Source organism: Argentina silus (genome assembly GCF_951799395.1).
Source record: "Argentina silus genome assembly, chromosome: X".
Taxonomy (NCBI): Eukaryota; Metazoa; Chordata; class Actinopteri; order Argentiniformes; family Argentinidae; genus Argentina; species Argentina silus.
Window position 1 is genome coordinate 43,189,090 of NC_139653.1, and position 60,948 is coordinate 43,250,037.

Below are 60,948 nucleotides of genomic sequence, written 5' to 3' on the forward strand. Positions count from 1 at the left end.
TAATGTTACCAGGAGGAGGTAAAAGGATTATGAGGGATGGAATGACTAAAAATATTTAAAAAAAATAATAATAATAATAAAAGAAATATAAAAATAAAAATTTAGAATTAAAATTGAGAAAACTGTTCCTTTAAATGCAGGTTAATTTCTTTAATGATGGCTTAAAACATTACAGCATTACAGGCAGAGTGATTATATGGTAGAATGCTAGTATTCAAAAAATGATAAAAATTAGAAAAGAATAAAACAGTCTGTCCCTACTCTGCCTGTGAAATTTAGAGAAGGCCCAGTTTCACTTGTACAGGGCGAAGCCGGTTCCTCTATCCGCCAGAGCTGTTGTTATACAAACAAAGGTCCCGTTGTACTAGTGTGGCGGGGCCGACAGTCAGAATTCAATCAGAGTGTGAGCTTTGGACAAGGAGATCCTCCTGCTCGGTTGCTAGAGTATGAAAATCTCCAGTTTCCACTCAGGGGTAATCTTCAACACACTCACTCCTGCTCCGGTCCTTCAGGTGTTACGCTCCGCAGCGGGGAATGACCGATGTACTGCTCCAGGGAGCTCTTTTTATAATCTTCAATGGGGCTTTCCTTTACCCCCACCCTTTCTTATCTAGTTCATTACGTCAGGCATAGAATTCAATCTAGTTCTCAGTGAAGCATAGAATTCGATCTAGTTCATTACATCACCCTGAGTTCGCATTCATGCTTGGGCATGTCCTAAGGGCACCTGTTGTTATGTCTACTAGACATACTTATCACTCTCCTGCTCATACTGGACTCAAGGCCACTTCTTATTGTGGACTTATGCAATTCTTTTCTATTTTCGTAACATAAAAATCTAGGCCTTTCTCAAAGTTAACATCTAGTACATATGGTATACAATTATCATTAGCCCACATGAATTATACAGTAAAACATTAATATGGTGGCCTACTTCAGCAATCATTTCTGAGTAAGAATTATACAGTCAAACATTAATATGGTTTGGTTGCCTACTTCAGTATCAGTTTAACCGTTATCACTACGAGGTCCAACTAGATATGTTGACCTGGAGTCACACACTACCCTTATAATTTCTCTTATTCAGTTTTGCCTTGTGCACATATTTGAACTCCTTTATCAGTTACACACATTTGAATCAACTTATCATTAATCAGTTACACACATTCGAATCAACTTATCATTAATCAGTTACACACATTTGAATCAACTTATCATTTATAAGCAGTAATGCAGTTTACACCTATTTTAATCAACTTATCATTCATAAGCAGTTATGCAGTTGCACCTATTTGAAGGATAGTTCAAAGATAAAATGTGTTTTAGGAACATCTGCAGCCGTGGTGTCACTCGTCAGGTTGGGCCCCCAGCTGCTAAGTTTTTTCTCTTTCTAGCAGTGTCATGGTGATTCACCAAGGTTGCTCTCAAATCTCGGGCCAATCCTGCTGTGCTTAACTGGGTAACGTTGGGAATGGTGTTTAGGCCGGGAAAAGGCCATACTAATCTCGCCCTCTGCGACACCAGCGACTGACCCCGTTGAAGCTAGCAGCCAAGATAGGGGTACGTATGATCACCACTGGATAACTCGGGTCCCTTCATGTGTGACTCTATTATAATACTATTATATACTATGTCATTTATTTTTATTGGACTCTTAGTTACTGAATGTTTATTCAGTTGTCCTTGTGGTTCTCTAACATATTAGAAGAGTGGTGCAAATTAAATTACTGTTGGCTCCAAATGATTCCAACAATTTCTTCCTGATTTACCCAATACTGACTTTTTATTGGACTAAGATATGTCGTTGGGCGAGGCTAATAAGACGGGGAGAAATGGCGGACGAAAACAGGCAGTTTCAGCCATAAAACGTCATGGCTACTTTCAAGTAAAACAATAAAACTACACACATTTGGAAAATCTCTCTCTTGAATTGGTTTAACAACATAAGTTTTAGTATAGCTAAGACTTGCAGTTCTTCTATTCAGTTTGAAAAGTATAATCTAAGCTACCTGTAGCTAGGTACTTCAGATTGTAATTCAACATGCACAGAATGCATGAGGAAGTTATCATGATAATGATTTGACACCTCAGTCATGACTCAGTCAAACCCATTCATTTCAAATTTGCTCAGCGTAATGGTATGCAGTCTAACTACCTCTAATCTTTGGGTGTTTTTCCCACAGCAAAAGCATGGAGGGCAAATGTTGTATTGTCTCTTTGTGCTTTTCAGAGGAATTAAATGAAAATTCGTAAAACTATTATATTCTTATCTCATTGGTCAGCTTTTTAGACACATAGTAAGACATGAGTTCACAAATAAGGAGACCAGATCGCTCTCTAGGAAGTTCACAGAGTGGGTTTACGGCCCGGTCCACTGTTCCCTCTTTTCACTGCCTGGACTCCCTTGACACCTATGAGGATAACTCTGTGTTGGAGATTATTGTCTTCAGCAGCGAGATTCTGGTATGAGTGAACCCTAGCCCTACCACTAGACTGTTGGTGCACCACAGCTATTATATGTTTAATATGGATACTGATCTGTTTTAGTTCATCTTTCCACAGAATCGCCATGAAATGCTCCAAATAGAGCCTCTACAAAGACTCCTTCAGGAGAAGTGGGAAAATTTGCCAGTAAGATATTCTTAATGAATTTCCTGGTTTATGTCATATACCTGGGAATCTTCACAACTGTGGCCTTTTACAGGAAGGAAGGACAGGTGGGTCAACAATTATCTATAATATCTAAAAACTGAATATAATCAAAACACATTCCGCAAACCTTTCTGGATTTTTACCAGAATATAAGACTTTAATGGTTTCACTAAATCCTCTAATCCTCTGACAGAATCAATGAACAGCAGCATACAGCAGCATATTGCATCATACCATCATTACAATCTCAATTCACTCCACAAAGCTGATTTTTGATCTGTCTGAATTTCAGCCACGATTTCCAGTGTCGTCAGCATCCTTGGAGCAGTCTCATGTAGGCCTCAGAGCCATACATTAAATACTGATTTTATTAGAGGCTAGTGGAGGTAGAAATCAGAGGACAGGCTCATTGTAATGCATGGTGCATTCCATGCATTACAATGAGCCTGTCCACATGTGTATGATATAATTTCTCATTCTATTCCATGCATTACAATGAGCACGTCCTCCGATTTCTACCTCCACCAGTTTCTGACTAGTAGGCTTAAAGGCTAAGTGTTACTACTAATATGTTGTGTAAACACTCTGCTGACATAATTGTTGTCAAACATCCATAGATAAATGCTTTCAAGAGAAACACTCAAATTCTTCCAGCACTGTATGTTGATGGATTTAGCTGAATTCTATTGTGAGTGTCTTAAAAATCTAAAGATGATGAGGATATTTATTTTGTTAGCATTAGATGAAAGTGACACTCTTTCCTTTCCTATAGTTTCCTGTAAGCAGTCTTCCTCATTGTCTGTGCAGCTTTGTACAGCTGTGGACAGAGGCAGTATGGTGCTCTCTATCGCCCTCTCGTGGATCAATCTGCTCTACTACACCAGAGGCTCCCAACACATGGGCATATACCATGTCATGATGCAAAGGGTACGGGTAACTGTCATCAGTTGCGTTAAAATATTCTGGCCTTGAAAATAGCAATAATATTCCAGACACACCCCCTAACGTCACACCCAGCACCACCGCCAGCGCCCCTGCCAGCACCCGAATTGCGCTAAGACAGTTTTTTATGCTGTTAACACAGTGAATGTGAATTCTGGTCACATAAAACCTATAGTTCCATATCACAACTAAATGTGCCCCCTTATCGGCTAGAACCTGTCGAGGAGTTCCATACTATAAACATATTTGTGAAAAAGATTGTTAAGTGTTTAACCTAATCAATATTTATATGCTAACCTTCTCATCTGTATAGCTGTACTGACTCTCATAGACGAGCCCCTTAAAGCTATGAGTAATGACACGCTGGGTGAGGATCCTTCAAGGGATTTTAGTTTTAAAGATTTTTTTTAAACATCTGGTACACCACCAAGTTCACCATTGGCATGTTCAAGTTCACCATCGTCATGGGCAACTTAGAGTTCACTGAGCAAGTCCAGTACAAGGAGATGTTCTAAATCATCCTCATCTCCTACTCAGTGTTTCTCAAATGGTGGGTCGCGAAACTTTTATTTTAACACTAGAAAGGCCAAAAATAGTTCTAGTGCTTAGCTATTTGATGTCAAACTATTTGATGTCAAACTTTTATTTTGACAGGCTAGCCGTTGCGATGGTCACATTCGCACCATTTGAGCAGTAGCTAAATGTAAGTGCAGCGCAGCAAAGCGCAAGTATGATCCCGATTATGTCAAATATGGATTTACACACATTGAGGACAAAAGGAACTGAAACCATAGTGTGTGGTATGTATGGAAGTGCTCGCACAAGAGAGCATGAAGCCATCTAAATTAAAACGTCATTTAGAAACGAAACATCCTACGTGCAAAGACAAACCAGTCGAGTACTTTGAAAGACGACTTCATGAGTTGAGGGCATCGCAGAAGTGCCTAACAGCATCATGTTCAAAACAAGAACAGGCACTCCGCGCATCATACCACGTAGCTCACCGTATTGCAAAGGCCAAGAAACCCCACACAATAGCAGAAGAGCTTCTCTTACCTGCAGCAATGGACATGGTCAGACAAGTGCTAGATCAATCGGCGGCGGATAAGCTGAAGACCATACCACTGATACCATAGGTAGGCGCATTGAAGAAATCCCTGGTGACATAAAACAACAGACCACAGCACGCATCCAGGCAAGCACTTACTATGCCTTACAGATGGATGAATCCACGGATATTGCTAGCCATGCGATTTTACTTATTTATGTGAGACGTGTGGGAGGGAGACTTAAAGGAGCAATTTCTCTGCAGTAGAGATCTCCCTACCACTACAAAGGCAGAGGACATTTTCAGCACTGTGGATTTGTACTTGGGTTCGGTGGGCCTGAACTGGGAACAGTGCGTGGGAATCACAACTGATGGCGCTGCCTCCATGACCGGGAAACATTCAGGGGTGGTGAAGAGAATTCTTGAGAGGGCACCGAATGCGATCTGGAACCACTGCTTTTTGCATCGAGAAGCGTTAGCAGCCAGGGATATGGTGCCAGTGCTTGATGAAACATTGAAAGATGTCGTCAAAGTGGCGAACCACATTAAACGGAGTGCCAAGAACAGTCGGTGTTTTACAAATCTGTGCAAAGACCTGGGCTCTGAGCACGTACAGGTGTTGTATCACTCGGACGTTCGCTGGCTAGCGAGGGGAAAGGTGTTGTCACGCTTTTACGAACATAAAACAGAAATCGCAGCCTTCCTTTCAGCGAATAACCCTCCGTATAGTGAGCTGTTTGACGAAATCTGGATCGCACGAGTTGCGTATCTTTCTGATGTGTTCGAGCACCTCAACACGTTAAACGTGTCTATGCAAGGGAGGGGACACAATATTTTTGAACAGTCTGACAAAATCGCTGCGTTCAAAAAGAAGATCGCATTGTGGGAAAATCATGTATCCAAAGACAGACTTGACATGTTTCCCAACGCTTGTCATGAAGCACAACAGCTGGACACAGCGGACAAAAATGCCCTGAAACGAATTATTACAGCGCATCTCACTAAACTCCAAGCTCGGTTTCACGACTACTTCCCGGAGAAACATGGAAATGATCACTGGATACCTGACCCCTTCGGAATCGACATGGAAAGCGTCACGTTGCCAAGTAATGAAGAGAATCAGCTAGTGGAGCTGTCATGTGATCGGACGCTGAAAAGGAAATTCGGTGAGGTAAGCCTCCCCCAGTTCTGGTGCAACGATGTAATAGGAGAGTATCCGTCCCTCGCCACTCATGCAGTCAAAATCCTCCTACCATTCAGCACTACCTATCTGTGCGAAAGTGGCTTCTCAACTTTGGTCCAGCTCAAGTCAAAGCAGAGGAACAGCTTGGACACTGAGCATGATCTGAGAGTAGCTCTGTCTACCATCACCCCAGACTTTGAAAGTCTTATATATATGTTTACAGATCTCTTAAATAAATAAATATATTGTAACGACCCTGTGTAAGGCCCGTTAGCAGCTCCGCCAAGGGAGTTAACTCTCTTGGTGTTGTGGCTAGCGCGGCCGGTTTGTAAGCGGAAGGTTGCGAGTTCGATACCCGCTTAAGGCAAGCTACTCTACCCCGCCGTTCGTTACATTGGTGTCAGAAGTGGGATGGTGCCCGTGAGGCCATCAGAGAGGCGTGTCCACGTGAGAGACTTGTATAGTGAAGCGTGAGGGCACGCTCTCCCGAACGGAGGGGATAGTGTAACGACCCTGTGTAAGGCCCGTTAGCAGCTCCGCCAAGGGAGTTAACTCTCTTGGTGTTGTGGCTAGCGCGGCCGGTTTGGAAGCGGAAGGTTGCGAGTTCGATACCCGCTTAAGGCAAGCTACTCTGCCCCGCCGTTCGTTACAATATTTTATATTTTATTTTATGTTTATTTTTATGTTTATTTATGTTATATTTACAGTTTTTATGTTTTATATGTTATATTTACAGTTATGATGTTACAGTTACAGTTATGAGGAATAAATTTGCTTGGTTTGAATTCTATAAAAGTGGGTCGCGACTTAATGACCATGGGAAAATGTGGGTCCCAAGGCCAGACCAGACCAGACTGATTCTAATAAATCAGACTTATAGTGATTTCTAAAATTAAAATGGCCGTAGTATGACACATCACTTCACGCGAATGCTGTGTGCATGCATGTGTGTACGTGCACATTAAGTATGCATGTGACTCTGGACTGTGTGTGCATCCAGAGAGGGCCCTGACCATTCTGGACCTGGAGAGGAGCTGAGGGAAAAGCTGCGTTCAAGAGTGGAGCAGGGGCTAGGTTTAGTGACTGGAGAGAAGAGCCACAAGTTTTGCAGGTAAGGTAAAGCACCTTGAACCACAAAGGCTAGCCTCACGTGCCATACTTCATACAGAAGAGAGTTACGCCTGGCTATGGCAGACCACAGTCTACCACTCTGTGTGAGACTAGACAACGGCTAGTAAAGAGCTGTCTTGTTGCAAGTGTGATCTTATCTCTTTGGTAACATTTTTAGAGTGGAGGAGGTTAACTGGAAAAAAATGGCGCACTAACTTGGGAATCATCCGAAAGGAAGACCCTGGGAGCTGTGACATCATCAGACCACAACCTCATGAGACCACTGGACGCAGATGTATGAAGATTTACTATATAGTGCCAGTGGATTCTATACATCTGTTTTTGTTTGAGCTGAAATATTTTATTTGGATTGTATCTGCAGTGTGTCTTTTATGGTCTTGGAATTAATTCATTTCATTCATATGTAACACAAATAAGATTATGTAAAATTGGAGGAGAGGATCTATACTTATTACATACCATAACAGAATGCACACCAGAACTGAATACATGTACTCCAGCCAATGTGTTTGCAGGATAATGTTGAATGGTGTCTTTGCTGAGGAGGTTCAGTCTGCAACATCAGCCACAACAGGCCCATCCACAAGGTTCTACAATCAGCCCTATCTGAGGTCACCCTGGCTATCACACCCTGGACAATGCTCTCTGAAGCGTGTGCACCAGACTGTTGAACACACCCACATGTTATATTCCGTGCGATTAGTCAAAAGAACAAAATAATTTACATTTTGGGAATTTTCTCAAGGTTTTACCTACCACCTGCAATGTTGAAGCAGATATCCCATTCTTGTTTGGGTTTCCACTTATCTTCATAGGCCATATATGTGGCCACCTAGGGCCCTAGAATGTCAAAAGGCCCCCCCAAAGACATTACAGATGGGGGTAGTCAGACTGTTTGGTGGTAGTGGGGGATGGGAGTAGGTTACATGCAATGTTCAAGTGCAATACATTTTCACACACACATAATGCACTCAAAGTGAACACCTATTAATATCCTCAAAAGAAGCAATTGCATCTTCTTGAAAAAGTAACTTAATTACGATATGTATCACCTTTTTATTGTTCTATCAAAATAAAATGCAAAAGTGGTACGCAGAGTAATAAAGTTGCTTTTTCAAAAATGTAATACACCTGTCGATATAGAAGTTGAATTGGAGTGTTCATAAGGAGGTTTAGACATATTTTCAGAATGATTGGGGCTCTGTCTCTGGCAATACTGTAAAAAACAATATACTGTGCTGGGACCATATATACTGAAATGTATGCACTCACTGCATTTAACACTGTTTCAATATTGTTGATGTACAAATGCGTGCCGAGGTTTCCCATGATACAGTGCAACTGATATGTCCAACTCAATGTGCAAAGACTATCTGATAAAATTAATATCTTATAAACATTTATTGTATCCGACCCGTTTCATCAAGTCCTGCTGTAGGAAATAAAGAGACAATGGACCGAGAGGCAATACATTTTGCAAATGCAAACTTTATTTTGGTTATGGGGGAATGTTTGTGCAGACATTGTTCCTGAAAGATAGGCAAACTGGAATAACACATTTCTACAAAGTAGAGAAAGTGAGCTAACCCCACTGCCATTTATGTCACATTTGGAACTTTGTGGAGCCAAGATGATCGTTATAACATCAATCAATCAAGTTTATTTGTACAGCAAATTGTTAGATCATATTGTTTGTATTGTATTTATTGTTTATATTGTTTAGTATACTGTATACTGTATAAGTAAGCCAAGGGGAAAAAAATGACCATCCCAGCCCGCACGGTACTGAGGATGCCGCCCCCCAACCTGTATCAACTCAGAAGGGCCAACACCAAGCACCCAGGCCAAACTAGCCTTTGACCCGTAACAACATATAACATCTCACAACATGGTCAACACGGTCCCACATGCTTAACCTACAACTGAAAAGGGCTGAAGCCCCCATTACTGTCACCATCTTCATACAGAATAGCATGTTCCTTTAATAAGACTAATTCAGTGTCCAAATTCTCTACGCTTTCCCTGTGAGGTGCACATGTGCACTTCCCCACATGGATTTAAAGGTGTTGTGTTTGTTTCCACAACCTCTCTTACACCAGCTGAATACTCTAAAAAAAAAAGTATCCTTCTTTCCAACCTTCCTTGAAGATATCCCTCATCTAACATGACTGGACTGGCGCAAGCAAAGCAGTGAAATCATTACTTTCCCCAGTCCAATCTTGTTAGATCAGGGAAGAACTGGTGTGAGTGTGGCCCGGTGGCCCGGCAGTGTGGCCCGGTTGCATGAAAACTGAACCTCCATGGATTGTTCTGGAGGCTCAAGTCCCTGAGGGAGGAGTGAGGGCTCTGCGGGATCTCAGTGAAGAGGGGGGAGGAGGGAGGGAGGGAGAGGGATGTGGGATGTGGAGGCCAAACCTGCAGACTCTCTACACATCCTCAGGCATGTCCTGCTGGTCTACTGGAGGTATAAAACCTCTCTCAGCTCCTCATCTCTCCTCCACACATGCCTGACCTGTAGCAGCCTTGTTGTATTGTGGTACACATTGTTATTACCAGTAAACCAGAGATGAAACAGAACAACGGGTTGTTGTGCATATCCTTCACATCCTGAGTATTCTTATATCAAGACCAGAAGATCCTGATTAGCTATTTGGATAAAGCTACCTTGCTAGGCTACAGTATAAGAGAATAATAACTCATCATCATCATCATCATCATCATCATCATCATCATCACCGAAAGCATGACAGTGCCACTGTCAGTGGTGTCAGAAGTTGTAAGAAAAAATTTGAGAACTTACCGAAATAAATATTAACTCTGAGACATTGTACTGAGTGAAACATCTTTCAGTTTATTGGACATTTTCATGGACAATTAATTGATATGGACTTAACACAAACTGTTAGCTCACTTCATAAACTTGCTAGCTCTGTAGCCCACGCTGTCCATCAAAACATAACAGGGTCTGCCCCCCCCCCCCCCCCCCACTGAGGCTCTCCACATAGGGACGCGTTGCCATGGCACCCCAGGCCCAGGTAAGTGAGCCCAGTGACAAGTTGCAGAGCTACAGAGTCTCACGCTCACCGCTGGGACACAGACAGTCAGTGCGCGGAGCTGAGCTGCAGAGTGAGAGAGACTGTTTCGTATCACAATTATTTATTTTGTATTAAGTATTTTGCTTTTAGTTGCAACATGGCAATTTAGACACAAAACGAAATACCCGAAGAATACATTGAGTCAAAAAAAAAATGTCTCTCCCTCTCTCATGACAAATATTTAAGTTGTATTTTTGAGCGTACTACTACTACAAAAAAAAAAGAGGTAAATGTACTTCAACAGTAAAAATACATCTACACAATGAGAGCTGAGGATGACATTGAGGGTGGAACTAAGGCTGGAGCTCTAAGACAGGCTGATTCTTACCTCCTGGGGGTCTACTCCTCATCCTGAGTCGCTAGGTCCCTGGGTAATAAAAAGCTCCACAGGTACGCCCATTCACCATACTATGGCTGGGCACACAGGAGGCAGACACAGGCCCACATATATCTCTCACATGGACAGTCAGTATGTCAGGGACAGATGCGTTGACGGTAGATACAGGCCAGCATCCAGAGACCCCGTCAGCAGCGATCTCCATGGGGATGAGCACACATACGCCCGAAGCTTGACACAACCCTTCTATCCAGACAGCTCCTACCGAGCTGATGGCCTGAAGGCTAAACTCGCAACTTTCAATGGGAAAGAAGACTGGGTGGCTGGGAAGTATGGGTGGAGCCGTGAGGGGCAGCTGGATAAGTTGCATGAGTGCCTGAGGGGAACTGCCATCTGCTTTGTGTGTTCCCTGCCTGAATACATCAGAGAGGACTTCGATCAACTGGTGGCGCACTTACACGCTCGGTTCGGCCAGAAGGAGCTACCCACTACAGTGAGGAGGAAGCTGGGGGAGCTTTGCCAAGGGAAAGAAACAGCTGCTGAGTTTGCAGAAGAGGTCAGTCAGTTGTTTCCCTGGCCTACCCCGGTGTCAGCCTCACCCTACAGGACCAGCTTAGCATAGATGCCTTTCTGAAGAGCCTGAAGAACCAGAAGGTTGCTTATGAACCATGACCCAAGAGACATGGCACAGGCTCAACAGTTGTTTGATCTCCACGAGAACAACTTCAAGGCCACTATTGGCCGAGATATTGAAACCAAGCATAAGACGCGACACCTCTCCTGGTCTGAGTCTGAGGAGACACTCATGACATGTCAACTCCAAAGTCCATCATATGTAACCCAGGAGCAATTCATTGAGTGATTGAAAAGTACTGCTTGAAAAGGTGAGGCAGCTACAAGTGGAACTTAAGACCCTCCAGCAAACTGTTGCACCTCATAAGGCAGCTATGTCCACTCCAATCAGTGGTCTACAATCCGGCCAGAGCAGGGTCACGTTCAGGTCCCCGAGCCCAAATTGGGCTACCAGAGCCTCCTGCTATCAATGTGGAGAGGAGGGGCATTTCCGGCCCTGCCCAACCCAAATTTTCAGCTACAGGCACCAACGCAGCCTCACTCCATTGCAGCATCAACAACCCTGCAGATAAAGACAAAGTCCCAAGCCTTCTTCTAGGGCGAGCTGCAAGCAGGGGTCCAAGCCTTCAGGTTCCTGTACAAGTGAATGGGGTCACCATAAATGCCATTGTTGACACTGGGGCAAAGGTCACAACCATATAGACTGCTGCCCGTTCAAACCAACGCCTGTCTCTCCAAAGCCACCCTCCGCAATGCAGAATCAGGAAAGGAGATGCCTGCCGTCAGTGGACTCAAGGTGAGATTCAGGGCCAAAAAGTACAAAAGTCTTGACTGGCCAGGTCAGTCTTTAGATTTAAATCCAATTGAACATGCATTTCATTTGCTGATGATCAGACTTTAGACAAAAAGATGACAAAACAAAACAACTGAAGATGCCTGCAGTACAGGCCTGCATCACCAGAGAAGATGCCCAGCATCTGGTGGGGTCTAGTGGGGTTTTGAATGGTATAACTAATATGTACACAAATACCATCAAATAAAAGCTGAGAATCTCTATTTTAAGCTCATCGTACTTCTTTTGATTCTTTGAACTTTTGGAGTGTAGAGCCAAAAGAAGAAAAAATGCTTCACTGTCCATTACTTACAGTACTCAGGGCACTATATAAATAATGGCTGTTAACTGCCTTTCACTAAGAAGTGAAAGTGTTTTGCATTAAAAAAAGCCATAGAGACATGCATATAGGCAACATTGCATAACTATTGATGTAAGTGTTGACATTTTAATTTGTTTCCAGAAATATGTTATTTGGGGTCTCCTTGGGCAGTCCTAATCACTGCTTCATTTTCATGCAAGGAAAACTGGGTTTGCGTATAAGGGTTAAGGTTGTGTTTCAACCAATATGTAAAGAAATTTTGATATCTCTAGTAAAACTGATTTGCCAACTAAATTTCTATTTGTACACCTCAGAAGTTGTTAACTTCAAACTTTGGCTCGAATTAAAATAGGATCCGGTGACTGGGAAGGCCACTGAAGAACACTCATGAACTCATTGTCATGTTCATGAAACCAGTTTGAGACGACTTTTGCTTTGTGACATGGTGCATTATCATGCTGGAAGTAGCCATTAGAAGATGGGTAAATTGTGGCCATGAAGGAATCTACATGGTTAGCAACAATACTCTAATAGACTGTGGCATTCAAGCGATAATTGATTGGTATTAACAGGCCCAAAGTGTGCCAAGAAAACATTCCCCACACCATTACACCAGCTCCACCATGAGAAGGTGTACAAGTGTTCTTAATAAAGTGTTCGGTGAGTATAAATAACTGCAGTTATCTGCCTACCTTTGTAAAAAATAAACTTTTATTTTATGTTTTTAAAAAATTTAAAATTAAAATTAAAAACGTCATGCATATAGGCATCATTGCATACCTATTGATATGAGTGTTGAAATTTGGGCAGTCCTAATCACTCAGAGACCTCTCCTCTCAATGTGCATTCACCCTTTTCCTCTCCATAGGAAGGGCAACAGCAAAGAACAACACCAGAGCTATAATCTCCATTTCGGAAGCTCACAGACACAGAAGGCAAAATCACTATGGAAACAGCTCACCAGAGATAATAACAATGATATCAACTATCCCCCCAACCTCAATCACCTGCTCATGACCAGGCTTTGGCTTTCATTACCACCATTTGTTCTGTATGTGTGACTGAATAACAGATCTGAGAAAATCTGAGAAGACAGAATTGGGCAAAGCAACGTGTACAGTGTAAGCATGATGCCTCCACACACTTACCACAGTGCAATGCAAACATTTTGTCAGTGCATAATTTTCTTTTCTTTAAAAAAAAAATGTCGACGTGCAAGTGCAATATTGTAAATATAAGTAGCTTTTTTGCTTATCACAATTTCTTAAGCCAGCTAGGGTGGACAATCTTGTGTGCATTTAGGCCTAGTCTCTTCAAGCCCTCTTCAGAATATGAAGTGTCCATGGTTTGATGGTTAGAAGACAGGCATCTAACTGAAAATAATAGACAGCACTGATCGGTAAATAATCGTAAATTATGCAATTTACTTAATTGTGTTAATGAGCACATTTCTCGCTCTCTCTCGCTCTCTCTGCCCTGCGCTTTCAGTTACTGTTGCTGTTGCGCTTTCACCTGCCCAGCGCCCACAAATAGAGCAACATTGTGTCAAAAAAGTCGCGCTACAGATACCTACCAACACCAGCCAATGAGGTCACACTGTCGCATTCGCACAGTCTCCAACTTCGACATTTCCCCGCCAGCATGTGTAGCCGGTGTGCTGCGCTTAGTGATGGTGCGATGCGTTGTTTTCTGGTGCTGGTGTATAAAAGCAGGAGGAGGCAAAACTGGAGCGTCTCTGGGTCTTTACTGGGTTATAAAAGAGCATAAAACAGATTGTCAATCGTGTGGCGTGGCAATAACAAACAGATGGCTCCCCTCTCGGTTTGATGTTATTAGACTCTCTATATACATATTATATGCAGAATAATAATAGGATGTTTCAGAAAAATGTACAAGAATAGAATTCAATATGACCCATATCAAAGAGACCATCAATTCAATACATAATACAATAACACAACAATAAATAATTAGATCCTCAAAAGTTTATATTACATGGATTCATATTCTCGTCATAAATGTAGGCTATAGTATATAAAAGTGCATATTTACAAAACTAGAATGCATGCGCGAGCTAGACTGGGCTCACACATCAAATGGCGCGAAAGAGGCTGCGCTCGTGCACATCATACACCATAGCCAATAGATTGTGAATGGGAATATATATTTATATGTATATTTACAGAGCGACACAAAAACATCTCCATACCTGGGTTATATAAAAGATGACAGTCAATCGTATGGCGTGGCGATAATACACAGCTGGCTCTCCTGATAAAAGAAATGACACAACGAATGAAAATATAGCTGCCGCTAGCAAAGAGAACTTTTGAATAAACTTGTATCAATTTATATTTGGCGGAGAGGGACGTGATGCACCTTAACTCTCTGTCAGATGTTAGGAGACTCTGACGAGAACTGCGCGCGCACGCATTAATGTGACGTCTCCTGTTACACACGCGCGCACACACACTAAGGCCAAAACAAATATCAGGTTGAGATGTTCTAGAAAATACATAAAAAGAGGGAGTCTTTTTTTTTTTTTTCCCCTTCCTCTAGCATTGTGACTGCCAATGGCACCTGGTCCTAGCATAGATCTTTTCTTATGATGGCTGATGTATACATGATTCACTTACTTTAGACAAATGTACTTGTAAGTCGCTTTGGATAAAAGCGTCTGCTAAATGTCGAAAATGTAAAAAAAGGCATAGACGTGCAATATAGTGGAGGGAGTGTCCCGTGAGGACAGTGGAGGTGCGTGTGCAAATAGGAGCACTGGGAGTGGGAAGGCGGAGAGAGAAGGTCAAGGATCACAACAAATAAGATTAATGAATTCTGTTCAAATCTATCTAATTATTCATATGATATGAATATATGATACCAAATTGCATTGAGACAGCTTGCTCATTTTGGGGGAGGGGCATTAACAAAGTTGCCAAACAAATGTATCCATATGTAGTTCAGAGTGCGCCAAAATGGAGTTTCTAGCTGTTGAGCTGGAAAACAAATCTCATGGAGAAGTATTCCTCCTGAACCTGATAAAATACAAAAATAATTAGCTCATCATGAGTTTTTATACGAAGCTGCAAATAGAATACAAATAAAAGTAGACCGAATCATAAATACAAATTAAAAAGTCAATATTAATCAGCTTTATGGAATGTATTGGAATGTATTTTCAATAATCCTGTGTGTTTGTGCATGACAAGACTTCATATTGAGTGAGATGGAGGAAAGTCAAGACTCAAGATTACGTGTAATGACCAGGTAGGCTACAAATTAATTTGCACTAAACATAATAGGATTAGGGTTAAGGTTAGGGTTAGGGTTAGGTAGCTTATTTCAATGAATATTTGCATCTAATTTTGTTAAACATATTAAAAAATAGGTCTTCAAAGCGTACTAGTCTGGTTATGTGGTCCCGACCAGGGTAATTGGTTAACCAGTTATGACCCCAATTCAGTTCTTAGCTAAATCTAGCATCAACTAAATGTGAGATGGGTGTGGCTCAGTTATATCGTCTAAATGCAATGTTCCCAAAAGTGCTGACTCTTCTGGTGTATCCGGTGTGCTTAATCAAACACACTGATAAAGTTCAACTAGCTATACTTAACCTGACATCTTTGTCATGTCCTTTGATCAGAGGCAAGCCTCAGTCTCCTAAGACTGCCTCCCAAGCAGCATTTGATCAGAGACAAGCCTCAGTCTCCTAAGACTGCCTCCCAAGCAGCATTTGCCCAGAGACAAGCCTCAGTCTCCTAAAACTGCCTCCCAAGCAGCATTTGATCAATCCTGCACTCGGTCACTAGAAGACATGGTGAGTCTGCTTTTAAAATTGAAATATCAATCTGAGAAAAAACAGAAGGATGAATATACAGTAAATGTAAGCAATCACATACTGTAAGTGTCTTTATCAGTCAATTCAGGACAAAAGTGGAAATCTAATAGTAAGCGCCTAATTGATCACCTGCTGTTTAATTTGGTTGACACTCACAGGCTACAAAAGAGACACCCTCTAACCCTCTTGATCAAGTCATGGAAATCCAGACAGAGGAGGAGGAAGTTCGTGAGAAGAAGCTACTGCAGGTGACATACACATCCACTGTGACTTTTCAAAGATTTTGAGCATTTCTCTCAATTATCCTGCCAACAAGTTCTCCAGAGGCAATTCGATTCTCATCCAGCAAAATTGTGCACGGATTCTTATATCTATTTTAAAAATATGTTTTTTTAGGGCATTTCTGCTTTATTGGGATAGAGACAGTAGAGATTGACAGGAAGGATGGGAGAGAGAGGAGGGATGACATGCAAGATAGGTCGAGGGTCGGAATTGAACCAGGAACCTTGCGATTACGTGGTACGTGCTACGCCACTAACCGCCCCCCTTTATATCTATTTTACTCTGACCCACAAACCCAATGTGCTATTCTATGTAGAAAGACTGCAATGAGTTCATTTAAGAGATTGTTATCAGTTCAATTAAATGTCATGTTTGTGTTCTCTGATAGGCTGAGGCTAATAATGCTTTAGTGGAGCAAAAAGTGGATCTGCCCTCTACTCACTACTCAAGTTTTGAGTCAGATGTTATTTACTATGAATTATATCATTAAAGCCCAATCCATAGTGGTAGATGCTAAGTGGGATCCTTGGGATCACAGGCCTTAATGACTACAGACCAGTCGCCCTGACCTATGTGGTAATGAAGACCTTTGAGGGCCTCGTGCTCACCCACCTCAAGGCCATCACCAACCCCCTCCTCGACCCACTGCAGTTTGCTTACAGAGCCAACAGGTCTGTAGACAACACAGTCAACATGGGACTTCACATCATCCTCCAACACCTAGACTCCCCCGGCACCTACGCCAGGATCCTGTTTGTGGACTTCAGCTCTGCATTCAACACCATCGCCCCAGCTCTCCTCCAGGACAAGCTATCCCAGCTGAGCGTGCCTGAGCCCACCTGCAGGTGGATCACTGACTTCCTGACAGACAGGAAGCAGCAGGTGCAGATGGGCAAGTTTGTCTCGGAGCCCCGGACCATCAGCACCGGAGCCCCACAAGGCTGTGTGCTCTCTCCTCTACTCTTCTCCCTCTACACCAACAGCTGCACCTCTAGCCACCCTTCTGTCAAACTACTGAAGTTCGTGGATGACACAACCCTCAATGGATTCATTTCCAATGGTGATGAGGCCTACATCTACAGAGAGGAAGTTGACAGCCTGGCTTCCGGGTGCAGCCAGAACTACTTGGAGCTGAATGCCCTAAAAACTGTAGAGATGGTAGTAGACTTCAGAAGAAGCCAAGCCCCAACCACCCCCCTCATCATGTGTGACTCCCCAGTTAACACTGTGGAGTCAGTCAGATTCTTGGGGACAATAATTTCAGGACCTCAGGTGGGCGGAGAACATCACCTCCACCATGAAGAAGGCCCAGCAGAGGATGTTCTTCCTTCGGCAGCTGAAGAAATTCAACATGCCGCAGAAAGTGATGGTTTAGTTCTACACGGCCATCATTGAGTCCTTCCTCAGCTCATCGATCACCGTCTGGTTCGCTGCCTCCACTGCCAAGGACAAAGGCAGACTGCAGCGGATCATTCAGTCAGCCAAGAAGGTCATCGGCTGCAACCTGCCATCTCTCCGGGACCTGTTCCACTCTAGAACCAGTAAGAGAGCAGGAAAGATCATAGCTGACCCTTCCCATCCTGGCCACAACCTCTTCCATAGACTTCTATCCGGCAAAAGGTTCCGGTCAATCAAGACTAAAAACTCGCGCCACCTGAACAGTTTCTTCTCCATGGCAGTGGGGCTCACAAACAAGCCCCCCTGCTTCTCACTGACTCTGAGCCCCTCTGGGACTCCCCCCCCCACCCTGTCACACACACAATGGACTGACAGTGTAATTTGTAATTCATAATTATTTAAACTTATTCTAATTCTTAGTGTACATGCCCCATAACCATTTCACAGCCTCTAGCCTCATTGCCACTTAGCCTCACACAGCCTACAAGATGTATTGTTCTGCTGCTCTTTTTTGTAAATTTGTAAATTTGTTATTGCTATTTTGTTAATATTTTGCTATTTTGTAAATTTCTTGTCAATATTTGCTATTTGTTTTTTATGTCCATGCACCAACCTCACCAAGTCAATTTCCTGTATGTGCAAATATACTTGGCCAAATGAAAGAATTCTGATTCTGATTCTGATTCTGGGACTACCCTACCATAAATCCTAAACCCTTAGGGGACACATCTGCAGCTTTAACAAAAGTGTAGACAGCTTATGGTTGCTTATTAGAAACATGCAATAAGAGGTCTGAACACACTTTTTAGCATAGACAAACACAGCCAGACAAAAAAAGGCAGATTAACTGTTGATTCCCCGTAGGCCCAACCACAAGTCAACTACTTAGAACAGCTCTTGAAGATACACCAAGGCACTCAGTCATCACCACAACAGTGAAACCCATGTCTCCTGGAGACATAGATTCAATAGTTAGGAATATTGAGAACTTTGAACCTGCTCAGCGGGACCCTGTAGAATTTTTACCTACTTTAGAACGCCAGGCTGATTTACACTCCCCGAGCATTTAGCCATTAGAAGATGGGTAAATTGTGGCCATGAAGGGATGCACATGGTCAGCAACAATATTTAAATAGGCTGTGGCATTCAAGCGATGATTGATTGGTATTAACAGGCCCAAAGTGAGCCAAGAAAACATTCCCCACACCATTAAACCACCTCCACTATGAGAAGGTGTACAGGTGTTCCTAATGAAGTGTTTGGTGTACATAGCTTAACTGATTGTGACACATGTGTTGTGTTGATGGCTTGTCTGGTGATTCTTTGGCCAGTGCTCCTCCTCAGAATATACAGACTAAGAATGCAGAAGCTAGGAAAAAGGCGTAGTTTGCTGTATTGGGTACTTGTTCAGTAAACTTGCAAAAGATAAAGGAGGTACAAATGACACCAAAGGAACATCCGTCAGGATATGCATGTAAATTGGGATAACTCAGCAAGACCTCATTTTCAAGTCAGCACCAATTGCACAGAGCAATGCTTACACATGACAAGCCCTTGCACTACACATAGATCCTAACACTCTGTACACAGACAGTGTGATAAAAATGACCAAAGTCTACAACACTACTGTCAGAAACTTAATGGCAACTACAAGCTATTCTGTAGCTGCTTTTGGGGATACACAATGTACCCACTTTTGTAGGAGTGCATTGTGGAAGCATAGAGGTTACGATACCCCAAATGAAACAAAGCAGCCAAGGAGGGAGAGACCCCCAACATATGACTCAGATGGAGTTGTTGTTTGCTTTAAATGTGGGGAGAGTGGGCACATAGCAAGACATTGTAAAAGTTTTCACAGGGAGAGATCCAATGGAATGGTTGTCTGTTTTGCATGTGGTAAAATAGGGCATATTGCTAGATAGTGTAAAAGTGTTGTTTGTTTTGCATGTGGCAAAACTGGGCATATTGCAAGACAATGTGAGTCCCATCAAAGTGATAGGCCAGGTTATCAGGACCTTTTGAGGAAGGTAGAGGAGTTGCAAACTGACATGGCAATACAACAGAACACAGCCATATACATTTTTAAGATTGTTACCCGCAGCACAAACATGGCAATAGTGACAAAGTAGGACATTGGGTTTAGTATGTATTTGAAATTGATAATTATGATTGTGACCAGATATTCAACCCTGTTGTGGAAGGAAGGAGTGGGGTGGAGGGAGCAGCTGGAGCATTACACTTGAAGGGCTCCTAGATGGCCAGAGCAATCATGGATTACTAATTGCCCAAGATATTGTGTATTAAATATTTTTATTAATTTGGTTTAAAAACAAGTGTTTGATATTTCCTGTCACAAATATATACTATAATCTGATTTTAAATGTGCAGGCTCTTGGAGCAAAAGGAACTGACTCCAGGGTAAAGAAAGAATATTAATCCAGAGACAAGTAACATTTCCATAGCAAGATGGAGACAACCTTAAGCAGAATGGTATATTCACTAAAACTGAAGAATTTAAATTGTTGTGATGCTATTTCAATCAAGGGGGGAAGGTCTGGAGGTATAGAGTGGGTTGTGCAAAATGTAGCTCTTGATACAAGGCAGGGACACAATAAGGTGTGATAGGAACACCTTGGGGACAGACTGGGATAACATCATTAGTAGACTTCACATGACATTTCCTACTACTGCAGTCAATGACCATTACATAATCCAGGAACATTTTCAAGAAAGAGCAGAATCAGATGGACTGATGGAATTACTCTAAAGACAAGTCAGACAACCAAGGAACACCTTGCCTCATCAAAACTAATGTAAGCTGTTTATAAAGACATTAGACAATGTGTGGATATATCAGATTTAATATTTTCTCAGATGGCGTTTTGAAGCCGGATTTAACATCTAAGGAGATATCGCATGAACATCACTGTTGCACAAAATGGAACCTCTGAAGGAAAATCCACAGCCTTAAACTTGAAGGACTGGTATACATATTTTCTCAGATTGCGTTCTGAAACTGGAGGTTGGTATTTGGAGACTATGAACACTGTTCTGTTGCACAACATGGAGCTCAGGAGGGAGCAGCTGGAGCATTACACGTGAAGGTCTCCTAGATGACCAAAACAATAATGGATTACTAATTGCCCAATGTATTTTAGGAGAAGAAAGTGTTACGGTCCCTCCCCCTAACCAACCCTCTGGCACCACCTCGAGGCAGCGGCGGTCATCACTGGAGCGTCCTCCTCCCAGTCGACAGCGCACCTGGACCCGATCCCCAAACAACGCCCTACAAAAACCCTGCCTGAACTCCACTACAGTGCCAGAACGTACTGGGTCTATAGTAACCTTCTCACGAGACCCGCAGACGCTTCAGCCCTATCAAAATATCCCTATGTGTTCCTAGTGTTTGTTTTGCCTTGTGACTCACCTTGTTCTCCTGTGCCCCTCCAGAACCCTCATCTCCCTTGGACTCCTTTGTTTATCCCTTCCACGAACCTAGCCCTACCCTGCACGTCGACCCTACCCCTACCCCTGTCTGCTACTGGATTCCCTGTTACTGAACCCTGGACTGGACCCCGACGACCCCTTGGATCATCCTTCTCTCCCCTACCCCTACCCCTCTTCCTATTTTTGTTATTATTAAATACGCCAAAGTAAACACAACTCGAACTGAGCGCATCTAGATTGTGTTGTGGCCCCCCCTGTACTTACCCTAACCCCATACCCTAGAGACCTCTTCACCCCCACTATCCCCCTGTACAAGTTTTCTCCTGTTAATAATAATAATAATTTTTTAAAAAAGGCTTCTGGCATTGTGACTGCCTATGGCCCCTGGTGTGAGCATTGATTACTTTGTCTTATGATGACTGTTGGATAGATGATTCCCTTACTTAAACAAATGTATTTGTTGTAAGTCGCTTTGGATAAAGGCGTCTGCTAAATGCCATAAATGTAAAATGTAAATGCCTTCGGGCTACACATTCCCTCTCTCTGTGTGCCGTCATTTGGTTCCTCAGACGTTCCTGTGTAACAGAAAGTTCCTGAGAATATCTATTAGTTTAAAAGCAAGTGTTTCATATTTCTTGTCAAAAATATATAGTATAATCTTATTTTAAATGTGCAGGCTCTTGGAGCAAAATGAATTGACTCCAGGGTAAAGAAAGAATACTAATCCAGAGACAAGTAACATTTCCCTAGCAAGAGGGAAACAACCTTAAGCAGAATGGTATATCCACTAAAACTGAAGAACTTTCAATTGTTGTGATGCTATTTCAATTAAGTGAAAACAGCATCAAAGGGTGGAATAAGATGTAGACTGTTAGGAGACATGATAATCAGGCCAACCATTTGGAACTAGTTTTCACAACATCCTGTGATGGTGAGTGATGAAGTTAGGTGTGACAAGAACTACCAAACCAAGTATTATTGTATCCCTCACCAGACTGGGTGATAGATCAAATGGGTAAAACAGTTCTTGGCTCAGACTACACGGCTGGACCCAGAGCATGGACTGCTCTGCTGCTGATTACACAAAGTAAAATATTCCTTAAATACAGTTCTCACTGTCCTTTTATTTAAAAAAATAACAAACAGGAGCATTATTAATGCTTGAGAAATGAAAAAAGTAATTAAACCCATGTATTCTTCTTATTCGTTTTTATGAAAGATTCTAGATAATTCTGCAAGTGAGGTGCCGACAGATTTAAGGATCACAGTCCTTGACAGTGACACCTCTTCTGTCACTCTTCCTTCAATATCCTCCGGATCCAGTCTTCTGGAAGAGGAGGAGAAAGCATCGCACACAGATATTGTGGACGTTTGCTCCCTGTCGAGAACAGTGAAATTTGAATGCAAACAAGAGAGGATTGCCAGTGCAAAAACTATTTGCAGTTTCTGCCTGCCAACCCCTTACCCATAAATAACGCACATTAATTCCCTTTTACTTATCCTTTGAGCGCCTGAACAGTTGTCATTATGAAAAGTCTTCTAATTAGGTTGGGCAAGGTTGCTGACAATTATTCATTTGATACCAATGTTGTTGTTATCTAGGCCAGGGAACCCATATTCCTTCTGCAGAGAGGGAATGGGAAAATGTGTCGCTATCAGTGCCTGACACTGGAGAATTTGCTGTCTCCATTCTTGACAGTTTGGCCCAATCATCAAACAAGAACACCTGCAACAACAGGGACGAAAGCACAACAGTGCTAAAAACTAAAATTCAATAACTATCTACGTTTCATGGCAGAAAATTGTTTCTCAAAAGGAGTTGGAAATTTGTCAGCCACCTTTGTTCCACAACTCTCCAGGGAGGACTTGACCAAGAGGACTTGACCAAGGCATCTTGTGAATGAGGTCCTTGTCTGATCAAAATGCAGTTTGACCAGCCATCAAGATCTATGCCCCGAGCTAGAGAACATCACGTCTATGAGCTCTGAGAGTTTGGTGTCTTGGGATCACAACAGTTCTGATGGTATTACTAACAGGACTGCAGTGTCCTCCAGGAGTCTTCCAAACACTACTGCTCCTTCTCTCACAAGTGAGTTCCAGGCTAAGGCTGGTAGAGCAGTAAGTGAGATTCTGCTAAACTCTGCTACAGACCCTGATTTCTCAGAGCTCATTGCCATTATTAAGGACCAGAATGTTATTCAATCAGAGGTCCAACTTGAGAAAGCAGCAGCAACCTCATCGGCATTGCAAAAGCAGCATTGGGAGGTATCAGCATCTGAAATTACTGGAATGTTCATCCAATGTGTGAACAGGCTTGAAAAGTCTAGCAGCACATCTGTCACAGTAAAACTGCTACACGTCTCACACCATCTCAAGCTTCACTGTTTGCTCCTCAGAGTTAGTTCTCCTGGGAGTGGTTCCGCTCTGCCACCTCAAGTTTCTACCATTATGTGAGGTTCAAGGTGGACAAGTTTATTTCCCCACAACAAAAATGTGCCATTTTGGCGAAAGATGAGGTGACCTATGCGTCTGATGTGGCTCCTAACCATCGCTAATGGCCACTGATACGCTGGAGGAAGTTGCTAAAAGTGGCAACATTCTCGCCAGTGGTCAGGCCATACACAGACCACCTGGTACACAGACCACAGCTTTATTCAGGAGACTAGCGCCCCAAAGCTGTCTCCAGTGACTGGCAGGTCTGTCTCTGAATCAGCTCTCCCTGATGCAAGAGTAAGAGGCAAAATCCAAAGGGAGCTGTCATCGGACGGACACTGGGAGATTGTTAATGCCAATGCTCTGCCACTGTTGATTTTGACAGTATGTATCAACCTATAATTGTATAAATGTGTATTTGTATCAAGTATTTGTATTAAGTATGTGCTCTATTCTCTATCAAATAATTATTTTTCCAGTCTTGGATTGGTCTGGTCACTAAGTACCCAGACGATTGCATCTCATAACATACTTGCTGGGTGAGTTGGAGTGTCAGTTATAATTGCTGAATTGTCATGAAAGGTGAACTAAGTTCTAGCCTAACAGCTTTGCAAGCACTGGAACTAAGGATACCAACAACCACAGAAGACTAGACAGTCTCCTTTATCTACGGAAATCCACCATTAGACTTATCATAAACTTCAACACCACACAAGATGAACATCCTGACACTACTGAGTGTCATAATGATAATGAGGATGAACTTGACGGCTTAAATGGGAGGCTGCTCAGTAAAGGGAGCTCACACTCAAACAAGATCCCAATGGACACGTAAATCAACGTGTCCTCTTGAACTGGGGGTGTATCTTTTGTAATAATAGCCCAACAATACACAACACAATGTCATACACACTAATGACTTTAAATGTAAATCTCTAACGATAGGAGGAATTGCCCAAACCAGTTATGAACCACTTATTTATTTATTTTTTACACTCTGGGCCTACAGATTACAGAGTCAGATTATAGATAAATGGGACAATTTTCAAAGCCATAACGTGTGGTTCCTCTTTACTTCGCATTTCAAAATACATTGGTTACTCCCCAGAGAGATTTTGTTTTTACCATTGTGAAAATTTACAAACTTTGCACAGGTACAAATGCTTAAATGATAGATAGATAGATAGATAGATGGATAGATAGATAGATAGATAGATAGAAACTTTATTTATCCCAGGGGGAAATTCAGGTTCCAAGTAGCGTACAGACATAGGGGTATCACACATAACATACACATACAACATACAACATTAGCAGTATTGTATACAGGCGAGGTGCAGTTGTAAACGTCTTTGCAGTTAGGTGAGGTGCAAAAAGGTAAGGCAGACAGTGCAATTATAGGACAGTGCAATTATAACATTAAATACTAAAAACTAAATACGGGCTACATAAATATGGACTATTTTTAAAGTGCATTTAGTCCAGGCTGGTGGAGGGAGGTAGGGGCTGTGTATGAGGCCTAGCATAGCCAGTAAACATTGTAGTTAATGAGGTGAAACAGTGACATGATACATGATAGTGATGTGATACAGAGGGTGGAGGTTATGCAGAGAAGTCCATCTCTTTGCCCTTGATTGACATATTGTAAAGTTGTATGGCTCTGGGGACAAATGATTTAGTCAGTCTGTCAGTTTTGCATGTCAGTGCTCGTAGCCTCCAGCTGATCAAGCTCTTCTGCTGGATGATGGTGTGGTACAGTGTGTGACCTTCATTGTCCATGATGGTGAGCAGTTTGCTCAGAGTTCTTTTTTCCATTACTGAAATGATGCTCTCCAGTTCAGCTCCCACAACAGAGCCAACTTTCCTTACCAGCCTGTCCAGTCGCCCGGCATCCCTCTTCTTAGTGCTTCCTCCCCAGCACACCACTGCATAGAAGAGAACGCTGGCGATTGCCTTTAGTTTTGATTGCCTTTAGTAATCAAAAGTCACTTCATTTAAAGCTGTAAATTACAGAGGAATTGTATTCACTGATCATGCAAATGTGGAATTGTATTCACTGATCATGCATATTTGACAGGAAGAGTTTATTTGCGGCAGCATCAAAAGGAGACATCAGTCAGCTGAAAGGACTACTGAGGTACCTTCAACGTGAGAAGAAACACCTTTCTGACCCAGAGTTCAAAGGTGAGAGGACAGATAGTGTGGCTAATTCTATTCTATTCTTTTTACCCTGATAGTTTAACCTAAACTATAGGTTAACATTTCAAATGTACACTTCCAGATCTGACCAATGCGAAAACAGCTCTTCTAAAAGCTCTCTTAAACTTGAGAGAAGCAGAAAAAAACAATGCCACTGAAGCGCTCCTTGACATTGCAGGGAAAACCGGGGATTTACATGACTTTGTCAATGCTTTATACACAGACATCAAATACAAAGGTACCTCCATGTGTCTGAGAGGTTTCTGACACAGCCAATCAAAAAGGCACTTACTAAATGAATCCATAACCTCTTCAGTGCACAGTAAATACTGTCAGTAAATACTGTCAGTGAACAATACTCATTACTATACAGTAAATACTGTCAGTAAATACTGTCAGTGAACAATACTCAATACTATACAGTAAATACTGTCAGTGAACAATACTCGTAAATACTGTCAGTGAACAATACTCGTAAATACTGTCAGTGAACAATACTCGTAAACACTGTCAGTGAACAATACTCGTAAATACTGTCAGTGAACAATACTCGTAAATACTGTCAGTGAACAATACTCATTACTATACAGTATGTGCTGTTGGTTATTTATTTATCCATACCTGTGTGGATCTATTACTCCGACAGCCCTGTATGTTGCCATGGAGAGACAGAGCTTTGACTCTGGTACTGGTACTGAGAGGAGCTGACGTCCAGGGCAAAGTCTCTGGAATATTCTTTCAGCTTCACGCAAGATGGGCTTCTATTTTGGTCAGCACTTTGTCTGAACTGTACTTAATTGACTTGAATTGAATAATACAACACATTCTAAAATAGCATTTTCATTGACCTAATATGCCACGGAAGGTTTCTAATTTTACTTATGGATGTTTGTGTAATATAAATATGGATTCTGCATACTATTTTCAATGTGGAAAGTAGGCATTTCATAAGCTGAGTTACAATTTCAAATGATTTCATTCACAGACTTCACTAAGGTCGAGTGGAATTGACCTCAACCCTCGTAGGGGCAGGCTGCAGGATTTGACTATGATCTACAAGGTCTATTTCAACAACTATTCTATCCATTCTATCCTGTAAAGGGGTAAAATGGTTGACATAGAGTGGGACACAGTAGATCATCTTTTAAATTGTCACGATCTGAAAAACATTTCCTTACTCCAAGTTGGAATGTTACTGATGTTTCCAGGAAATACTCAGAAGGGTTGCAATGGACTATTGACACAGAGAATAAATAGGTGTCACAATTGTCATCTGGAAAAAACTAACTTTATGGGAGGGGTGTTGAGTGGTATGTGGGTTATTAAACACATGGACAGGCAGTAGGGTTAACGTGCATCTTTACTGGGCATCTACCATCATAGTATTCTTTTACAACAACTATGTTGTATGCAGTATCGGTACTTGGAATCACTGGTGAACTAGCGCCATCTACTGGGTGCTTGTGTATTGGCATTTCAATATACTACAATGCATTACAGTGAACACAACAAGGGGTTAGGCCAAAACTCCTCACGACATTCTAATGAAACATGGCAAATGTCTCAATTCATGTTCAATGGCATTGCCAACGAGTTCTAATTAAGTCAGTCAAGAATGAAGTATGAGAACATGTTTCATGAACAATGAAGTTTGAAGTTTCAAACATGACAGTTTGTTCCCAAATGTCTATATGCATAGTTTTAGTCATATGTGTGGTGAGCCGTAAACTAAGCTGTTCTCTTACTCAAGCTGGCATTAGTCTGATTGAATGGTGTTTGGATGTACCTTATTGGATGTACCCAAATCATACAAGTCTCTAGGCATTTAAAAAAAAAATATCCCAGATATGTTTGCCTTTGAGAACTGGCAAGAAGTGTTTCAGAGCCAGGTGAACCGTCTGGAGTTCCAGTGCGTGGACATGCTCCTATTTCCAATGAGAGCTCCATGGTCCCGCTGGTAGTCTGAGTGGAAACCATTGACCCACACAATGAAGTGGTCTTGACAGGCCGAGCAGAGTCACCCCCGAGTGGGTGATTCTAAGACGTAATATTTCAATAAACAATAGACAGAAACCATCCAAAAACACTACAGCACAATGCCAGTTAAGTTGAGTTGCGTTTTTCTTGAGGCTGGAGTGTCACAACATAATTTCCGTTCATAGGCTGGCATTGAATAGCAGTTTGTAAAGCCACACAAAGGCAACTTGTACTCAGGCAGAGGGTATTTAAGATCATTATGATGGCCATATTGTATTCACAGTAAAGTCAAATTACACCAAAATAGTCTGTATGGGCATAGATATACTGTATAACACAACTCTGTAGATGGTCTTTCATCATACATTTGTTTGAGTGTTGTAGGTGATTAAATCTCCATTCAATGGTATTATGGTAGCCAGATTGGATTTATGCAGCCATATTGGATTTTGGGCAAAGAGTAGGGGCTAAACATGGACCGTGGCCTATTAGGTCAATGAAAATGCTTTAGATTTAGATTATCTCATGGCAGGGCCCTGTCTATAACTGCAGAGCCCATGACTTGAGACGAAAGCCTGTTTTTTTAAACGTGGTTGCCTGCCCTGTTGTTTTGGTCATTCATTGATTTAGTTGTGCCTATCAGCAACTCCTGTCCTGTCAGCTCTAATCTGGGTGGACTGTCCCATAGGTAAGGTGCTTCTGTCTCTGGCAGCCTGCACTAATCAGCTGGACATAGTGTCCTTCCTGATAGAGAACCCATACCAGAGAGCTGACCTGGCTGATAGTGACTCCCATGGGAACACGGTCCTGCCCGCCCTGGTCGCCATTGCAGACAACACCTCAGAAACCACTGACTTTGTCACCAGGATGTACGATGAGATTCTTAAGGGAGCCAAACTCTACCCCAAGGTCAAACTGGAGGAGGCTGAAAACAACCTGGGATGACCCCGTTGGAGTCAATGTGTTTGTAGGACAATGTCGACAATGGCGTCTTTGCTGAGGAGGTTCAGTCTGTGACACCAGCCACAAAGGGCCCATCCACAAGGTTCTACAATCAGCCCTATCTGAGGTCACCCTGGCTATCACACCCTGGACAATGCTCTCTGAAGCGTGTGCACCAGACTGTTAAACATACCCATGTTATATTTAGTGCGATTAGTCAGTTTTGGGAATTTGTGTATTTCTCAAGGTTTTACCTACCACCTGCACTGTTTAAGCAGATATCCCATTCTAAATACAACATTGAAATAGCATTGTTTGGGTTTCCACTTACCTTCAGGGCTGGCCTGGCCCATAGGCCATATATACCGCCGCCTAGGGCTGTAGAATGCCAACAAAATAGACAGTTTGGTCGTAGTGGAGGATGGGTGTAGGTTACATGCAATTTTCAAGTGCAATACATTTTCACACACACACACACAAAGCACTACAAGTGAACTCGTATTAAGCTCCTCAAAAGAGGCAATTGCATTATATTCTTGAAATAGTAACTTCATTACGATATGTATAACTTTTTATTGTTGTATCGAAATAAAATGCAAAAGTGGTACACAGAATAATAAAGTTGCTTTCTCCAAAATGTAATACAACTGTAATACAAGTTGAATTGAAGTGTTCATAAGGTGATTTAGACATGTTTACCGAAAGATTGGGGCTCTGACTGTGGCAATACTGCCAAAACAATATACTGTATCTAAGTAGGTGAAAAATTTACCTAAATTCTGTCTTGGTGCATCAGTCATGGTTAGGGTAAAATAATGTATAATAATTGTATTTTGAGTGGAACATTTATTTAACACTGTTTCAGTATTGTGATTGTGTTGATGTACAAATCATGCCGTCATCCTTCTTCAAGTCCTGCTGTAGGAAATAAAGAGACAATGGACCGAGAGGCAATACATTTTGCAAATGCAAACTTTATTTTGGTTATGGGGGAATGTTTGTGCAGACATTGTTCCTGAAAGATAGGCAAACTGGAATAACACATTTCTACAAAGTAGAGAAAGTGAGCTAACCCCACTGCCATTTATGTCACATTTGGAACTTTGTGGAGCCAAGATGGTCATTCTAACATCTCACAACATGGTCAACACAGTCCCACATACTTATCCTACAACTGTCCCGAGGAGGGCTGGACTTTAAGTATAGCATGTTCCTTTAATAAGACTAATTTTGTGTCAAACTTCTTTACCTTTCTCTTTGAGGTGCACTTCCTCACATGGATTTAAAGGTGTTGGGGTTTTTTCCACCACCTCTCTCAGCCCATTCCTTAAAGAAAAGTGCACAGGTGCACATTTCAGGAAAATGGTGGAGAAATGGGACATAGCATAAGGCCCAGTTTGAATACTCTTAAAATGTATCCTTCTTTCCAACCTTCCTTGAAGATATCCCTCATCTGACTTGACTGGATTGGTGAAAGCAAGGCAGTGAAAAGTTTGCTTTGACCAATCCAATATTGTTAGATCAGTGATTACTACTAGGGATACAGGAAGGAAGGATGCATTTGTAAAGTATTCAAACTGGTCTCAAGACAATTTTGTCAAGATGGCTTGGACTCTTTCTTGGGCCATGGTGGTGAAAGGAAGGCTTGGTCACTTTGGTTAGTGATTCAGCAGCAACAGTTAAGACTCCCCACACCAGGGCTGTTTCTTTCCAGAAAGTTCTTCCCTCCAATCTGCACGTCACTCCCTTTCACAGATCGGAGGACAGGACTGGATAGGTATAAGCAAATGTGGTGGAGCTGTGGCTTACACGACAAGTCTCATCAGATCTGTGGAGGGGAGTGAACGAGGGCAGACTGGAGGGAAGAACGTTCTGGAATAAAACAGAAACCCAGGACTTAAGTCCATGCCATGGCATCAGTAGTTAGCGTTAGCTAGTGAACTACTGTGTGAATGTACACCTGTAGGAGCAAGTACCTATACCGAACACGCTGGCAGCGATCCAGACCGGCTGCCAAGCAATAGCACTGCGCAAATTAACCTGTTCTGTGTCTTCTACATTGCAGTCAGGCTGTGCAGTGTGGTAGAACTCTCTCATCTTGACATGGTTACTGACATATTAAACATTTTCTAGGCGCTGTGAGATCTGGTAGGCTGTGAGATCTTGTAAACTGCTTTGCAGGCGGTCTGGAACTTGGCCAATCTTTCACACAAACATATTACACACACACTTTCCATATTTAGCCCAGTGGAGGCACTTCATATGAAACAGAAAATGTGGAACCTGACTTTCTCTGGCTGTAACATGGCAGTACAACACAATGGAACAGGTAAATCAGGTCAGTTGCAACAGCTCCTGCACATCCTCCTAATAGCAGATTTCACTCTCTCATTTAAAAAAAAGTTATGATGACACCCACTCCATAAATAGGAACTTTATTCCACAAGAACAGCCCATACATTGTTACTATGTACACACACAAATAGCAATAGCATGTGTGTGTTAAGACTGGAATTCAATAGCAGCTTTAAGGGCCAGGCACATCAGCGACACAATAGGAGAGCAAAAAAAAAAAAAAAAAAAACAGAATCAACTTCTTTGCCCTCGAAAAAGAAAGCCCGATCGATAGAGTTATGGTTAAACCACTTCCGTTTGCACCTCTATAGGGGTGCAGCCAGATTTGAGACCTCACTTTGCATTGTTTTGTGTCTGATATGCTTTATCTATGGCACCGATGAGGAAGGAAACACCTATGGCTTCAGGATGCAGTGGTCAAGAAAATAAATTAGGGAACTAAAATTAGGCTATATGTCAAGTAAAACAACTAAAGAAACGTAGTCTGAAGACCATTATTACAGCTCAGTGCTACACACCTATAAAAACTCTGCTAAATACTATTCATCATAATCATATCCTTTAAAGGAGGATTTGTTCTTTGCAATTCAACAGTGACTTTAAAAATTAAAACATATGCATTAACAATTGCTAACATCACAACTACTTTTCCATATTACATTCTACAACATACCAGCTTTCAAGGCATGGGGTAGAAAGTAATTCAACATTTAGACTAGAGGATGACTAACATAACATTTAAGGCTTTCTCAAGGTCTAGACACGGCGGAATGGAGCGAGTGGGTGCCCATGTATCAACCCCCCTATAAGAATACGTTTTCACCCATGCCAAACAGAGGACAAAATGGTATCCACTGCATGCTAGACCCATCTAGCATGAGGAGGTAACCTGCATCGAAAGACTGGACTGAACTGAACTTCAGTTCTCCTTTATAGGTAGTACAGGGAACAGACAGGGTTAGGGCTAGAGGAGGAACAGCTTACCACAACCCACACTGACAAGGCAACATCCACATGGAATCATTTCACTTTTATAACAGTAGTATAGTGGTTAAACCAGTGTCTTAAAAGATAAAGAGCTCACCCCCCCCACCCCCTTTTTCACTTTCTGGAGTAGGCTACTTGCACACTTGCAAGTGATCAATTTGGTCTTCACACACAGACAAGTCCAAAATAGTTTTCAAGATGAGGGGGATACCATTTCTATTTCACATAATTCGAAGACATTGAATGTTTTCCAACCTGATTTTATGTTCCTTTTTTGCAAATGTTAAAAACATTTAACCACCCTCGAACTCTCATACTCTGAACTGCATCTTTAAAATTCAAGTAGCAGCAATTCAACTTCCGTAACAGAACAGATAAAGCATAACATTTTAATTACTTCAAGTCACTACCTGACTTCAGGTCTTACTCCATACAAGAGAGGACACTTATGGCTCTGGCATATTGACTTAAATGTTGAGAAAGATTGAAGAAAACAAAAAGGTGGAATGGTGGAAACTGACAGTGTGATAACATCCTCTCTACTCCTCTTCTCTGAGAGGGACCTCGGACACATGGACCTGATTATTAACATACAAAAATACCCCATTACAAAATCAACAGTCTTATTGGGTACATGATCAAGCATCGATATTCTCCATCATTGTCTATTTCTCCATGGATTTTTTTTATAGATGCATAATTACAAATGTAAACATAGGAAAGGAAAAAGAAATACCCAAAATCCAGCTACTGGGCAGTTGTAAGGCCACTAATGTTGTAAAAAGGAAGCGTTCCATTTTAACCTAGGCATAATTTTGCATCTCATACAGGGAGGAAATCCTCCTCTACCTACATCAGTGAACCGATAAATAGTGTGTCCAAGGAAATACTGAACGCAGCAGTAGATTGAAGAATCTGCTATTGGTGATACCAGGATTATTCCCCATCGTTGGAATAACAAACTAAAAACCCTTTATCTGGCAATACGATTGAATACAGATAGGCCTACGTCTAAGCCCTGAAGACCTTTTCATAACACAAACCCCCGCCCCCTACCCCCCTGGGCATTTGGTCATCAAAAGCAGGAGGAGCAACCAACAGTGGAGAACATTCAATTGATCACTTGCAAGATCTAGAACAGACATGAAGACAATTGAGTGAATAACCTTGCTATCAATCACCAACTTATAACACAGACTGACTGGCCTTTGTCTTCAATCTTTTATCTATAGCCTGGGTGATGAGGGTGGCCATTTCTACCGTCGTGAGACTCTGGGGCTCTACCCATGGGAGGCCTTTGCATCTTCCCCATCACACCCAGGTTCTGCTCACGGAAACAGGGCGTTTGAAAATCCGCGCCCAGGTAATCCACACTCTGCATGCGGGTAGTCTGGCCAGTCGGTCCCCCTGTCCCAGGTCTGTACTGGGCTCCCGGTTGGCAGTCCAAGGAAGCCCTTGCCAGGCCCCCCTGGAAGGACATGGGCAAGTCCTGAGAGCCCCCCGACCCATCACTGTTGGCCGTTGGCAGGACTCCTCCCCATGGTGGCTGCATGTAGTGCCCATTGGTGTAGGCCATGGAGCCTGGAGGCCCGTTGACCGGGGGAGAGGATGCAGGTTTGTCTGTGGGGTGTTTCATGGGGTAGGGCTGGGCGGCACGCAGCTCATGGGGGTAGCTCAGGCTCTTTGCAGGGAATCCAGATGCAGTGGGGGCTTCTCTCCTGGGGTTCTTGCAAGGGTGGGCACCCTCGGGCAATTGCTGCATGTGAGCCAGTTGGTGCTGGCTCCAGGAGCGCTGCTGCTGTAACTGTTGCTGTTGTAACTGTTGTTGTTGTAACTGTTGTAGTTGTTGTTGCTGCAACTGTTGTTGATGATGTTGTTGTTGTTGTTGGTGTTGTTGTTGGTGTAACTGTTGCTGCTGTAGTTGCTGCTGTTTCATATCAGTGTGGAAGCCCGGCATTCTGATCATGGTAGCCATATTGGGCTGAGAGCCAGCACTACTGGGGGCCTGAGGGTGGGCTTTGTCTGTGGGGCCCAGCAAGCAGGAAGGCAGGGGGCCAAGGGCAGGGTTGTGTGTGGACACCCTGGAGCTGGCATTGATGAGCAGGTCACGGCTGATGGAGCCGGGGTTGGCGATCTGGCCCTCGCACACAGAGGTGGTGCCCATGCCGGCCCGCGCCTGGCAGAACTGGTTGATCTGGTGCACGATGCTGCTCAGGTCCGTTTGCCGGTTCTGGTGCAGGCTGGCTGCCATCGACAGTGGTATGGTGGAGGTAGATACGGTCACATTTGGAGGAGCGTCTGCGTCCTGCAGCTTCCTGGGCCCATAGGGGCCGAGTGGGGGCTGCTGCTGTTGCACAAGGGCGGTGTTGGGTGCAACAGGTGGCCCGGTACCGGGGTCCTGGGGTAGGGGCTGCGACGGGGGCCGGCCCTGGGTGTGCTGCAGGGTAGGGGGCTGAGCCCCATCAGACAGGTGCCCTAGGCCCTGGGCTGCTACCTGCTGCTGCTGCTGCAGTAAAGCTTGTTGGTGAGGAAGCCTCTGAAGCTGCTGATGAGCGAGATGCTGCTGCTGCAAGGCTTGTGGGCGCGGCTGGCTCTGCTGCTGCTGCAAAGTTTGAGTGTGGGGCAAGCTCTGCTGCCGCTGTATATTTTGTGCATGAGCCATACTTTGCTGTTGTTGTAAAGTTTGCAGCTGGGATAGGCTTTGTTGCCGCTGCAAAGCCTGTGGGTGAGCCATGTTCTGCTGCTGTAAAGTTTGTGTAAGAGGCATATTCTGCTGTAGAGTCATAGGAAGAGAGATGTTTTGCTGTTGCTGTAAAGCCTGTGGATGGTTCAGGCCCTGCTGCTTCTGGGCCAAGGCCTGGGCCTGGGGTTGGGGCTGTGACAGGCCCTGCATGTGGGGGACAGGCTGAGGGAGGTTTAAAGTGCTCTGAGTGACGTACGGCCCGCTGTGGGGGTTCATGGTGGCTTTGGGGAGCAGGCGGACTCGGCTGCCGTCTGTGTCTTTGAGGATGCCTTTGGCAGGTGCCCGGAGGACAGCCAGGAGGCCTGCTCTGGCGCTGACCTGAGATTGGTAGGGGCTGTGGCGCTGGCTGGAGGTGGAAGTGTCAAGCCCGTTCACTGTGCGGCGAATGTGCTTCCTCTGAGGTACTTTAACGCTGTTGGGGAAGATCTTGATGGTCAGTGGGTTGTTGGCGATTTTCTTAGCATAGGCATCCAATTCCGCTGGGGTTGGATATTTGGCAGATCTCATCTTCTGTGTAGTGTCCCCTAGAATGTGAAAAAGTAAAGAGAACAAGTTCATACACTAGGGCCCTGTTTGAATACTCTGAAAATATATCCTTCCTCCCTCTTTCTTGAGGAAATCAATCACTGATCTTACTTGACTGGATAAGTGAAAGCTATGCAGTGGAAAGCTGTTTTTGACCAACCCAATCATGTTAGTTCAGTAATGACAGAGAAGGTTTAATTTCAATGTATTCAAACAGGCCCTTGGACTAAACAGGACATGACTCATTTAATGGAATAGATATTTGACCACAGGAAATGTGAAAGTACTCAATTCTATTCAAAAGAAAATTATGATATTGATGAGGGACTTCTCTAAATTAGATTCAGGGCATGGAGGGGTCACTTACATTTCTGAAGTCCAGTGTTCATCTGCGTGTAGGAGAGAAGTCGGGTGGTAGGGTCACCTGATGCGGGCAGACAGGCCAGCATGTCACACGTCCACTAATGCAACATGGAATATGCTCTCCTCACCATGCTGGGGGAAAAAAACACAAGGTAAAAGTTCACAAGTCAATGCTTAAAACACTTACGAGCATGTGAAGTGACTCAGCAGTTAGGCTTTTCCTCTCATGTGCCTTATTGTGTGACCTTTTTAAAATGGCAGTTGGTAATCAGTTAGCACAGATCTGCACTGTAGCCTAGAGCACACACCCTGCAGCTAGCTTGTGAGTGAGAGCAGAGCCAGGGACGGAGACGCCTTTCCTAGAGCACAGTGGGACACTGACTTTATGATGGCAGCCACAGGCCCTCCAGCTGGCTGTTCCAATCTCAGTCTCTGAGGGGGATGTGTCAATAGTACACCACAGCAATGCGGACAAGATTCCACTTTAGTGCAAGGCTTGGGTTAATGGCCTTCGTGTTGTGTTGTCTAATGGTTCTTAGGATAGTTATCATTCAAAAAGACTTTCAGTTCTGATCAAGGCTATATGTATATCTCCATGTTATGTCTAGAGGGGTAACACAGTTGTTGGCACATTTATTAATCTTATTTTGGCTAGGCCTAATCTAAAATCCAGTTCAGAAAAAATACTGAAGCAGTGAAACGCATCTCAAGACATTATCCACACTGAGTGCATAAGGAGAATTCCACCACTCAAATAAGCAGTGTTCATCTGTGTTGACTCGGCTGACTTGATAACTTAGGGAGGCAAACGATTGTGGACTGATCTTATTATGAATGGGCACTAAGCAGCATTGCATAATATCATAAACCATGTTCAAGCATGTGCCTAAATGCTAACTGAATGTGTCATTTAGGCCTCAGTGATACATGAAGCAACCGACGTACCTGGCTAAGCAAGTAAACAGACAAGATAGACGGGCTGTTGACTATCTCACTGCAGTGGCTAATCAACATTTCTCTTTCATTGTGGCTGCGGTGGCGTGTTGCACAAACCCATCCCAACATTTTCAGACCTGGCAACCTATACACCATAGATAATCTACATTCTTAAGATGACAAGACGAAGTGTGACACTTTATAGATGGCCATGGACAAGATCATGTAACTGGGCAATTCCAGGCAAACAGCACTTTAACGTCATGTATAAGCTTGCTAGGAGTGCCGGACACGTCTCTTGACGTCTTGTTCTAACCGGTTCTAACCAATGCAACTGGCTAGCTAACAAGCTAGCTACAACTTAACTCTTTGGAAACACAGCTGGCAACGACGAAGGCTAGCTAACTAGCTAGCAGGCTAGCATGAGCACCACAAAGCATTGAACACTTCTTTGTGCTGACAGAGCTAGCTAGCTAGCTGACGTTACCTAGCCAGTTCACTACATCACCGGCTTCAGATAATTAGTTGTACAGTGATCTGCGGGAAACACTGAAAACACATAATAAGCACAATACTTACCCCCCATGAATTCAGGAGAAAGGTATTTGCGAAAACATCATTTTGACTAGATATTGGTTTTGATAGATCTGCCGGACACCCGATGATTATCCGTGCTGCTGCGATCTGCGGCAGCAACTTATAAACGCATGCGCGTTGGTGTGCTTGGCTACGAAGGACCACTGTTTACATCGAGGCGTGCCTATTCCATGCCTGACTAATAAATCCTTACAAGTACGCGGTCTACGGTGGATATGGATGAAAGGTATCCTTGGAGAAGAGACATGGATGGATTAATTCTAAATCTATCAGTAATTATGATGACATAGATTGAGTGACAAGCAATAAGTGACAGGCTCTGGCTACTACTTTTTTCCTGATAGACAAATCAGATATTTTAGAACTGGTTGTTCTGGGTTGTTTGTTCAAGTCAACAACAAGCAACCTTAAGTCACATGAGACAGCATGCATATCTAACTATGACACAATGTGGCATATCTACATTACTACAGTCCAAGTAAGTAGCCCACTGTTATCATGAGCTAATGTAAATAACAAAAATAACAAGCTCATTTGATCTTATTTTATTAGAATGACAGTTAAAGACTGAAGTACCACTACTGTAATATGATGTTATACACATACATATGGATAACATGCACAGATAACATGCAGGATCAATCAAGGTCAGTTGAGACATCAAATAAAAAAGATCTACATTGACACAATTGGTGGCTAATGTGGTTATGTGGGTGAGCATATCTATTTGACACAGTAAAGTGATGACAATTTTCACATGAATACAAAGAAAACAACATTTCAGAATTGCTTCTGTATCAAACATATCATTAGTGGTTTGTTTACAAATGCTATGCTTACGAAGAACAATGCAATTGGTTGTGAGAGCCACAGCAACTCAAGATGAAGAGCTTGCACACAATGGAAACATTTTCACAGTATTGGCAATGTTACAAAAGCTGCAATGAAGCATTATCAAATGTAGAACAAACAAATCAATGAGGGCAGCTAAACCAAGAATCAAATAATTTCACAGTCATTCATTTCTCACATATTATAAGTAATATAAATTAAACAATGAAAACATTTTTGGAGTGCTGATATTCTCAATAAATAATGGATATAGAACTAAAGTGTGTCCCATTATAGGATACTCCCATTAACTGATTTCTAATGACCATACATATTTGATTCATCAAATTAGCAATCACATCTAAATACTGTATCTGCACCAGATTATTTGTTTCCTGCCTGTTCTCATATTTAGGGCTATTCTCCATCTTGGTTAAGCTTTCAGAATAAATTGTGAGTATAAACTAAAAGCATTCAGTACTTTGGTCCTTTACTTACTACGACTGGCCACAATACAACAACACATATATTAAAGTTTGACTATTCACCTTGGAGTGAGTTCAACAAACATATCCTATTTCTCTGTTCACCTACCGAAAGACAATATAACAAAGACATGAAGGTAATGTAAAATAATTACAGTGGAACAGCATATACTAAGTTTCACAATTACATATAATTAAAAGCAAGATAAATCACTGAAAGACATCGAACAGCATTGTCTAAACAGCAGTTATGTCTCTGAGTGTTTGATATGAGAGTAAAAAGTTAGTTTAGCAAAGATAACTTTGCGGACAGACCAAGAAGGACTGTCTACATGGCTTAGATTTTTTATAGTACGATTAAAAAAAGAACATATTGGTTGTAAAAAACAGACAAAAGTCTATGTATGAAGTTCAACTTAATGAAACCTGAAAAATTAAACTTCAAAAAGTTGAAGAAATTAAATTAGAGTGAATAAAATCACTACTTAAAAACAATTTCCCCAAACTCATGCTTTCTAAATGAATTCCTAATTATGAAAAGTAAAACTAAAGAGCAACTACTGGTGGTTGGCTATGAGTAACACCAATCTACCTTTTCCTGAACCAAAAGACCATTCAAAGCCTTTAGTTCACCTCAATGAATCAGATACTGAACTTCCACTGACACAGAGCCGTTTCAAACAATTAGCCTGCGACATCTGTGCTCCATTTCCCTCCCTCAGACCACTTCCAATCACATTCATAGCATAAGAAAAATTTCCACCACAAAATATGACTCATAACCAAACAAACAGAGGGATCTGTTAAAATATAACCTGGAAAAGATGTACATGGCATTCATGAAGAGAGAGGAAATATGATAGAACTATAACCAAACACAAGATCCTTAAGATTGCCCTAGGTACCATATAGAGTGTCTTTAGGAACGGGACTTGTTTGAGGATAGTGAGCACCTGTTTAACATGATTGCAAAAACCCATAACGGAAACCCCAAATCCATCATTAAAAGACAACTGAAATTAATGAGTGTGAAGTCAAGTTAAATGACAGCAAGACGTAACAATTACATAGTGTGAGATAGGTACGGTGGATGTGGGAGTATTACTGAGGTTCAGAGGTTGCATTAACCGTTCACCCACATTAGCTTAAATAATATGGTAGAGTTTATGAGAGAACAACAAAGGTGAACATTTGACAATATATGGGACGGAAGGGCATCTATGTGTATATATATACTCTGTGTGTGTGTATGCATGTATGTGTGTGTATGTATGTATGCATGTGTGTATGCATGTATGTATGTATGTATGTATGTATGTGTGTGTATGTATGTATGCATGTGTGTATGTATGTATGTATGTATGCATGTATGTATGTGTGTGTGTGTATGTATGTGTGTATGTATGTATGTGTGTGTGTGTGTGTGTATGTATGTATGTGTATGTATGTGTGTGTGTGTATGTATGTATGTATGTGTGTGTGTATGTATGTATGTATGTATATAGAGCCTTCAGTAAGTATTCACCTCCCTGGACTTTTTCCACAACACAACCTGAGTTTAAAATAGATTTAATAGTTCTACACAAAATACCCTCTCATATCAAAGTGAAAATTATGTTTTAGAAATGTTTACCAATTAATAAAAAATGAAAGGCTGAAATGTCTTGAGTCAATAAGTATTCACCCCCTTTGCTATGACACTTTAGCCTAATCCACCATGCAAATCAGAGACCCTATAAAAACAAAGATATTCATTCTGAAATCACATTAACTGTTATCTTTGCACTCAGATGGACTCAATTCAACTTATTGAGTGATTGAAGACAGTTTTGCATTTGAGCTAATTTCAGGAGTGTCATAGCAAAGGGGGTGAATACTTATTGACAAAAGACAATTTAATTTTTTTATTAATTAGTAAACATTTCTAAAAATGTATTTCCACTTTGACGTTATAGGATATTTTGTCTAGATCAGTGACAAAAAAACATCAATTACATCTATTTTAAAGTGCGGTTTGTAACACAACAAAATGTGGGAAAAGTCCAGGGGGTGAATACCTACTGAAAGCACTGTGTGTGTGTGTGTGCGCGTGTGTGTGTCATACACACACAGACACACACACAGACACACACTTTTGGTTTCAGAGGCTTCCACGATTAAAAACAATTAGAATTATATTATAAATAATAATAATAATCATAACTAATAACTCAAAGAGTATATAAAGGAGCAGCGGTGCATGCAGATATTCTGGTCCTATGGGAATTAAGGCACCAGAGGTTCCAAAAAATTCACTTGTTCATATATATAAAAAACAAAAATCATTTTCAAGTGCATTTGAAGGCAGTCTATGAGTGCATTAAACAGATATGAGAGTAGAGAGGAGTTGATTGTTTTCAGGCTTGAGCATTGGTCAGCTGCTGAAGTAAAGGGATCTGTTGAATAAAAACAGTCATATCAATGCCAGTATGAGAGTAAGCTAATGTTGCTGACAAGGTGGTGCAATCTTGGGTATATTCAGTGAGGTGAAAGGGCAGATAGACACTCAAACACGTGATTGACATACCCCAGGATTCTGTGGAGCATTTTCACTTCTTATTATAGAATTAATAATAATAATTTATTACATTTATAAAAGAGCTTTTCATTACACAAGAATTATCTAAAAGTGCATAAAATAAAAGATAAAACAGCAAAAAAAGAACAACAGCAAAACAAATATATTTAACAATATCACAAATGCAGCAATCAAAATTTAGGAGGCCAGCCTTTTACCTATTAATTACCTACTGCATGTTTATCACTGCAGATGTTATGCTGAGCCGCGTCATGCTGAAGCCAGGCTGATTCCCTTCCTTCTCATGCTCACCTTTGTTATGTCCACTCCAGTGAGAGCGTTGACGGACACAGGAAGTTCAGCTACGAGGCGGGTCACTTCGCTTGTCACGCGGCTGCTCTCCCCACTCAAGATGACAATCTCACTGGTCCTGGCCAGTGGGGCCGCCACCTTGGCTGCAATCTGTGAAGAAGCAGTTTTTTTAAATTAATTTAAATTCTTATATATATAACAACAATATTATATAATATATATGGCACTATAACAGACTTTTAGAGAGCATCCTGAGTTATTGCCTGACCTGTTGGTACAGGAATGTGAAAGTGGCTCAGAGCAAGCGGGATAGGGAAGATTGTAAGGTCATGGGGGGGAAATCATCGGGCAGCAACAGCTGTCATCCCTCTATCTGGCTAGAGTCCTGCAGAAGGCAGACAAGATTGCGCTGGACTCTTCCCACCCACTCCACCCTGATTTTTAACCCCTCTCCTCAGGTTATATCCCCAAAGCAATCATGCACCTGAACAAGACATTGGACCAATGAAGCACATGCACTTTATTAGCACTGCACCCCCCCCCTTCAGCAGCCCCCCCCCTTCAGCAGCTCCCCCCCCCCCTTCAGCAGCTCTCCCCCCCCCCCTTCAGCAGCTCACACCCTTCAGCAGCTCCCCCCCTTCAGCAGCTCCCACCCTTCAGCAGCTCACACCCTTCAGCAGCTCACACCCTTCAGCAGCTCCCACCCTTCAGCAGCTCCCCCCCCTTCAGCAGCTCCCCCCCCTTCAGCAGCTCACACCCTTCAGCAGCTCACACCCTTCAGCAGCTCCCCCCCCTTCAGCAGCTCCCCCCCCTTCAGCAGCTCCCACCCCCTTCAGCAGCTCACACCCTTCAGCAGCTCACACCCTTCAGCAGCTCCCCCCCCCTTCAGCAGCTCACACCCTTCAGCAGCTCCCCCCCCCTTCAGCAGCTCACACCCTTCATTTTGCACAGACTCTAGACTCTAGCCTACTATGGATAGGACTAATTGTGTATGTTGTATCGGTGAAGGCTATTTTTAGCTTCAGTCTTTTATCATCTATCTTTAGTCTTTTATCTTGTCTGTTGTATATTTTTTTTTATGAACTGCTGCCGCACAGAAGTTTTCTGAATCTGAATAGGCGGTATTTCATAGATCACATGACGTGTGTACTTCATACGTTAAATGAACTCTAGATTGTGAGTAACTTAAGATGACCTGCCACTGCGATTATCTGCCATCTGCCACTGTGCCTGTAACAAACAAATACTTGCTTGGAAAAAGATAATCTCTGGTGGGGGGTTGCCTATATCAAATCCATGTCACACAATTCAAGATGGGGGGGGGGGGGGGGGGGGGGCATTTTTTGCCTTAAAGGGATAGTTCACTATTTAACAACTTATAGTCAGACGGTTCCTGACCTTGAATCTACGGTCATGTGTCCAGAGGGAACCAACTTAAGAGCCACACAGTGATTGGCCAGAGTGTTTACCTTGGGCAGGGCCTCCAGGACCAGGGCCGTCTTCGCTGCCGCTCCATACTGCTCGTAAGCCTCAGCTTTCAGCCTCATCTTCTCAGCCTCGGCCTTCCCCACCGCCTCGATGGAGCCGGCCTCCGCCTCTCCGATCTTCCGGATCTTCTCAGCCTCGGCCTGGGCTATCAGAACCTTCTTCATCCTGCAAATCAGAACACATACTCGCGTCAAAGCCGGACGTAAATTGGGCTCACCTGACCGCCACAATCACATAAAATACAGTACTTATAATGTGGAAGCATCCTATGAGGCCAGGATGCTAAGGAAAATATTGTTGTGTTACAGAAAACAGTGCATATCAAGTTGAATCAGAGATGCATTACGTGGGTCTCAGTGGGGCTATATGACAAAAGAAAACAACAACTGCAATGTGTGATGCACATGAACGAAGTTTAAATTGCAGCTGTGGGAGTACAACATAAGGTTGACTTACTTCAGTCCCTCAGCCAGCTGCTCTATCTTGTAGGCCTCTGCCTCGGCAGGCCTTTTCACCGTTGCAATGAGCTCCTTTTCCATGCGGTCGATCTCCTTCTCCTCGATGGTGATCTGCTTCTTCCTCTGCACCACCTCAATCTCCATCTCCTCCAGACGAATCTTCTGCTGCTCCTTCGCCGCCTGCAGCTCGTACGCTAGCTGAGCCTCCGCTTTCTGGAAGGGGGGGGGGGGGGGGGGGGGGGGGTAGGAGAAAGAAAGAAAGAGAGAGAGAGAAACATGAGCATCCATGCTGGAAGATGAGTTTGGATGTCTAATTTGGCTGGTGAGGGAGGAAGTTGATTAGGACTTATCATTGGCTATTACAATGCTCCACACACACAGTTTGGGCCTTAAAGGATTCGGCTGTATGTGAGACATCATCATTCCACCAACGTCAAGTAATCCCCCGTGCAGAAAACGGTGCTACTGTGGCATTCTAGCAGACTGTAGGAATTTCACTTGATTTGATTCTGGTTGTGGTTGTGGTTGTAGTGCGGACCTTAGTGTTGACTTCCTGGTTGAAACAAGCCTTCTGCAGTTCCAGTGCTCGTTTTGAGTCGGCCATCCTAGTGTCTGCCTGGAACTTGATATCCATCATTTCCTTCTTACACTCCGCTTCCTGGACAGCATGACAGAGAGACAGAGAGAGAGAGAGAGAGAGAGACACAGAGAGAGAGAGAGCACGAGAGGGTGTGACAGAAAGGCGGGAGAGAAATATAGGAAATCAGCTAACAAGTGTCTATGATGAAACAGAGGATGCTATACGCACAAACGGACAAACCATCTTACCCGTATCCCAGCATCCCTTTCTGCTTCAGCCACACCTATGTCTGCATCCCGCTGGACTGCTGCTGTCTGCGTCTTCCCCAGAGAGCTCAGGTAGTCCAGTTTATCATACACGTCCTACACACACACACACACAAAATTTCAGCTTATCATACTCAGCCTGAGAATCTTGAGTGTACAAAAACATCAATAAGCGTCCTTCATCAAATGTGATAACATCTGATTGATTGACGCACTTGCACTGGAGAGCAGATAGCACACACAAAATCTCATTAGCCAGAGATGCTGACAGTGCTGACTCACAGCTACAGTACTAGAACATAATTCTAATTATACAAGCCACTGAAAGAAAAAGGTCAGCCTGGCCTTACTGGCGCCATGGTGCTGTGCCACCAACCCACCTTGATGGTGAAGCTGAGGATCTCGATTCCCATCCTGCCTACATCAGGGGCTGCCACCTCACGCACCAGCTTGGCAAACTGGTCTCTGTCCTGGTAGATCTGCTCCACAGTCAGTGTACCTGCATATAGGAGACTGGGTTAGTATATCTACAGTATAACACTGCATATCTAGCTTACAAACTATTCTCTCTCTCTCTCTCTCTCAAATCAGTGTGTTCTCTCACCTCTTTTGGAGGTCTGGAGAATCTTTTATCAGTAGAAAGAATGTCTGTTGTAATGTCAGTTGTCTTTTTTGGAGCTACGCCCAAGCAAGGCATTTGACATTAGCAAGGCATTTGTCAAAAACGGTTTTCCAGCCCTTTGTAGCTAGTTTTTGCAAAGGATTTCCCAAACCCGAACTTGAAAAGCCTAGTCTCAACAAGGTTACGTGTTGTTGTTGTTTGTTTTAGCCATTTTTTAGGTATTTTTTCACTCCCACAGCTAATTAGCAAAAACCATGAATGAGTGACAATAGATTCAGCCACTGATTTATGTCGACAACTTACAGAGAACATAGCTGACACCAACAACTTCAAATCAATTACTTCAAACTGACCAAAAACACAAACAGTTGGATATTGGAGAAAATTGCCTCACCTAAGATTGAGCGCAAATGTCCCTCCAAGGTTTGCAAAACCACACCTTTGATTTCAATGACGGATTTGCCCAAAAACTGCTCACAAGCGATTGCCAGCAGATCAATATCTGTCATGACTTTGATCTGTAGATGAGACGGAGGAGAGAGTTAGACTTCATAAACAGCCTGAATAAGTGCTGAGAGGTGGAATTAAAAGGAAATCTCAAGAACCACAGCACCCCTTCACTTTTAACACATTTTCTTGTGTTAGACTCAATTTAAAATGGATTAAATTAAAAAAATTTGCCATCAATCCACACACAATAATATAGAATGACAAAGCGAAAACTCATTTTTTTAAATTTCAGTAAATTTATTAAAATTGAAATACATCATGAATATAAGTATTCAGACCCTTTGCTATGACACTTTTAAAATGAGCTAAAATGCAAAAATGTCATCAACAAATCACTACATAAGTTGAATTTATTCCATCTTAATGCAAGGATAATTCCTGCATTCCTGAGCAGTCATGTTCCTCTCCATTTGCTCAGTTTGTAATGACAACCTGATACACAGTGTGTAATTGTTTCCTATGCAAATCAAAGACCCTATAAAAACAAAGATATTAATTCCAAAATTACATGAACTATTATCCTTGCGTTAAGATGGACTCAATTCAACTTATTGAGTGATTTGTTGATGACATTTTTGCATTTTAGCTAATTTTAAGAGTGTCATAGCAAAGGGTCTGAATACGTCATGTTCATGATGTATTTCTGTATTTCAATTTTAATAAATGTACTGAAATTTCTAAAAACCTGTTTTCGCTTTGTCATTCTGGGGTATTGTGTGTGGATTGATGGCAAATTGTTTTAATTTAATCCATTTTAAATTGAGTCTATAACACAACAAAATGTGGAAAAAGTGAAGGGGTCTGAATACTCTCCGAATGCACTGTATCAGTTAAAATTAAAAATATCTTAGCATGTCCACCAGAAATAATACCAAAAGGACCATTAAGGACTGAAAATACCATGTGAAAATGTTTTAATAATGTGTAAAACTTCAAATAATAATAAGTACCTCATAGATAAAATTGATATGTACAAATTATTTACGTAAAAACAAATACAACAAAGTACTGAGGTCCTCCTACGAAGGCTTTTATGGGTGGCTGGGCTCATAAAAAAAAAGAAAAAGAAAAAGAGAAGCACTGAAGAAAATCTGGAAATGGGATTAGGGAAGGTGTGTGTCTTTAGTTATTGTTTACCTGTGCCACCCCTGTGACAGTGATGGCAACCCCTTCTGCTGTCTCAACATCCTCACACTTGGGTTGGAGAGTCATAATCTCCAGTGTAATCCTACAGTCAATTAGAAAAAATGACTTTCACAGCAGGTGACACAAATGAGACAGAAAATAAGATCTGCATACCGCATGTGATGGAATAGAGAGGTAATGGAATCATTTGGAAAACAGACAAGGAATTTTTTCTACCTGCACATCAACATCCTTGTGCAGTCACGGGGGGGTGTTTTACAATGCAGACAGGCAGTCATGGAATGTTTCCGTTGTGTAAGGTTTGTGGTTTTGGGAGTTTTACTACCATTATTGCCACACTTCCTTGACATACCCAAAGGCCTTTGGTAACTGGCTGTCAAACAATGCTGCAAAACCAAAACTACAAAACATTCCATATCACTGAGGGATAACAACTTGAGGTGGCCGGTCAATCAGTGAATAGAGCCAGCACCACAGACAGTTGTGAATAGGGGCAAGAATGTGTACAGTCTGGGCCAAGTGGCCTTCGCCAATGTTTCCATTACAAACATTCAGAACTCATTAACGCAATCTAGGTCACTCAGAAAAGTGCTATACAAAATAGAGGAATAGCTTTTCACTCTGTTCTCCTCGCTGATTGGATGCAGATGACCAGTGTTCATGTAAATGATACCTGTGTGGGATATATGATCGTGTAGATGTTTGATCTGCATCTCAAAACCTCAGACCTTCTACCCAAAATGGTTTGTTGCTTGTTTGTAGGCCTTTAGGCTACAAGGGAGAGCTTAATGAGCCATTTGAAATATATATATATATATATCAGAATGGGGAAGAAAGGTGATTTAAGTGACTCTGAACGTGGCATGGTTGTTGGTGCCAGACGGGCTGGTCTGAGTATTTCAGAAACTGCTGATCTACTGAGATTTTCACGCACAACCAACTCTAGGATTTACAGAGAATGGTCAGAAAAAGAGAAAATATCCAGTGAGCGGCAGTTCTCTGGGCAAAAATGCATTGTTGAGGTCAGAGGAGAATGGCCAGACTGGTTCGAGATGATAGAAAGGCAACAGTAACTCAAATAACCACTCGTTACAACCAAGGTATGCAGAAGACCATCTCTGAACACACAACATGTCAAACCTTGAAGCAGATGGGCTACAGCAGCAGAAGACCACACCGGGTGCCACACCTGTCAGCTAAGAACAGGAAACTGAGGCTACAATTCGCACGGGCTCACCAAAATTGGACAATAGAAAACAGGAAAAACATCACCTGGTCTGATGAGTCTCAATTTCTGCTGCAACATTCAGATGGTAGGGTCAGAATTTGGCGTAAACAACATGAAAGCATGGATCCATCCTGCCTTGTATCAACGGTTCAGGCTGGTGGTGGTGGTGTAATGGTGTGGGGGATATTTTCTTGGCACACTTTGGGCCCCTTAGTACCAATTGAGCATCATTTAAACGCCACAGCCTACTTGAGTATTGTTGCTGACCATGTCCATCCCTTTATGACCACAGTGTACCCATCTTCTGATGGCTACTTCCAGCAGGATAATGCGCCATGTCACAAGGCTCACATCATCTCAAACTGGTTTCTTGAACATGACAATGAGTTCACTCTACTCCAATGGCCTCCACAGTCACCAAATCTCAATCCAATAGAGCACCTTTGGGATGTGGTGGAACGGGAGATTCGCATCATGGATGTGCAGCCAACAAATCTGCAGCAACTGCGTGATGCTATCATGTCAATATGGACCAAAATCTCTGAGGAAAGTTTCCAGCACCTTGTTGAATCTATGCCACAAAGAATTAAGGCAGTTCTGAAGGCAAAAGGGGGTCCAACCCGGTACTAGCAAGGTGTACCTACTAAAGTGGCCGGTGAGAGTGTGTGTGTGTGTGTGTGTGTGTGTGTATATATATATAAATAATTGCAGTTAGACTGACTAATTATGAACATTTGACAGTACCACACTGACATCACCAGCAGCCTCACCTTTGAGTATCTGAGATGAGCCACCAAGCCCAGGCCCAGCCTCCCATCACGTAAATCTTTTCATCCGAGCAGCCACCTGAGGAAAGAAAAGCATTCAAGGCAGTCACAAGATGTCCATTGGGAACATAAGGCCACTCCTGTATTATTCATGCTCAGCTGACAACCTTGTCCGAGACATTGTTACAACATACATACATCTATCTGACAATCAATTAATTAGGTAGCTTAGTAACAGGAGAAATGTTAACATATTGTATCATCATCACCTAATACATTTGATACAGCGCAATCATGTGACAGTGTGTGTATTGATATGGAACCAATAGCTCAAGGATGTAACTAAACTAAACATGATGGTGAACAGACCACGACTTAGCTAGAGATCATCCATCAGTTTACATACCTACTGATGGTTAGGTAAACATAGCTTAGGTGACAAGCCACATTCAAGTTCACTCTTGCTAGTTTGCTACCAATATACCGGTCGCTATTACTAGAACTGTGTTATCGAGCTGCTTGACTAATAGGATAGAATCATGACACGAGTTGAAAGAAGCTTAGGAATATCTTAGCTAGCTATTACAGCTACAGCTCGCTGTAATATGACTAGCTAGCAAGGAAAATACCTAAGTAATGATGATCAAAACGTTTTAGTTTGAATGACAACTCTAGCTACATAGCTAGCTGGCCCATGCTGTAAAACATGCTAAAACGTTACTAGTATGGAAAACCTCCAATGGGTGTTGGTGAATGCACCAACACCCATTTGGCTAGCTCAACTAGTAACAAGCAAGCTGGCGGCTGCTTCCTCTGTTACTTTGTGCAGCTCGGATTTGTCATGTTGCCTTGGCTTTATCTTACAATTCATAAGCGACCGAATCCAATGATTCATAATCACGCATTCAGTGGAAAACTGTTGGTGCACGGACGAACCACTAGCTAAGCAACCATTATATTTGACAAGCTGGCTAATTATACGTCGCTGTTGTAGCTAGCTAGAAAGCTAACAACACCTACCAGAAACAACCAGGGCTTCATTTGGTCCAACTGTTAGGCAGCTCCCCATCTTCTTCCGCAAATATTTATTCACAAGTAAGCCTGCAAATGCGTATGTATTGTTTAATACTAGCTATGTGTCCAGTTCGATGGTCAGATCTGTCTGTCACACCAGAGAGAGCGACTTCAGCTAGCTACCACTTTCCTGCAAGCCCCCGCCCCAAGTGAAGATCTGACGTAACGTTTATCATAACATGCGCTGGCTACCCAGGGGCTCCGCGGAGTAAGGTGAAGTGTCCCCTACTAGCCGAGCACTGACAAGGGCTGAGTTTGTTGTTTTCCGCACTGATGGGTTAAGGTTGGATTTGCGGAGGGTAAACTCATCCCAGATCTGTGCCTAGGGCAAACTTCACCCCAGCGCGGCCGGGGCTCCCCACAATCACTGCTCTTTTCCTAGGTGCCAGCAGCCTATGAACAAAAGGGGATATGAACGTTCGGTCTGATGGTGTTTGACTGGTGTTTTCCCTGACCAAGTGACCTGACCCACAACAACTAATGTACACACCTGTGGCTGTCCTCTCGACATAATTGGTATGGATTACCAAAGCCTGAAATCAATTCAATTGGAGCTAGATCACAGCAGTGACATCAGTTCAGTCCATATATACACTCACCGGCCACTTTATTAGGTACACCTTGCTAGTACCCGGTTGGACCCCCTTTTGCCTTCAGAACTGCCTTAATTCTTTGTGGCATAGATTCAACAAGGTGCTGGAAACATTCCTCAGAAATGTTGGTCCATATTGACATGATAGCATCACGTAGTTGCTGCAGATTTGTCAGCTGCACATCCATGATGTGAATCTCCCATTCCACCACATCCCAAAGGTGCTCTATTGGATTGAGATCTGGTGACTGTGGAGGCCATTGGAGTAGAGTGAACTCATTGTCATGTTCAAGAAACCAGTTTGAGATGATGTGAGCTTTGTGACATGGCGTGTTATCCTGCTGGAAGTAGCCATCAGAGGATGGGTACACTGTGGTCATAAAGGGATGGACATGGTCAGCAACAATACTCAGGTAGGCTGTGGCGTTTAAACGATGCTCAATTGGTACTAAGGGGCCCAAAGTGTGCCAAGAAAATATCCCCTACACCATTACACCACCACCACCAGCCTGAACCGATCCATGCTTTCATGTTGTTTACGCCAAATTCTGACCCTACCATCTGAATGTCGCAGCAGAAATTGAGACTCATCAGACCAGGCAACGTTTTTCCAGTTTTCTATTGTCCAATTTTGGTGAGCCCATGCGAATTGTAGCCTCAGTTTCCTGTTCTTAGCTGACAGGTGTGGCACCCGGTGTGGTCTTCTGCTGCTGTAGCCCATCTGCTTCAAGGTTTGACGTGTTGTGTGTTCAGAGATGGCCTTCTGCATACCTTGGTTGTAACGAGTGGTTATTTGAGTTACTGTTGCCTTTCTATCATTTCAAACCAGTCTGGCCATTCTCCTCTGACCTCTGGCATAAACAAGGCATTTTCGCCCAGAGAACTGCCGCTCGCTGGATATTTTCTCTTTTTCGGACCATTCTCTGTAAACCCTAGAGATGGTTGTGCGTGAAAATCTCAGTAGATCAGCAGTTTCTGAAATACTCAGACCAGCCCGTCTGGCACCAACAACCATGCCACGTTCAGAGTCACTTAAATCACCTTTCTTCCCCATTCTGATGCTCAGTTTGAACTTCAGCAGGTCGTCTTGACCATGTCTACATGCCTAAATGCATTGAGTTGCTGCCATGTGATTGGCTGATTAGATATTTGCGTTAACAAGCAGTTGAACAGGTGTACCTAATAAAGTGGTCGGTGAGTGTATGTATAGCCTATCAATGGTCCTGTCAGATATGCAATGGTGAGTAGCCATAAGCAGCAGTAGTCCAGTGTGTGAGTGATGTTGGTGTGCCACACTGTGGCCACAATATGTATAACAGCTTCTTAACGTCATAGTGCACCTAAAGATGTGAAGGAACTTTTAATAACAAAGCCTGAATACATTTGCAATCAACAGACGATATGTATATATATGATATGCTAGAAAATATGCTAGGACCAGGTGCCATTGGCACTAACTGAACAGCTCGACCGCTGCATCCTCGTAGAGTAATAATATATAATTATAATATAAAATAATATATAGCCTATATATTTTTTCACATTTAGCAGACGTCTTTATCCAAAGCGACATATAACAAGTCATCTATACATCAGTCATCATAAGAAAAACGAATATATGCTAGGACCAGGGGCAATTGCCAGTCACAATGCTAGAAGAAGGAAGGATCACTTTTTTTAAAACTTAAAAATATATATGTACAGTAGAGAAACTGTATAGGGGTGTAGTGGGGATGAAGAGGTCTTTAGGAGGGACAGTCGAAATGTAGCCTGAAGAGATGGGTCTTCAGTCCACGGCGGAAGATAGGTAGTGACTCTGCAGTCCTGACTGCAGTGGGAAGCTCGTTCCACCAGCGGGGCTCCAGGACAGTGAAAAGCCGTGACAGAGTATCGCGACCGCTGCATTCACGTAGAGGCGGCGGTGCCAGGCTGCCAGCCGAGGTGGAAGAGCGGAGTGATCGGGCAGGGGTTTAGGGGTTGACCATTGCTTGCAAGTAGGGAGGGGCTGTTCCCTTTGCTGCCCGGTAGGCAAGCACCAGAAGATTGAACACCAGACGGGCAGCAGCATTCTGGATGAGCTGCAGAGGTCTGATGGCGGTGGCGGGGAGCCCGGCTAAGAGTGCGTTGCAGTAGTCAAGGCGGGAGATCACAAGTGCCTGGACCAAGAGTTGTGCTGCATTTTCTTATGATAACTGATATAGATGTATAGATGATGCACTTACTTTAGACAAAATGTACTTGTTGAAAGTCGCTTTGAATAAAAGCGTCTGCTAAATGTCAAAAATGTAAAAAAAAAAAAAAAAAAAAAAAAAAAGAGTAAACAATGGAATAGGAAAGCATACTAGGCCTATAGGCGACTGTATAAGGGAAGATTGTGAGAAATTGTCATAGGCATATTGCCAAGACATAAATCAAATCCCTAGCACATTTCCATCATCACCATCCTCATCATCATCATCAAACCAAGCAACACCACTACCACCATCACCACCACCACCACCACCACCAGTCTTTGCAGCTATGGATACATTCCAATGTGTAGGCCCATTGGACCTTCTTTCTGGTATGTGATTAGTGGGATTGCTTCAGCAAGTCCAGCTATTGTTATTGCTCATACTTATTCTTAGTCTTATTACAATTCTTCTTTCGGTATGCTACTCATCCTACAGCTTTTAAGCTATTCACACCATTCTAACTTTAAAACGTGCAGAGAGGTCTAACTTGAGTTGCATACATTTATATTTTTCAAATTCAAGTTTTCAGCTTTTTGTAACTCAAAAACTCCTATCTTTTAACATGGTTGAATGTTGATGGAGGCCAACATTCTGAGAGCCCCATTGTTACTTCGACTGCTATGGAACCTTCACAACTCTTGAATAAAAACAACAGGAGACCTGCAGAACACATTCTTAGAATGATTACACAACAATGCACTCTCTTGGCTACCAGTTCGACACCACTAAACCAGCCACTCTACCAACCAACCCTCTTCCCACTCCACTGAACTACCCCAGGCTTATCCTATCTATCGACTGATCTATCTATCTATCTATCTATCTATCTATCTATCTATCTATCTATCTATCTATCTATGACTTTGAACACACTTTCTGTCTAACCTTCTCCAACCTTATAACCTTTCAACTACCTAGCATCATCCTTTATTCCTTTCACCAGCCACTACTGCTTCACTCAGTATAACCCATACCGATTAAGCTCTAAATTGTTTTGATGTTTCTACACCTCCCCTCTCTCATATATCGATCCTCTCTTTCATCTATCCATTCATCCATCCAATCAACCAACCTAACTAACCTATCTCACTTTCTTTCAACTATCCAGAAGAATTTCTGATACCCATTCAACTTTTTAAACTGTTAAGCTTTTTGTAATTTAAAAACTCTCCTCCGGTTAACCAACCAACTCTCTATCTACTCCACTGTAGTACCCTTGGCTCATCCTATCTATCTATCTATCTATCTATCTATCTATCTATCTATCTATCTATCTATCTATCTATCTATCTATCTATCTATCTATCTATCTATCTATCTATCTATCTATCTATCTATCTATCTATCTAACATTCTATTTATCTATCTAACATTCTATCTATTTAACATTCTACCCAGCAAATCTATTTATCTATCAAAACTTCAGTATGCTACTCCTCCTACAGCTTTTAAGCTATTCACACCAATAAAACGTGCAGAGAGGTCTAATTTGAGTTACTTACATTCATATTTTTATTCAAACTCTTAATACTTACAAACGTAATTATTATTATTATTATTTAATAATTTCGCTCAAGAGAAGGCACTTAATTGCATGTGAAATATTCCGTCTAATTAAGTAGCCTATAAATGCTTGTGTCATTTTTTCCACCTCCTAATCCCCCCAATAGGCCTGGTGGTTAATCTGCCAGCTAGTAGGTGGATCTGCATCGAACAAGCGACAGCCCGCCTGCGTCACATTAATCCCAAATTTCTCCTCTCCCTTTGAACATAATGTCCTCCAGGCGATATGTCAGAATAAACCCAACGCTCTTGAGAGAGTAGAACCTGCTCTGGCTTTGTTCTCCCTGTTACCAGCATCCCTGCGTCCGACTTGATTGCGCGGTGCTGGGTGGTGGGCTCCTCTCACTGAAACAGACGTCAGAGGGAGAGAGAGAGAGAGGCGCCCTCGGATAAAGATTCACCGTAATTACTTTCAACCCGCCAGCTACCGACGGCTTCCCGCCGAACCGCCCGCCCGACGCATTAACGACCAGTTGTGCAGTAGCAGCAATTATCAAGTTTAATTCTGCAATTATTGGCCTGTCCACCGTCAACTGGATCACAGAGCGAGGGAGAATGAATGTGTGGGGGGACATGCAGCGTTCGGCCTGTAGAGGGTGCTACAGGACCGTGGCCAAGGTGCGGAAGCCAGGCTTTGTCGCACACGTGTTGCGAATGAAGCCTCATTAACGAAATGGTTTAAGATGTGTGTGCCTCTGCTTTCAGGAAGAGGGCTGGAAAGCGGTGACTGGAAAGTCAACCAGGTCCTGACGTACACGTACATAAACAGGGTTTTCCCTCACCATACATATCGAGTCCGCCTCTGTGTCCAAGGACATTGTTACATTGGCGCCCAACGTGGGACACAGAGGAAAGGCGGACCCTCATCCTGGAGCAGCAGGCCCACCTACAGCAGGAGCAGCAGTCCGTGGTGGGAGAGATGGCGACGGCGAGGGCTGAGGACCGTGCCCTCCTCCGGGAGCTCGTCGGGGCCATCAAAGCGACCCGGAGGCGTTCCTGGCGGTGTTCGAGGGGATGGCGAGGACCTCGGGGTGGCCGGACGGCGAGTGGGCGTACCATCTGCTGCCCCTCCTGTCAGGCGAGGCGCAGCGCGCAGCTCGCTGCCCACAGCCTGCCAGCGGCCGCCCAGCGGGATTATCCCTCCCTAGCCCAGGCGATTCGAGACCGCCTGGGCCTCACCCCGGAGGAACACCATCCCCGGTTCTGGGCCCTGACGGTGGAGGAGGGGAGCCGGCCCTTTGCCTACGCCCAGCGGCTGCGGGACAGCGCGTGGCGGTGGCTGGACCCAGGGAACAGCTCGGCGGAGGAGGTCGTCAAAAGCGCCTCTACGACAGGGGAACTAACCTGTGCTCGTACTGTTACCCACCTCCAGCACGAAATTACTCGCGAAGTGGCAAGGGCCATTTGTGGTCACACGTCGCATGGGGGACGTGGATTATGACATAGTACGCTCGGGCCGGGGGGATAGCTTGCAAGTGTATCACGTAAATCTCCTTAAAAAATGGAACGACGTGGTCACTGTTGCTCTGGCTACAATAGTTCCAGAGAGAGATGAGTTCGGACCGGAAGTCCCAAAATCAAAAATTAACACTCCGGTCGGTATTGATAACCACCTCTCTGCTAGCCAGGCCATGGACGTTGCAGATTTGCAAGCTAGGTTCGCTGACGTGTTCTCTCCCCTGCCCGGTCGGACTACGCTTATCAACCACCATATAGAAACGCAGCCGGGTTTAACGGTGCGCACGCGTCCCTATAGGCTGCCGGTACACAAATGAGACATTGTGTGCAAGGAATTGGAAGCCATGCTGGAGCTGGGTGTGGTCGAGGAGTCCCGCAGTGACTGGTGTAGCCCCATCGTGCTTGTCAACAAGCCGGATGGGTCTATACGGTTCTGTGTGGATTATAGAAGGGTTAATGCGCTCTCCAAATTCGATGCCTACCTGATGCCCTGGGTTGACGAGCTCTTGGACCGGCTTGTCACGGCCAGGTTTTCTTCGACATTGGATTGCACGAAGGGATACTGGCAGATTCCCCTCTTGCCGGTATCCCAGGAGAAGACTGCATTCTCCACTCCGCTCGGGTTGTATCAGTTCACGGTGCTCCCTTTCGGGTTGTTCGGGGCCCCAGCCACTTTCCAGCGCCTCACGGACCGCACTCTGCCTATGCTGCTGCCTATCTGGATGACATTGTCATTTACAGTGACACCTGGGCGCAGCATATGCAGCGTGTGGCTGCTGTTTTGCGGTCCCTGAGGCAGGCGGGGCTGACGGCCAACCCGAAAAAGTGCGTGATCGGGCGGAGGGAGATCTGGTATCTGGGGTACCACTTGGGTACCACTCCCTTTCTCCCTACAGACGGACGCGTCGGATAGAGGCCTGGGAGCAGTGCTGACCCAGCGGGTGGAGGGGGGTGACCGGCCGGTGCTGTACCTGAGCCGCAAACTGTCGGAGAGGGAGGGCCGGTACAGCACGGTGGAGAAGGAGTGCCTCGCCATCAAGTGGCCGGTCGGCGCCCTCCGCTACTACCTGCTGGGTCGCGCTTTCACCCTCTATTCCGACCATGCTCCCCTCCAGTGGCTCCACCGCATGAAGGATGTGAACGCGAGGATCACCCGGTGGTATCTCGCGTTGCAGCCCTTAAACTTTTCGGTCATGCACAGACCGGGGGTGCAGATGGTCGTGGCAGACTTCCTCTCCCGTGCAGGAGGGGGGGGGAGTAGGCTGTCGGCCGTCGTGTCCCCGGCCTGTGTGCAGCGTTCGGCCTGTAGAGGGTGCTACAGGACCGTGGCCATGGTGCGGAAGCGAGGCTTTGTCGCACACCTGTTGCGAATGAAGCCTCGTTAACAAAATGGTTTAAGATGTGTGTGCCTCTGCTTTCAGGAGGAGGGCTGGAAAGCGGCGACTGGAAAGTCAACCAGGTCCTGACGTACACTCATAAAATAAACAGGGTTTTCCCTCACCATACTTATCGAGTCCGCCTCTGTGTCCAAGGACATTGTTACAGAATGGTTTCGTGGAAAATAACCTTTTACAAATGCCATTATTTCTGTCTTCTGAGAACTGTGATTAATTGGATTTCATTGTAAATGACCTAATTTAGACGAGCACAAAGAGTCCAAAGTTAATGCAAGAACTCCTCATCTGCTGGGATTTACTGCAGTATGCTTTTCTAAAACCTATGGCACACAAATGTAGTTTTCCACCCTACAACTAAATGGCTAATCTGGAGAGATGTCTGAGTGTCCCCAACGCTGCATAGACTAATGCATCTAAAATAAACTGGCATGGTCTTTCCCATCTATTAGATCGTCTTGCTCTTCTGGACTGCTGCATGGGAACAGACTTTTAAGTGCAGCATTGGCTCTTATTACATGAAGCCTTGAGGCCTGGCAATAAGTAGGGCAGGTCAGTGGTCATATATCCATGGCAAAAATAAGGAAAAGATGTGCTCAACTCTAAATAAAGTTCGGTTTTGATTAAAGTGTATTATATCAGCGTATAATAAGCGTAGTCACTGATGGTTTAATGAACCACTTCTATGGCCGCTTTGACAGGGACAACAAGGAGGTGGCCATCAAGGCCGTGCTCCCTGCGGATCACCAGCCCCTCACTCTATCTCCCACCGACGTGTGTGCGGCACTGAGCAGGACTAATGCACGCAAGGCTGCTGGTCCTGATGGGATCCCCGGACACGTCCTCAGGGCCTGCGCTGTGCAGCTGACTAAGGTTTGGACTGACATATTCAACCTGTCCCTAGCCCAAGCAGCTGTCCCCGCGTGCTTCAAAACCACCTCCATCGTGCTGGTGCCAAAACACTCCACTGCAACGAGCTTAAATTACTTCTGACCAGTGGCACTCACGCCCATCATCATGAAGTGCTTCGAGAGGCTGGTCTTAGCTCAACTCAAGACCTGCCTACCACCCACACTGGACCCCTTTCAATTCGCCTACCGGCAGAACAGGAGTACAGAGGATGCCATTTCAACGGCACTTCACTCCGCCCTGTCCCACCTCGACAAGACTAACTCTTATGTGAGAATGCTGTTCATTGACTTCAGTTCAACATTCAACACCATCATCCCCTCCAAACTGATCTCCAAACTCAGGCAACTGGGCATCAACTCCTCCCTCTGCAACTGGATTCTGGACTTCATAACCAACAGGCCGCAGTCTGTTAGGCTACACAACCACACCTCCTCAACCCTCACCCTGAACACCGGCGTTCCACAAGGCTGTGTGCTGAGCCCCCTCCTTTACTCCCTCTTCACCTACGACTGCACACCTGTACATGGCTCAAACACCATTGTTAAGTTTGCAGACGACACAACCGTGATTGGTCTCATCAGCAACAACGATGAGTCGGCCTACAGGGAGGAGGTCCAGCACCTAACAGTGTGGTGCAACGACAATAACCTGGCTCTCAACACCAGGAAGACCAAAGAGCTCATTGTGGACTTCAGGAAGTCTAAAGCTGGCGCACACACCCCCATCCTCATCAACGGGACTGAGGTGGAGCGAGTCACCAGCTTCAAGTTTCTGGGTGTCCACATCTCTGAGGACCTCTCCTGGACCCTCAACACCACCCTGATAAAGAAGGCTCACCAGCGTCTCTTCTTCCTGAGGAGACTAAAGAAGGTCCACCTGTCTCCTCAGATCCTGGTGAACTTCTACCGCTGCACCATCGAGAGCATCCTCACCAATTGTGTCACCGTTTGGTATGGCAACTGCTCGGCATCTGAACGGAAAGCTCTGCAGAGGGTGGTGAAAACTGCCCAACGCATCACCGGTTCCTCACTCCCCTCCATTGAGGCTGTCCAGAGCAAACGATGCTTGCGTAAGGCACGCAGCATCGTCAAGGACACTTCTCACCCCAACCATAGACTGTTCACCCCACTCCCATCCGGGAGGCGCTACAGGTCTCACCGCACCCGAACCAGCAGGTTCAGAGGCAGCTTCTTCCCTGCGGCTGTCACCCTACTGAACACGAACTCTGCACCTAGGTGACAACCGACCCCCCCCGGACATTGCAATACTCTTACAGCAGTAACTCTACTTGCTCTTACTCCATACCACTGCCCTTCTGTACATACCTGTCTATACTGTTCATAATCTGTCTATACTGTTCATAATGCACATATCCCTATATATATATTTTCTTAATACTACAGTTAATACACTGCACACATCTGTACATACTGTACATACCTGTTTATACCTGTTTATACCCTACAAATACGGCATTCCATATTTATATTTATTCTGCTATCTACCCTATTGTTACTGTTAATACATATATACTGCTAGACTGCATTGCCTATACAGCTCATATGCTGATACACTGTTCATACTGTAACCTATTTATTCTACTTATAATACTACTGCTATTCATTTACTGCTTACACTGCACTACTATACTATACTGCACTACTTACTGCTCACATACTGCACTACTTGTATATACTGTTCATTGCACTTTCTGCTTTTTGCACTTCTGGTTAGACGCTAACTGCATTTCGTTGTCTCTGTAATTGTACTCTGCACAGTGACAATAAAGTTGAATCTAATCTAATCTAATCTAATCTTTAATGCATAATCAGCATAGTCACTTGGTGATTTTGCGTTAAACCCTCATTTGTTTTTCTTTTTGAGAGTGCTGGCTGTATTATAGACCAAGGGAGGCTGGTGGAGGCTATTCCATTCCATGCATTACAATGAGCCCATCCTTTGATTTCTACCTCCACCAGCCTCCACTGGAGTAGACAGCTTTCAGTTAGCGTTTCAGCCAGCCAATGCGAGCATGGGAGCAGAGTGGTGCACAGGCCCTGGCAGTGCATGAAGGGGGCGGCTGAGAGAGTGACGGAGGGAGAGACAGGATGGGGACATAGCTGACACACTGCACAGCAGATGCTGGTGCTGCAGTCAGTCATTGTGTGTGTGCGTGTGTGTGTGTGTTTGCGGGTGTGCATGTTTGTGTGTGCATGTGTGTGTGTGTGTGTGTGTGTCTTTGCATGTGTGTGTGTGTGCATGTGTGCGTGTGTGTGTGTGTGTGTGTGTATGTGTGCGTGTGACCATGTGTGTGCAAGTATGTGTCAAGAGAATGACATTTAAATGGAACACACAGCTTTTCTAAATGATTCCATTCGATTTGTTCTTTTGAGAACGCTTGTTATCATTGTCACACACCATCACATCAGTATAAAGAAACCATAACTGTTGTGCATACAACAAAGTTCCTCTCTAGATCTGTAGGTGTTATAAGTCTATGGAGCATTGCAGTAATTAACTACTGACTCCGATGCAGAGGAGGAGGGCTTAGTATTGACCACTGCACTGGATGGCCAACCAAAAAAAATACACAGTGTTTCTAGCTCTGAGCTTGATTGAGGGATACAACTCCTTAGGGGCCCCCCTTCACTGTCTGAGTATACAGCACAGGCTACCCACCACTGATCTCTGGGAAAAAAACTTAGCTCAATCCAACGTGAAGGTCGGTCAATTCGCTTTTGTATCTGCCAAAGCCAACTAAGCCTTACTGAGTTGTTTGTTTGGATCAGTGCTTGGAGAAATAGAGTCCCATGGGACTCATAAATGCAGCATTGCATTAATGAGCAGGTGTTTGGTAAAAGACGGAACTGGATTTTTGGATAGGACTTTTGGACATTTTGCAGTTTTTGCACTACAGCTTTCCCACTGTGAGATTCTACTGTTGTGGAATGAACAGTTTGGACCACGAATATCGGAGAGAGGTCTTGATCTTCATTGCAGTATGACAGGAAACAGTACAGGCATTTACATGTTCTTACTAGCTCTACAGCTAGGCTAGCTTAGCCTGATCCAGATTTGGATGGAGAGTCTGGAAGTTGCTTTCCTGGGAAGGAATATGTTATGACCCAACCCTCTACAGCTAGGCTTCTCTGATTATTGCTCTCAAGAGTGGCCTATTTAATCAGGAACATAGCCCACCCCTCTGGTATTCTAGTTAGGGGAGGGGGAATAGGAAACAACCCCATCTCACCTGGCCATCTGGGCAGTACAAAATGTGTAACCTATGAGACCCAACAACAGATACCTAGTTGCCTAACAAAAGGTCACCTGCCAT

The 60,948-nt window shown here is 43.5% G+C and overlaps 2 protein-coding genes across 2 annotated transcripts; both read right to left on the bottom strand.

Moving 5' to 3' along the window:
* Nucleotides 1-31,050: 31,050 nt before the first annotated feature.
* fam222bb (family with sequence similarity 222 member Bb) lies at nt 31,051-37,225 on the bottom strand. The gene is made up of 3 exons (XM_083696285.1): nt 37,120-37,225; nt 35,609-35,736; nt 31,051-35,240 (listed from the first exon to the last, which is right to left on the bottom strand). The coding sequence occupies exons 2-3, from the start codon at nt 35,688-35,690 to the stop codon at nt 33,196-33,198; spliced, it is 2,127 nt and encodes a 708-aa protein (XP_083552411.1). The 5' UTR covers nt 35,691-35,736; nt 37,120-37,225; the 3' UTR covers nt 31,051-33,195.
* Nucleotides 37,226-37,667: 442 nt separating this feature from the next.
* LOC310823430 (flotillin-2) lies at nt 37,668-49,589 on the bottom strand. The gene is made up of 11 exons (XM_083696290.1): nt 49,408-49,589; nt 48,391-48,466; nt 46,384-46,474; nt 45,131-45,254; nt 44,495-44,613; nt 44,097-44,210; nt 43,807-43,926; nt 43,267-43,481; nt 42,792-42,975; nt 41,323-41,472; nt 37,668-40,888 (listed from the first exon to the last, which is right to left on the bottom strand). Exons 1-11 carry the CDS (start codon nt 49,454-49,456, stop codon nt 40,850-40,852), a joined length of 1,281 nt encoding a protein of 426 aa, XP_083552416.1. The 5' UTR covers nt 49,457-49,589; the 3' UTR covers nt 37,668-40,849.
* Between the last annotated feature and the right edge of the window lie 11,359 nt (nt 49,590-60,948).

Coding starts and splice junctions, on each gene's coding strand:
- fam222bb (XM_083696285.1), bottom strand. CDS start 35,690: ATGCTGGCCTGTCTGCCCGCATCAGGTGACCCTACCACCCGACTTCTC. Junction 35,241..35,608: donor GAACACTGGACTTCAGAAAT/GTAAGTGACCCC, acceptor TTCACATTCTAG/GGGACACTACACAGAAGATG.
- LOC310823430 (XM_083696290.1), bottom strand. CDS start 49,456: ATGGGGAGCTGCCTAACAGTTGGACCAAATGAAGCCCTGGTTGTTTCT. Junction 43,927..44,096: donor AAAGGGATGCTGGGATACGG/GTAAGATGGTTT, acceptor CATGCTGTCCAG/GAAGCGGAGTGTAAGAAGGA. Junction 41,473..42,791: donor TCCTGGAGGCCCTGCCCAAG/GTAAACACTCTG, acceptor GCTTCTTCACAG/ATTGCAGCCAAGGTGGCGGC.